Genomic DNA, 54649 nt, shown 5'->3' on the forward strand with positions numbered 1-54649 from the left:
TTTAGTAAAAATTTTTACTAAATATCCACCATCTAATATTTTATATTCGTTGTCTGGTTTTAAAGATATTCAGACATAACTTTTCTCATACAAATGTATCAAGTAGGGTGACCACACTATATCGGCTCCTGATTTTCCCCACCTTCCCATTGTCATATTGAGCTTGGGGAGTTTCGTTCAATTTCGATAATAGTTTACCGGATTTGTAAGTGGGAGCGAGAAAAGAATAACTATAACTTGCTCCCACTTACAAATCCGGTACGCTCATCTGTTAGCGCGATTAGATTACCAGGTTCTGGTTTCTTACTAGTGAAGTATTATATTCTTTGTTTCTTACCAATTATTATTCATGTCCTTTTTAATGCATGCATGTCGATATGGTTATTATCCTGACGTCGATAAAAATTACACAATACACATCATCACTAGACCAAGAACATAACCTAAAAACAGTTTGCAGATGGAGAATTAATATGGTATTAGTTTAATATTATCAAAATTGAACGAACGAAACTCCCCAATCTCAATATGACAATGGGAAGGTGGGGAAAATCAGGAGCCGACATAGTGTGGTCACCCTACTTGATACATTTGTATGAGAAAAGTTATGTCTGAATATCTTTAAAACCAGACAACGAATATAAAATATTAGATGGTGGATATTTAGTAAAAATTTTTACTAAATGTTGAAGTACTTTCGAGTTTCTTAGGTGCTACAAATCGTAAGATATTTACATTTTTAACTTTCTCAAAACGTGTGGACTGAGTGAGCACTTACAAAAATTTATTATAAAAAAACCTGACACGTTAGTGGTTCGTTTTGTATTTTACAAATTCCCATTTCACTTTTACTAAACTATACACATATAATAGCGGTCTAAATCTTATGTTTTTCATCAAAATTCGGCTTTTCAAAAGTGTGTGGATTGAGTGAGCATAAGAAACTATTTGTAAAAAGTTTAATACGTCACTAGGTGATCTAATATTTATAGAGGTAGGTTGGCCTATTTTTTACTAAATGTTAGTATATAAATATTATATGTTAAATGAATATATTCACTGTTTTCGTTGGTAGTTTGTGAGAACTGAGTGAGCACATGTTAATGGCTGTATCTTTTGATTTATCTTTTTACAAATTCAGAGATTCGTTTTACAATTGTTTTAGAACTTTTACTAAATGATCAGCATATTTTTTTTTATTTTCGGAAGGTGCTCACTCAATCCACACACACACATCTTTATCGACTACTTTTATGCGTGGAGTGCCACAAATCTTATTAATTATTTTCATAAATACTTGAGGTGTGTTGACAATATGACGTCAAGTAGAGCATCTTCGACTGATACCGGCACCGGCTATGTCACGTTATATTGGTTACACAGATTCAATATTTTTTCTCAGGTTGTTATTTGATAGGAATCAATGGCCAGTGCTCAACACAAATTGTTAAAGGAAATACAGCGGCGCTCCCAAGGGCGTGCCATCTAGAAAATCTTCGATCGTCCAATATGAAAGTATGACTTTTTGTGAATTTTTCTGCGCTGTAGGGAGAAGAATAAACCGTAAATAGAATCTATATATGTGAATGACTTTGAAAAGAAAATCCTCGAGTAAACCTATGCATTGAGTGAAATTAAACAAATTTGACTAATTTTAATATGTTTTATTGTGTATCAGTCTCATTCAGTTTTTGGTCGCTTATGTCCTGAGCTTCTCCCATGTCATCACCATCCTCGCATCTGCAAACAAGGTAAATTACAATTTACAGTCTGGAGATATAAAAATTTTCTGGAAGAGATTACTCTATATTCAGAAAAAGTATCTCGTCTCTGCATTTTATATTTCTATTGTGTACATGTTATTCCATCAAGTACGAAATTTAAAAATGCCATTGCATTAAAAACATTAAATACTGAGTATTTACAATGACATTTCATAATATGTTGCTCAAAAACGCAAAGGTAGCGGAAAGTAAAATTAATTGTATGGACAGCGCCCTTAAAAAAATTAATAAATTTTCCGTGACTATTACGCTAACGAGTAACGTAGCTATCCAAAAATGTCAGAACTCATGCAGGCAAGCATGGTCGCGCGATAAATGATAAAACATCAGGCCGGGATATCGCACTTACAAATACGTAGTATGCTTCTACGCCATGTTGGAAGCTCTGGACTGGTACAGTCGCTATCAGATATGCCGGAACGGCCGGGGTTCAAAACTATCTATATCCTACTATAATAATTCGCTCAAAGGTTGACTGGAAGAGATCCCTTATAGTGATAAGTTGGCCTTTGCAGCTTTATATACTATTATGACTATACTGTATTATTATATTAGTTATGTCATTATGTCCTAACTTGTCTTATATGTAATAAAGTGTTTAGGTACACACATACATCCTAATAACACTTTGACAAGAGAGGCGTATTCAGTTCAGTGTGCCTAGCCGAATGCACAAATGCTCACGATAATATTATTATGTTTCGTAGCTATCTATCTCTATCGCTGTTGCGCATTGGCTGATATTTGTGAGCACCTTAACCGCCCCTTATGGCGACTGTACTTACTCGACCATTGGTTTATTCGAAATGCCGACTGTCAGTATGCTGATCATGTCGCAGTAGGAACTGCCGTCGGTTGATCGCTTGAGGACCGCGTACGTGTCTCCGTAGTGAAGCCAGTCCACCTTCACCGCGTATTCCACGGCGAAGTTGATGCGCGCTGTCAGCGTGAGGTAAAATCGTTTCGAAGGTTCTCCTAAAAATAAATCGCGATGGTTATGATTATCAGACTCTTTGGCATAAGGAAACTAAATTTCAGTAAACACTTGAACGCCTAGTCTGAAGACACAGAAAATTTGGACTTTAATGAATAAATCAAGGGTTATTAATTCCGTAGCAAATTCTTGACCTCGGTATACCAGGGGTGAGAGGTGAACTTTTAACCTCGGTCGAACTATTAAGGACCACTAGAAATTTTCGTGGACCCAGGATATGTTTACCAGACATCAGTCGTTTTTATAGGTCCCTGCACTGTTCTTTAAACTAATTTTGTAATTCTAATGAACACAAGTTAAATTATAATCTATTGAAAATATTTCAACTTGTGCTGTCTTAAAGTAGTCACACTACTATGTATTTATTTCGGTTTTAATTTTGTAATGTTGTTAAAGTAATGAATTTGGCGAAGCAAGCCTGCTACAACTTACAATTGCTTATACTTACCTACTTATTCTTATATTATTTATTTATTTATTTATTAAACTGCAACTTACACTCAAACAAAGTACCCAAGATCTTTCCCGTAGCTATTTCACACTATTTATTTTTTACCACTCATCATGAAGTACAACACTCACCCGAGTACAACAGAGGCACCATGCTCTTGTATAACTGAAGCATCCTGGTGACCCTCACGTTAGTACACACTGCTAGCACCAGACAGCATGGTCTTACCTGCACAGGAGGAATCTTTTGAAAGCTATACCTAACAGCGAAAAGTTCGTTAAGTAATTGAGAGGATTTTTATAACCAAAGGCGTCATGGATGGAGAAAAATGCTTGGAATTTGCGGACTTCGATTTATGAAGTTACGAGTATAATAGTCCAGTTCACGGTAGACTCCAGGCTCCCATGAGCCGTGGCGAATGCCGTGATAACGCAAGGAGGATGATGATGATTCACTTATTTATAAATAAATCTGATGAAAAATCTTACAAATTAAACTGACAAACTGTATTGTGATTTTAGGGTTGTTTTGGTAAAAGTTGATCAGTATTTCAATTAGACATCAAGATTAAATGGCATAAAGTTATGAGGATGTTGGCAAGTTTAACCACTTTAACGAAGAAAGGAAGAATATGTCAGCCCCGAAAGTGTCGAGTAATGAGTTTTTGAGATTTTAGAATATGTTGTTCGATAAATATGTCACGGAAAATATTGGTACATGAATAAATGTCTTTTTTTTATAAAGTTGGTTCTTTTCCTTACTTGTTCCGTTTAAATATATTAATGAAACTATAAGACCTGTATGAGAGCTTTAGCTGTGCGGCCCGTCACCGTCGGTAGAATGATGACCTGAGCATTGGCTTGGTTGGCTAGCGCTATGCACGCCATGACGCTCGCCTCCGCTGCGTTCACCGGCATCAAGTACTGAAGACAAACAAATCCATACTAATATTATGAATGAGAAAGTGTGTGTGTCTGTTTGTTTGTCCGCCTTTCACGGCAAAACGTGATTTTTAGGTGGAGATAGTTGAAGGGATGGAGAGTGACATAGGCTACTTTTTGTCTCTTTCTAACGTGAGCGAAGCCGCGGGCAAAAGCTAGTATTTCATAAACACGAGGTCAGTAAATAATATCGTTAACGATATCGCTCTTACGTATTGGCGCTACAAAGCCCATCGCGTTTCGATCGGCGTCTAGCGACAACGATTAAATTGCCATTTCGGCTAGGCTGCCGGCAGGAGTGCAAAACATATTTCTGTGGGCCTAGTGAAAAAGGGTATAACTCAAATTAAATATAACAAGATCATACCATCCCATACATTAAAATGCGACCACCTAGGAACGCGCTTACACTCCACCACACATAGATGGCGCCACAAAAAATTCCTTGTTGCCACCGATTATTTGTAGATTGGCATTCAGTGTCAATTCCGAGCCGTAAATCTATGTCAAAAGTGACACTTAACGACATCTACAAGTATAATCGAAACCTACAAGACATTTTTTTTGTGGCGCCATCTATGTGTGGTGGAGTTTAAGCGCGGTCTTAGGCGGTCGCATTTTAATGTATGGGATGGAATGATCTTGTTATATTTAATTTATGGTTATACCCTTTTTCACTAGGCCCACAGATTTATACCTAATCAGTTGAATGACGTTTAAAAAGCCCCATAATTTAATAAAAAAATAAATTTTCATAATAAGTGAGAGATATTTGCGAGGATTTTATCTTTGATCTAGGAGAATTAAGGCTTTTAATGATTTCTACATAATATCATGTTTTATACTGTTAATAAGGGTCGTGAGTTGTGAGTATAACCCAAATGAAAAGAACAAATATTACCTGGTTAGTAAGTCTCCAAAAGCCATTTTTGGTACAGGTGTACGGTTCCACAGTGCGGCAAATATCGTCTAGCAGCTTAACCGCATCTATTGCGTTGTCAATGTTTTCGCAGTCCTTAAAATTATATGTAATATTATAAAATCATCAAACAATTTTGTTTTTGTAAAATTCCAGCACAGGTCCGACACAGATAGAAAATATAATAATTCGTGTTGAAAAAAGATCATTGCTCTAGCTTTCTTAACCAGGGAGAAAATTTTGAAGATGGAGCAATGATTTTTTCAACACAGATTATTATTATTTTTATCCGTGTCGGACCGTTTTGATTTTTTTGATATTGTTTTTTTCAAAGACGCTAGAGCCCATCAAAAATTTCCAAAAACGGCCTTATTATGGTGCAAAAAAGGTGTGGTATTGAAAATTGGTAACAATTAGGGAAAAAATCTAAACGGTCCGACATAGATTATTTCATTGTAATTCAGATTCTCAAATTTCGTTACGATTAAGTAATTAAGTTTTGAGGGACGAAACAGTCGAGAGCGGAATCTCGATTTCAAAGATTTTTTTCTCAATATCTTTTAACTGATAAACTGAAATAGATACCATACACTAAAGAAAAAGAATTTCGACGGGTACCTCGGCGGTCGGGGTGGTGTAGCGGTCGAACACGTCAGCCGCGTTAGCTGGAGACCCGGGTTCGATTCCCGGCTTCGCCACCAGTGGGCTTGATCGCTTTTTCTTTAGTGTATGGTATCTATTTCAGTTTATAATTTATATATAGTAGTGTTAGATACTACTTAAAAAAACAAATCAAAAAATATTTCATAAAATAATTTGATTTGTTCCCTACATCGATCTTTTAACTGAGTTGTTCTGAATGAACAATTTTTTTTCTAAAAATCTAGTTAAAATTCCCAAATTGAAAGGGAAATTCCTATCCATTTTAGCATTTTCGCTCCTGTAGCATCTAAATTATGACAAATGATTGTCGTCGGGTCAACGATTGTCACTTCGTCATAAAAGTCTCGTACACAAAATTACACCCCGCAGCCCGCACCTTCAGAATGAACCCCGACACACCGTCAAGGATAGCGTTGGTGACGTCAGAGACCTCGTTGCTTGCGATCACTCCATAGCGGACGGCGTTTTGCATTACACCGCCAGATATGTATATTGGTTTTCCTGCCTGGAAATTGTTCAAAAACAGTTAAGGTGGCTCGCTTTCCATACAAAAAACATCTACCATTTATTTAGTCACCGCACACTACAACTAAATAAAAATATGCGCATACATCTACTATACATTATCCGTCGTCGCGGTAGTGAATGAAATACATTGTTTCATACAGAAATCATGGACAAATCCAAGTGAATTTTTTATTAATTTTACGTAAATGTGCGTGCCAAATTTTGTGTACAGACACAGAGCCGTCATATTTCGCGCATTTTTAATTGACATTGTCATCAGTGACACTTGGCTCTTGACAAGTAATTATTAAAGATATTGGTTTAGTTAACTCAAGCAGACTCAGAAATAATGACGCATTTTGTCAATAAAGATACATATCGTATATTTCGGCACTGCTAATGTAAATCGAAATGGCGTCTTGGTCAAATGCACCGATTATGAAGCAGGAGATCTTGAGTTCCAACCCGCAGTTTTTTTTAATCATTTGAACTTTTTTTGCATTTTTTTTTATATTTTTTAAATGGAATATTTGACTATTATTATATTGCTTTCCTATTTTTTATTTTCATACAAAAATACAATACAATCCTTTATTATGCCTTTGTTGATAAAATAAAATATTACACGTCTGGTATAATACATTATACATAGGTCATAGTGTGGGCATAGTATTAGTAATGTATTGCATTTACTGAGCTGATTGACCTATGTTATTGTTGTGTGAATGTTTTTCTTCAACAACTAAATGGTTATACCTATACAAGAATATAATAGCAAGAATATGGGTAGCTTTTGCACATTGTAATTTTTCCTCAGTCACCCGTTGACCACGAACGCTGTAAAGTGTTCGAAACATCGGGATGAATTTTAAACTCATTATACGCGATTTAATCCGTTTTCATAGTTTTTATTTCATGAGTAACTATCGCGGTAACTGAAGACAATATTAACTAAATGGTTACAAAGAATAATTATTATCAAATTATCATCAATATAATCTGGTCCAGGCAGGCAATTATGGTCGCGCAATAAATGATAAAACATCTGGCCGTCCCTATAATCGCACTTACTAATAGTGCGACAGGGACGGCCTGATATTTTATCGTCTATCGCGCGACCATGCTACCCGTGCTGTACTAGCTTTTTCCCGCGGCTTCGCTTGCGTTAGAAAGAGACAAAAGTAGCATATGTCACTCTCCATCCCTTCAACTATCTCCACTTAAAAAACATGTCAATCCGTCGCTCCGTTTGGCCGTGAAAGACGGACAAACAAACAAACACACATTATCTTTGGTGAAACAACGAATTCTTCCACTTCAGATTATAGAGTAACCAGCTTTTCCCATTTATAATAAACTAGCTTTTGACCGCGGCTTCGCTCGCGTAAGAAAGAGACAAAAAGTAGCCTATGTCACTCTCCATCCCTTCAACTAAATCCCCTTAAATAATCACGTCAATTCGTCGCTCCGGTTTTGCCGTGAAAGACGGACAAACAAACAGACACATACCCTTTCCCATTTGTAATATTAGTATGGATTTGACATTATTTGACATTATTATTTATATTTAAATAATTATATATGTATAGCCCAATTTCGTCGGGAACAGCGTGTTATGTAATAGCGTCGTTGGTGTACAGTCGTCTGTCACGCCGTGAAGGTGCGTTCGATTCCCAGGATTCTATAAACTTTTTGTATTTTTTTGGATATAAATTTCGTATTTTTTATTGACCTAGCAAGAATGGAGAGCCGAAGGTATCAATTTTATCTTAGAGAACATATTGATTTTTTTATTGTCATTTTGATTTTCTATTTATTAAGTTGAGATATAAAACACAACTTTTAATACCCTCGCTAAATATAATATTTTATCCAAATTACTCCTTAGATAAAAAAAGTCCACTTGAGTTTTTAATGCATTACGTTACTCAGTTAACTATTGCATTTTCATTTACTAATTTAAGATTTCAAAAGCGATTTGAATACCCTTGCTCCATCGAAAATAAACAATTAGAAAAAAAAAATCATTCGAATCGTAGTTTAGAAACTAAAATTTATCTATACTTTTTGGAATTTTTTAAAATATCAGATTAGGATAATTATGTTAGAAATTCTGAGTTCGACGAACCCAAAAATTATTACCATGTAAGAGAATAGGTTTTTTATCTTTTTTTTTGTGGAAAACGCTCAGTAACTACTGTACGAGTACATATACATTTGTATATAATAATAAAACAAAAAATAGTGTCTCATAGTGTTGTGTTCCTGCCGGTGAGTAAAGGCTGCCAGAGCTCAACGAGGTTGCGGGATGCTGACGACAGGAGGACTTACGGAACTAATTTGTTCCGTCTATTGTCCTTTGAGTCGTCGGCAACCCAAACCCTCCTTTGAACTTGTACACTCCTTTTTGCTGTGCACACGCAGCAAAGGGGAGTGTACAAGTTTCTAATGGGGCGGCAACGCGCATGCGACACTCTTTGAGTTGCAGGTGTCCATAGGTTACGGTGACCGCTTTCCATCAGGTGGACCATATGCTTGTTTGCCACCGACGTAGTATAAAAAAAAAAGAGAATAAGTCCTGGATTCGAACCCAGTACTTCCATGCAAATCATTCGATGGCACGTATTTACCGCAAGGCTATTTAAACAAGCTGTCACCGCGTGAAATTATCGACTAGAAGGAATACAGAAACACTGTTTGTATGTGTGAGTGGTACTTAAAAATAGTGTAAAATAGTAAATTTATCTACATTAAGGGGATTAACGTTACAATGAGAAGTTGAATGTTTGTTGTAATACGTCAATTTTAATATTAAATGTTCGCGAAGCATAATTGAAAGTATATAAATGCCTGTACGACTCCACAAAAAAAATAAGACTGGTAATTTGCAGATTAACGCCATCTAACGCAGCCTGAGCTTCGGGTAACCTAGGCGAGCCACCTTAAAACGTTTTATCATTTTTGCTGATCAATCTTAATGTACGGTCAACCAATTTGAACCAGAACCCTGTCTCATTTAAACCGTGTTATATTTGCCATAAGAAGTCACATTGCCGTTTACTGTGCAAAGGTTCTACAGTGGCCTAGGATTCAAATTGGTTGACTGTACAGCCAGCAAACTCGACAGTTTGGAACGTCCGAATGCTTTGTTGATTGTTCATTAACCATAATAATTTCATGAAGCAGGAATTGTTTGAAATTAACTTTTTCACATTTCAAAAACGAATGAGAAAGTTGCATATTATTCACAAGGGAAATATAAATAATACCAGATTTATCTTGTTAGTTATCTTACGTTGGCCGGATGATTTTATAATCATAAATATTTTTTTTGTAATAATTTAACATCTATCAATCCGGCACGGAATAGAAATATCTGTATAACATAAAGCTATTTTGTATCTAAATGTACACATTTTTTTGTTAAAATGTAAATCCATACTAATATTATAAATGGGAAAGTGTCTGTGTCTGTTTGTTTGTCCGTCTTTCACGGCAAAACGGAGCGACGTATTGACGTGATTTTTTAAGTGAGGATACTTAGTTGAAGGGATGGAGAGTGACATTGGCTACTTTTTTAACCGCCTTCCAAATCTCAAAGGAAGGGGTTCTCAATTCGTCTGTTTTTTTTTAATGTTTGTTCCTCGATATCTCCGTCGTTACTGGACCGATTTTAAATTTTTTTTTATTGAATGTATATGCATACAGATTGGTCCTATTTTTCTCAGAATCCAGTTCTGGTGGTGGGATCCTGGAGAAATAGAGGGAACTCCTCAAATCTGAAAGGCATACATATGGTGATTTTTGTGTTTTTAAAGGAACATGGATTTACGGAGCATGCATTTACGTACGGAACAGTGACATTTGGTGCAGTGGAACTCCTGATGGTGGTCAGAATGGAACTCCTCAAATCTGAACGGCACACTTATAGTGACTTTGGTATTTTTATAAGAACAGCATGCACTTACGTCCAGAACAGTGACATTTGGTGCAGTGGAACTGCTGATGAAGAGTGAGCCGCCCCTGGTTAGAGTTCCGTTCTGATAATCATTCTCATCTGTAAGTACTTCAGAATCATCCAAATTTCAAAATTGGTTCAGAAATGACGGAGATATCGAATAACAAACATTAAAAAATATACAGACGAATTGATAACATAATCCAACATTTGAAAGTATTTATCACCAGAACCCCAAAGGAAGGTGGTTTTTTTTCTTAAAAATTATGTCTCTTTAGAACGCTCCGCTTCCCTAAAATAGGGGGTGAAAGTTTGTACGGAGCATTCCACAATTTTCGAATTTAACGCGAGTGAAACCGCGGGAAAACGCTAGTTTTCATATAAATAAAAAAAATATACACTCAAAAACTCCTATAGGTAGCTGCACTATAGGTAGCTCCGTAACAATAACCAATACTGTTATTCCAACACCATAATATAATGCCGTACAAACTTGTATTGAAACTTGCAGTCATAATCAAATCATTCTCGAGCCAGTGTTACTTAAGGGGCTACTAAAGGAGCGACTGACAGCTCATAGGCCACGCTTGTCAATTACCTCAGCCCCCGCAAGCACGCACACATAGAAGCGCCGAAATGCGTTCCGCGGAGCAATAGCCCAGCTAAAGCTCCATCTAGCTTCATAAATGTAAACTACAACTATCGGCAGTCAGCCAAAGAAAAATATTTCGGCAAAATGACATTGACAATTTCACGCTTCACAGATGGCGTTGTAACTAATATTGTATTCAATTCATTCGCCCAATGTCAAATAACAAAACGAATGGTTCTTAATGTTTCTATCAAAGCTACTATACGTTACTATAGCTTATGGAGTTTTTTCTACACTCCATATTATGCGCCTTAGGAGATTTATAGAGACAGCTATATATATAATATCTATATTAACGAATTATTCTTGGGTATAGGTTTAAGTAGTTTATTTAACCCCTCTTACAAATAACATTTCCTTGCTACCTAGGTATCTAAATCGCGTTGTATTTTTTTTATTGTTTTGCAATACTTACTTTACTTACCCTTTGGAATATACCATACGTTCTGCAACACTGCTAGCCCCGTGATGTAGGTAAGTGCGTTTTCACATTATCCTATCCGATATCACATGTAGGACCGATATCCCATATATTTACGCCGTCATCTTTAAATTTTTCCTTGTACTTCTTTCCTATATCCGATGTCAGATTGGATAATGTGAAAACGCACTACGTACCTACAGCGAGTCACTAGCCCCGCAATTCCCGTTTAGTTTGTACATTTGGATCACGTCTCTGATTTGGATAAAAATTGGTAGGCTGATAGTCCATGATGCTGAGCAAGATTCACTAGGTTTCCCAAAATGTCCTAGATTGATTGTATGAAACTTTCCTTTTTTGTTACCGAAAATGCATAGAAATCTGGTAACAACAAAGGAAGGTTCTTGCTCAGCATCATGGACTCTATCAGCCTACCAATTTTTATCCAAATCGGAGACGTGATCCAACTGTACAAACTTAATGGGAATTGCACAGCCGGCCTCTTCACCATTTTTTAGTTCTATTTTTCACACCCGTGGCGCAGCAGCTACCAGATCTTGCTATGCCACTATGCGAATACAGGTGATGCTATACGGAAACGGTCTAAGGAAACCTCTAGATTTGAAATTAATGAAAATTGGCGTAATTTACAGATTTTGCAAGAAAAAAACACTTCATTTTAATAACTGTCAAAATTAATTTTCTGAACTTTTTGCTGATACGGAATTAATATGAAATTGAGTCTCACTCAATTGTTCTAAAATGATCAATGGACTCTATTGTCAAATTAAAGGTGACAGCTAGTAACTAGAGTTGCCAAAAGCAACTGAGTAGCTACTGACGCCACGGCCAACTCATTTATTTACTTTACATATTTTTATCAGACTTAATAAAATTTTAATTCAAAATGTTCATGTTTCTCGAACAGTTGTCCCTTATGTTTTGTTTCTGAATGGTATATAGTACCTACATTACGATACAAGTGCAGAAACTCGTGTCGAATTTTTGACAGCTTGTTTAGGATTTCCTCTTCGCACGTGTATCGTACGATGTTTTTCAGTGCCTACCCTACATATGACCCTTTGAAATTTCGACCTGACAGAAATAGCCTGGTATGCGAACTTGTTCTGAAAAACACCATACATGTAAGAACTGAAATAGTAGGTACATTATTAACATTTGGCATTTTCGCGAGAATAATCACCAAAAATATTTTTTCTAAGGTAGGTAAAATTTATGGTTTTCCTACTCAGAATCACGAGCCCTTTCGATCTGGGGCAAAAAACAAGAGATAAAAAAATGGTCCCGAAATTTTCTATTATTTCGCATACTTTTCACTTTGTAACCGCAGCACAAAGTGTTTGAAAAATGGTAACGAAGTGGGAAAAATTAAGTTTTTTTTGCAAATTCAACAAGCTGCAAATTCCACTTCATGCCAATTGAAATTTAAGAAAATTCATCTTTAGGTATACAAATTCGTCATTTTAACACAACATGCTGCAAATACTTTTTTTTTTGCAAATGCAACATTTCAGAAATTCAACTTCTGGCTGGACACCACCTCAACTCACTGGCACCTCAGATACTACGCGAAGACCAATCAACATAGACTTACATTAGATTATAATTATATTGTCTTCGGTTAGGACGATAGTTATTTATTACTCATGAAATAAAACTAGCTTTTAATGTCGTCGTCGGAAAACATCAGGATATATTTATAAGTAAATTAATTATACGCGATTTAATCTCTTTTCATTCTTAGAAAGAACGTTGAGTTTGCGGTCCCTTCATTGTTACACGGATCCGAATTAGGGTCCATGTAATGAACGTCCGTGTACCCGTGTTACGTCGTATGTCCAAATTCATGGAATTTAATTTTGAAATGAATATTGCTAATCACAACAATAAATTGCTGTAATATTAAAAAAAAGATGATAATTGCTTATTATTAACAATAAATATGGCAGGGATGGAACTTGGCAGGAAGAAGAAGTACTAGCTTGTATAATTAATTAATTATGCAAGCGCTTATTGTTATGATTTTTTAATGTAAGGTACAGCGGGGCAAATCTCGACTGGGGGCAAATGTAACTGGTCCATTTTTTTCATGTTTTACAATGCTTGAATTATTAATTAGAGTGTCCACTGGGGGCGATACGGGATTTTGTCACTAAAATACCGGTTGAAAATAAGAATTTTCTGAATTCGAACGCGTGAGACTCAAAAGCTGGCCCGCTTATATATGGTAGGCGTGTGCAGTGGATCTATGTAGTATGTAGTACTATCATCATGTATGTAATAAATAAACGTTTCTTAGAAATAAACAGATTTTTTTTTATCATAATATAAAATGGATCAGTTACAATTTCCCCCCAGTCAAGATTTGCCTCTCTGTACCTTACCTGGTACTATGATTATAACAGATATACCCATTTTAGACTAGCGGTCCCGTATGGTATCACTTAAATTCATTTGATTAAATTGATTGAAGTTTGTGTGTCTTGTAATTCGATAAAAGCTACTAACATTACGTACACTTTGTTTTATTGTAAATTATTAATTTTCTGTATTTACATTACAATTAGGGAACAAATCAAATTATTTTATTGAATATTTTTCGATTTGTTTTTTTTTTTTCAAGTAGTCACACTAGTTCACACTACTATATATAAATTTAAATAGATATCATATACGAAAGAAAAAACGACAGGGCCCACCAGGGGCCACTGGTGGCTGAGCCGGGAATCGAACCCGGGTCTTCAGCTTACGCGGCTAACGTCCTTACCACTAGACCACTCGCCCGCCCCCGGGTGGCGCCTCCGGCTATATTTAAATTTTATTTAAATTTATAATTTCTTTATTTACATTAATTATCGCCTAGCCAACTTACTCCGAAGATGGGGTAGGTTAACTAAGAGTCTGGAGTTTAGAAAATCGAATAGATACGTGTTATAATTGCAAATAAATACTTGCGTCAAAAATAAAGGGTTTAGAGACCCGAATAGTTCTTCTATCTGTAACAACAATTATTTTCATTAAATTGATTCAAACATCAAAGATATATGAGCTGAAGCCAAAAGTTAGTCAACTATCCCCGGTCTCCCCTAACCTACTTTTTAGGGTTCCGTAGTCAACTAGGAACCCTTATAGTTTCGCCATGTCTGTCTGTCCGTCCGTCCGTCCGTCCGTCCGTCCGTCCGTCCGTCCGCGGATAATCTCAGTAACCTTTAGCACTAGAAAGCTGAAATTTGGTACCAATATGTATATCAATCACGCCAACAAAGTGCAAAAATAAAAAATGGAAAAAAAAATGTTTTATTAGGGTACCCCCCCTACATGTAAAGTGGGGGCTGATATTTTTTTTCATTCCAACCCCAACGTGTGCTATATTGTTGGATAGGTATTTAAAAATAAATTAGGGTTTACTAAGATCGTTTTTTGATAATATTAATATTTTCGGAAATAATCGCTCCTAAAGGAAAAAAAAGTGCGTCCCCCCCTTCTAACTTTTGAACCATATGTTTAAAAAATATGAAAAAAATCACAAAAGTAGAACTTTATAAAGACTTTCTAGGAAAATTGTTTTGAACTTGATAGGTTCTGTAGTTTTTGAGAAAAATATGAAAAACTACGGAACCCTACACTGAGCGTGGCCCGACACGCTCTTGGCCGGTTTTTATTAAATGTAGTCTAACATGTCTACCTATTACATAATATTATGTTGAAAAGGTCTGTTTGTTAATAAATAATTATAACAGATTTTTATAGTATTTTCTTACTTTTACCAGGGGCGGCTCACTCCGCGCTTTTATCGCCGCGCTACAAGTACATGTCGGCGGCCGCGAATTCGCGGCCCATTCAGTGGTGACGACTTTCGCGCCGCGCAATAAAATTCAATGTCGCCTGCTCGCGTGCGGTCCGTTTGTTAATGTAGGTAAAAAATTAGAATGGCGGCATTTTGTGGACATCAAAGGAGTGAGCCTTCTGTACTTGTACTATTATACATTCTGTGCTTTTACCTCTGTGCGAGGCTAGCGGTCTCATATGGTACCAGCAATCATTTCAAAAACCGAAGGTCACACATTTTTTTACTCAAATATTGTTACCTTTAGTCAAATAAACCATAGATATATTTAAAGAACTACAAACATTGGTTTTAACAAAAAACACTCACTCAATGGGGCTAAGTATCTTGATTGTGTACACTTATGAGGACACCGTGAATCAATATACATTTTAAATAAAGAATAACGATTAAATGGCGGTATGGTTTCAGTCGTTGGAGGTATACATACAGTACCTGTACAAGATAAAATATACTACTGTGTATAATGTATAATACAAACTATGCCAAGCATAACCAAATAAGGATGTAATTCTGAAAATAAGTGATTGAAATAAACAATTTGGTAGTTATGTTGTTTTATTTTATATGTATTCAAGGAGATGAAGAATACAGGTATGCTATGTGCAAATTTCTTTTTTGATGATTTTTAATTGCAAGAATCCATTTGACCTCAATGGTCTGGAATCCAATTAAAATCGTAGGCAAGCTCGGGTGCCAAGTAAATGATATTATAAGATTAGGAATAATAGGAATGCATCCTTATAATTAACGTAACTAAGAAAACACCGTGTAGAATATTCATATGTCTTGAGAGAATCTGTATCTCTCTCAGTTTTTCTCACTCAGAAGGTGGATCTTCAACACGTCTCGGGTAGTCCGGCGGTTCCTCTTTCTGCAGCCAAGATGAAAGCGAAACCTTGTCCTGATTGTTGACATTTAACTGAAAGTTTAAAGAAATTTAGTAGGTAGTAAAATCACGTTTTTAAAACAAAGATGTCAAATCAGGTAAACAGCTGAACATAAAAAAATCTCTTTAATCGAACTGAAAGAGAGAGAGGCTTCATAACAACAAAAATAGGGTGTGAAATTATTGAGGAATTCGATACGACTGGACGATAATTTCAAGAACAGAGGATTGAGGCCTAAATTAATAAGTAGTTATGACATGAATGCTAATTGTTACCAGAACTGGTTTCAGACAATACGTATGTTGTCCCATAAACATAGTAAAAAATCTAGGTATTAGGAACCCTTTTACTCAAAAACTGTCCGTAGTTGAAGCTGTAGACAGATCCTTAGTCATTAACATATTATCTTCATCAATTTTCACAGCTAGGTAGTACCTATCTAGTACGTATAGAGTACCTATCTCTGCTGACATTAGAATCCCCTTAGTCAAAGTCCAATCCATCAGAAAGGTATTAATTTTATTTATTATTTTAAGCCAAGCTCAGTTTAGTCAAGACTAATTTAAAACTGTAAATTAAACATAAACGCACTGGCTAGCTCAAACTAACGTACAAGGTAAATCAACTGATGATTATTTTATTTTACATTTTGTCAGAGTTTCGTTTCCTTTCAACCCCTTATTTGCCAAGTCTGGCATAGAAACATGAGTAGTTTCATGCGCTCTGCCTACCTCTTTATGGGATACAGGCTGATTGTATGTATATTTGTAAATATTATTTTATGTAAACTTTATTGCACAATTCATTAAAAAAGTACAAAATTCGAACTTATTTACTGACAAGTTTTATGTGATAGATCAGTAAAAAACCTGAAGCTGTAAAAACAACCTAACAAAACCATCATATTTAGAATAAAACTGATGTAATATAAAACAAAATTAAAGTTTTTGAAATATAGAACGTTAACTAAGGTTTTTTTAGCAAAGTTATTTTTTAATCTTTAGTATAGTATGATTTAGGGAGTGTACAAGTTTGTAATGGGGTGGCAACGCGCATGTGACACTCTTTGAGTTGCAGGCGTCCATAGGTTACGGTAACCGCTTTCCATCAGGCGGACCGTATGCTTGTTTGCCACCGACATAGTATAAAAAAAAAAACCTAAATTATTTAGTTAAATTGATAACCAAGGTACAAATTTTGTTTAGTTTTTTTTTATATTGTGAGATGTGTATCATAACCTAGAGGAACTACACTGTTCAGTTTTATAAATAGTGGCTAAAAATTAGTGGAAATTAATTTATGAAATAAAAGTTTATCATAATACAGACTTAGGTTCGTTTAGCATGTCGTGTACTGGATATAATGAACTAATAAATATTATGCATTGTTTGTATAAAATCCTTTAACTGATGGTATCTGAAATAAAAACTAAGGTACACAGTAAATATAGACTAACTTAAAAATAACCAAATAATCCACCAAAATGAATTCCCACGGGAAGTACGAGTAATTAGTCAACTATGCCTATTACATCAATATTACTCGCTAAATTCTTTGGCCAAGGAATGGACCAAGCCTAGGGTTTCCTAGTACTATCGAAGAGGACCTTCTTTATATATTATCTGAAGTAACTCTCTTAACTTCACCATACCAGTCCAGTCTACTACATATTAGTAATGACCAATCCTTCTAAGTAGTACTAGTACCTATCAAATACCGGAAGCGATGTTATGCCTTATCGTATACTCCTTATGCTAAGAAATGATGATGGTTACACGTCGTCCTGTAGAAACAAACCCATTCGTTGTTTGTGAAATTTCTTAAAAATATTTATTAACATGTAAATATTTGTCTCTTAACTATTTAAAAACGCACTATAGAATAAATAGCTTTTTGGTTTTTCACCGGGCAAGTTGCCCAGAGATTCCTTGTACTTACTTACTTACTTACTTTTACAGACATGATTTATGTTTTAGTTATGAAGATGACGGTTAATGCAGTACAAGGATATTTTCTATACCATCTTCGATTCCTATTTCTATATACCTCTATATAGAAAAAAATGGAGTAGGTATATATAATTGGTCGCTTATCTACCTAACAAATAAATAAAAAGTGGTAACGGTTCGGGAATCAGCAGATATCACATACGTCAGTATACCACAGGTCGATATTCAAGTCTCTACAGTTTTTATTGCATTTTTCTAAACACTCTCTCATCCGTCACTATCCGATGACATCACGGCGCTTTTTAGTGGCAAGGACGAACCTGTTTAGTCGGACCTCATTACAGTCTTCTAATCACATGTAAAAGCTACCACATAAGTACCATTCTTTAACACATGAGCTTCTTCTACTCCATGCTTTTAACATTGTGCTTAAAACTATAAACTTAAAACTATACATACATACATACAACATACATACAATCACGCCTGTATCCCATGAAGGGGTAGGCAGAGCACATAAAACTACTCAACTCCTCTACTTAAAACTATGTGTATATTAAAAGACGTAGTACCTTGAAGTTTCTGGGCCTTATAGTATTGTTCGAAAATAAATGAATATTCTATTTCGGAACACCTGAACCTTGCAAAAAAAATTTACCGGATTATCAAATGAAAGTAAGAAAACTAATTAACGTTTGCCTCCTAGATACCAAGACCTGTTCTCTGTCAAAAGAAAAAGGTACCCGTTCTAAATGTCTGCTTGTGTATTCGTGTAGTCCCGGCAGTGCTAAGTTGCCGAGGTACCGAACCCGTCCTTTACAGAATGATTTACATTCCTCACTGTTATAAAATTAAAAACGCATCCATTCTACTGTACGTAGAAAGCAAACTGGACTGTACTTAGAATCCGTGAATCCGGACATATTAAACTTGGGTACCCGGACCTTGATAACACGGACCTAGCCACAAATCCGGATTTATATAACACTACATAAAAGCGAGCCAGGCACCTCATACACGAAACGCACATGCGACTGCGATCGATACTGAAGAAATAATAAACTTTAATGTTTAGAGACACATGAAATGATGACGACCGGTCTGGCCTAGCGCGTAGTGACCCTGCTACGCCGCGGTCCCGGGTTCGAATCCCGATAAGGGCATTTATTTGTGTAATGAACACAGATATTTGTTCCTGAGTCATGGATGTTTTCTATGTATATATTTATATAATTAAGTATATCGTCGTCGCCTAGCACCCATAGTACAAGCTTTGCTTAGTTTGGGGCCAGGTTGATCTGTGTAAGGTATCCCCCAATATTTATTATTTATCTATTTATTTACATACACACAAACGCATAAATGAGCAAATCCCTAACATGAGCTATGTGTCACTGAAGGGCTCCTAATCGGATCATCATCAGCAGTTCTTTCATCAATCTCTTAACACTAGCTATGCGTTTTTGAGGAGTTCCGTTCTGATCATCATCAGTTCCACTTCGTCAAATGTAAGTCCTTGTCCTTATTCATAATCCAAAACATTAGAGAGACTTTGGTGATAATACAAAAGTCACTACAAGTGTGCCGTTCAAATTTGAGAAGTTCCCTTGATCTTTCATGGATTGGTATCCAAAAGAGATCACCAAAACTCCAGCATGATCGAAATCTGACTTGAAACCTCAAAGTGCTTAAAAAACTTAACTCGTTAAATTCGTCGTTGAAGAGTTCCGCTCTGATCATCATAAACTGTTCCACTTCACCATATGTGACTGTTTTGAATGGAAATGCATGATGTTCTAATAAAACACAAAAATCACTATATATTATGCGCCTTTCAGACTTTAGGAGTTTTCTCGATTTCTCCAGAATCCAATTATCAGAACTGGCTTTCAATAATATGTACATACACTAAAAAAAAAAAAATCGAAACCTGTCTACTTAGTAACAAACATCAAACATTACACACGAATTGATAAATGATAACCTCCTCGAAATTTGGAAGTTGGTTAAAAACACAAGTTTTTAAAATTGATAATTAAAACTAGGTACCTTATATTATTTAAATTACCTTTTACAATTTTTTTTATACCACGTCGGCGGCAGGTAAGAGGAAAAGAGGTCACCGGAAACTATGGACACCTGCAACTCAAGGGGTGTCACATGCGCGTTGCCGACCCATTAGAAACTAAGTACACTCCTTTTTTAGGGTTCCGTAGTCAACTAGGAACCCTTATAGTTTCGCCATGTCTGTCTGTCCGTCCGTCCGTCCGTCCGTCCGCGGATAATCTCAGTAACCGTTAGCACTAGAAAGCTGAAATTTGGTACAAATATGTATTTCAATCACACCGACAAAGTGCAAAAATAAAAAATGGAAAAAAATGTTTTATTAGGGTACCCCCCCTACATGTAAAGTGGGGGCTGATATTTTTTTTCATTCCAACCCCAACGTGTGATACATTGTTGGATAGGTATTTAAAAATGAATAAGGGTTTACTAAGATGGTTTTTTGATAATATTAGTATTTTTGGAAATAATCGCTCCTAAAGGAAAAAAAAGTGCGTCCCCCCCCCCTCTAACTTTTGAACCGTATGTTTAAGAAATATAAAAAAAATCACAAAAGTAGAACTTTATAAAGACTTTCTAGGAAAATTGTTTTCAACTTGATACGTTTAGTAGTTTTTGAGAAAAATACGGAAAACTACGGAACCCTACACTGAGCGTGGCCCGACACGCTCTTGGCCGGTTTTTGAAGAATCCATACTGTAGTTCATCGGAAATACCAAAACTATGCTTTATTTCGTGCTACCCTAATAAAGAATTCTGGTAGTGATCGCATATACATCGATAAGACCGCCTGTTGCTGCCTTTATTTTCAATGTAATTCTGTTATTAAATTTGTAAACCTGTTATCTTTGTGGGGCAATAAAGAAGATTAACTTATTTACTTACTTAAAAAGTAAAGTAGTGTGTAAGTGCGTTTTCACATTATCCGATCCGATATCGGATGTAGGAAAGATTTCAAAATAAAAAAATCAAAGATGGTGGCGTAAATATACGGGACATGGGCCATCCCATCGGACCCATGTCCGACATCCGATATCGGAACGGATGATGTGAAAACGCACTAAGAGAAACTATGTAAGAGACATAGAGTCATCGAGTATTTTGCCGAACACGCAGAAAATAGACGGGCCGAACCGCACCAGAAAGGTTCCTTTTGTGCCTATGTTTGGTATGAAACCTTAAAAAAGAGAAAGCCAATTCTTAGGTTTATTTTACAGTTCTGGATTAAGCTTGAGTTTAGCTATATATAAACAATAATAATAACATTTGTCGGACACTATCCCGGCGAGTCACTCGGGCACATTGCACAGACATGACCTCATAACTAGGATAATTCACCAGCAGTTAGTATTTTCCATACAATCTTGTGGACCGCGAAGTACCGTACTACAAGTAGGTACTTACCTGCGCCAGTTCTCGAAAATGGTCGAGATACTTGGTTGATTCGACGATCATCGTCGTTTCGGCGAACGATCTCATAGGCAAAAGTGAGCGACACTCGCTAGGGGTGAGATGCAGAAGGCGGTACTCCTGTACACGGCGCGTAGGTCGGTCACCTTGGGCCTTGCCTGCCCCGCTGCTGGATGTATTTAAAAAATAACCATGTACCTGGAGTCTGTCTTTTCCCTTTCTTATACCATTGTTTTTGTATCTTTTGTATTTTTAGCATAAGCTACAGAAAATATTTTGACATACCAACGTCAACGAGTTTTAATCACAGACAACCGCAGAACAGAAAGATCACTGCACAGACCATACAGGTTGTTTGATAGCGAAGTACGTACTAAGTAGAAAATATCAAAGAATTATAGCAGAGAACGACATAATTACTTATGTTTTAATAGCCAAGCTGAAACGGCAGATTTAACATTTTAAAATTGTACTGAAACACATCCAACTTATCAGTACGTATAAAACCAAGAGTCGTTTATGTAAATGGCCTTGGAGATGATGAAATGAGAAAATGAGCCAAATAAATATCTGTAAGTACTCCTCACACTAATAAATACCCTTGGCGGGATTCGAACAAGGGACATCAGCTTTAGCAGGCCGGCAGGGCCAGTCCAATCCAATATGTACAAGGATTACACTCCAGAGTTGTGGGTTCAAATCCCGTTGCGTGGCCAACCAACTTAAACATTGTAATTTTTTTTATTGCAATATCTATTCTTATTTTTCAATGAATGTATTTTTTTATTTTTGTTTTATTTTATTTCACTTATAATTGTGTAAATTATGTACAACACACAAAACAACATTGTATACATTAGGTTAGGCTCCCTCAGAAAAGGTTTTCTTCTTTTGAAGATGAATTAATATTAATTTCTTTATTTTATAATTTATTTGGTATAATAAGAAAGAAAAAAAAACAAAAAGTAGAAATTTCGAAATAAAATGGAAAAAAATCACCTAGAAGTTAGCAAATTTAGCTGATGGCTGGTACCACAGGGCCACGGACACATTATCATTCCTGTCGAAATTTCATAGCATCTTGTAACTCAAATAGTATAGAGTTTGACGTAGCTTTGGCTATACGCACACATGCGTATATATAATAAATATACAAAATGAACGTAGTTTATGGAAAAGGATCTAACCCACAAACATTGCCAATAGAATTTAAACTTTCTGACAATAACAATAGTCATTCATTTCAATGGCAATTTTATGGAGATAAATCCTTTTCGCTAAACTACGTCCAAATTTTCGTAATTATAAATTGTCAAAAACGCTGCGCGATTTGACATAGGTCTTGCCTCCTCGAGGCCCGCCGGCCGTCTGACATTTTTGACAATAAGGACACATATTGTATACGATTGACGTATGAAAGAAAGAGAAACGAAACCGCATAAAATGGCCGTTTTCTGTTGAATTCATGATATCGTAAATGATGATAAATCTTTGTATATACGATAATAAAAAATATTTCCTTCTACGAGAGACTAGATAATTTGGAAACCTTCACTTTAAAGTAGGTTAGACTGATTAAAGTTGCATATTTTTTTCACAATGTTAGTTAAACGAAAAATTAAGGCCTTACTTTGGATTAAATTTCTATCGAGAAAATTGTAAGCATTCGTGTTTCGAGCTGTACAAAAATTTCAATCATATAGTCAAGATATACATATCCAAAAATCAGATCTCTAGGTTTCCGGGGCTAAGCACACCAGTGAATCTAAAATCCTAATATTTATCGATGCATGGCCTTAATTAATTCAACTAGAGTTCGAGGAGGAGTTTACTGCGAACTACCTATTGTAGTCTTGAGTTGAATGCCCAGTGAAAATTAAAGGAAACATTTAAACTTTACTGAGTATTTAATAACTATAAAAAAATAAATTGAAAAACCTCCGATCGCGATATAGTAGACCGATTTTCATGAAACATGGCTAAGAACACTCCCAACTAACTCAGCTTTCAGACAAAAAAAAAACTAAATCTAAATCGGTTCATCCGTTCGGGAGCTACTAAGCAACAGACAGACACACACACACAGACAGACGGACAAACAGACAGACAGACACGTCAAACTTATAACACCTCGTCGTTTTTGCGTCGGGGGTTAAAAGAAAGGCAATACAAATATAGAAACACGCTGTTATATCTAGCTCTTACGGCTCAGCCACATTGGTCTAAGCGCGACAGCGGTGAGCGGCGGCCATACATTGGAGCGAGACACAGCGGTGGGACTTTTCATTCACTCGTATGACTGCCGCTCGCCGCTGCCGCGCTTAGACCAATGTCGTGGCTGAGCCGTTAGAAATAAGATCGTGTCAGACATTTTCGAGCCCTTCTCTCTTTGTGCAGTGATACTGCCGCTGACTGTACATTTATTATGATTATGTTATTAAGTTTTAACCCCGACGCAAAAACGACGGGGTGTTATACCTATGTTTGACGTGTCTGTCTGTTTGTCTGTCTGTCTGTGGGTGTGTGTCTCTGGCATCGTAGTTCCCGAACGGATGAACCGATTTAGATTTAGTTTTTTTTTATTTGAATGCTGAGTTAGTCGGGAGTGTTCTTAGCCATGTTTCATGAAAATCGGTCCACTATGTCGCGGTCGGGGGTTTTTTGAAAATTTTAATTTTGTGATTAGGTTAGTTACCTGTAGACATTTTCCTATAACCCACTTCTGTATGGTGTTCAATCTGTGTTTATATGTAGTGCTCACTTCGTACGGTAGAAATTCTCTTAATAGTATGATTCCATCGGATTCCTGAAAACGATTTTAGAGGCTGGTAATTATTAAATTATTTTTTATCAGATTTATAGGTACCGTCTCCATCAGCTACATCAGTCTACTACACACGTCACTTCAGGCCCCGTAGCCGAATGGCATTTTTGCGACGCGAAATAAAAACGAAACGCCGCGAAATGTAGTCTGGCTCTGTCGCACCAATACGCAAGAGCGATAGAGATAGATAGCTACGAAAAAGATATTATAGTGAGGAATCGTGAGCGTTTGTGCATTCGGCTACGAACACTGGTCTCTATTATCAGAGTTAGGATGCCATTCCACCAGAGATGTGCTACGCTACGTTGCTATGGATGCATCTGGCCCCGTAGCCGAATGGCATTTCTCCGACGCCAAACGAAAGCGATACGCCGCTGGCTCTGTCGCGCCAATACGCAAGCGCGATAGAGATAGATATCTATTAGCGCTTCGTTTCGTGAGCGGTTCGTGAGCGTTTGTGCCATTCGGCTAGCCACCCTGATATCCAATCATTTTTGGTCCACATAGCATAGCACTGTTAGAAACGGGTTCCACTAAGCTGTGACTTTTATATGGAAAGATGGTTGCCTTGGATACGTGCTATGGATGTGTGCTACGGATGCGTGTTATGGATACGTGCTACGGATGCGTTATATAGATGCGTGCTATGGATGATTGAGAGTCATATAGAAATAGTAGGCTCGCGTTTATCACCTGCCTGGCATAGCTGCCTCGGGCTGCGCATCTACCATAGTCTCGCATAGCTACGTAGATTTGTATTGGTGAGAACGGTCACTGAGTCTTCGCAGCATAGCATCTCTGGTGGGACCCTTAAAGTGCGTGTTTCGACATCTGTGAGCATTTTGCCTGCCGAACAACGAGACCTATTTTCATCATCATCATCATTTCAGCCATTAATTGCCCACTGCTGAGCATAGGCCTCCCTTCCTGTACGCCACTTATCCCGGTCCTGGGCTAATCTCATCCAGAAGTGCCCCTCAGTTTTTCGAACGTCCACCCAACGAGCCAACGGATGCCAGGCACTTCTTACATCTGATAGCTACCACCATTCGGTCAACATTTTGGTCCACCTAGACCTAATTTATTTGCGTCTTTGTAAACAGACTGTTTACTTACTTTTATTATTTCATCAATGTTATCAATAGCCTTTTCCGTGCTAATGCTGCACAGCATGATGGGGCGCCGAACTTTCTTGCTGATACACTTCTTTACTGTTTTGATTCCTTCTTTGTCTTCTACGTGGTTGAGAATGATTGCGTCGACCTTTAACATCAAGAACACATAACATTCCAAATATAAGCATACAGACCTTAGGGCCACTTGCACCAACGAAAATGGAGGCTTAACCCACCATTTTATATGGAATTTGATAGCCCACAAACCCTGAGTTAAGTGGTTGGTGCAAGTGGGCCTTATTGTCATTGCATTAAATAGTTGTAACTATAGGTATTATTGAAATGTTGGCTTGTACAGATGTTTGTGAACTCGAATGTACATGTACACGTACAGACTTATATGTTTGTGATATTATTTCAAGTTGTTTTGTACTATTTACGGTGCGACAAAACTATTATTTCTGCAACTTCTGTATACCAAAAAATTTTGATTTTAGTTTCTCAGCAATAAAAATTTCGCTTACCTGATTTTCTATGACAAATTTGATCACATTTGAGTCCCTTTTCGTAACGAATGGTCTCGTCGTTTTCAAACCTCGGAAACAAACACCGCATATGTGTCTCAATTTACCGGTTTTCATTACCAATGTCTTGATGCTCTTTGGGCTCACAATCTCAGTACAGACAAGACTGATTTCATCCCCGTCTATAGCTATCTCCATACCAACGTGAACTTCGCTAGCGAGGTTAGGATTATCAACGAATATTTTACTAGTGTTACATTTGTTGATGTATGCTGTATCGCATGTGAGCTGGACTACCGAATCTTTCTTTAGTACAATGTATGGAACGTCCTAAAATAAATTTAAAATTAGTTTTAATAATATGAGGATAGGAGCGAATGGCGGAATATTGTGTCGGAGGCCAAGATCCACTTCGGGTCGCTGAGCCATCGCAGTAAGTAATATGACTACTTTCTTGAAATGATCTACGTAGATTTGTAGACAAAGATCACAAAGATGATACGGAAGCTGCACTGGAATGTGCTAGAGTATTATTATATTCTATTATTTATATTTATCTATCTCGATCAACGTACTGGTTTAACAACTTTGCTGCAAATAACCTAACCACAAAATTAAAATTTTGAAAAAACTGCCGACCGCCTAGTGAACCGATTTTCATGAAACATGGCTAAGAACACTCCCGAGCTCCCGACTATCTCAGTTTTCAGACAAAATCGGTTCATCCGTTCGAGAGCTACGATGCCACAGACACACACACACACACACAGACAGACAGACAGACAAACAGACAGACAGACAGACATACAGACAGTCATACACACAGACAGACACGTCAAACTTATAGCACCCCTTCGTTTTTGCGTCGGGGGTTAAAAAAGATACGGGATATGATTGTTCGGAAGGACAAGATTCGTGGAATGTATGGGGAATACTATTACCTATACTAAGTTGTATTGATAGGTAATGTAATCAATTTAGTATTCCATATGAAACTCGCCTGTTCCAGAATTCCAGTCTTAACTGTGCGATTCTTCAGGTCAATGCACGTCGCAAGAGGCCAGTTCGACACGCCATATTTCTGGCAGCAGTTGGTAGTGGCTGCTTTGATTTTTCCCAGAAGTTTCATGTTGTCCTTGGTGGACTGGTGAGAGATCCTGAACCGGGCTACATTCAGACCGGCTTCCATCATCTTCTGGACATCGACGGCGGTGACGACGCTGTTTGCTGGAATAGATGAGGTAGAAAAATACTAATGTTTTTAAAAGCTAAATTTTTTCGTGCCAAACAGGATAATTTTATTGATATTAGACAGGTAATTGTAGCAGTGCGAAAAGACGATCTGCATAGCCAAAAAACTGCTTAGTTGAAAACTGCTTAGTTTATAGCGTAAAACATATAGCGGCCGTCGTGGGCCGCTTCCATACTTCGTCTTTACTTCCTACTTAGTACGAAATATGCCGCTATATGATGGCAACACAATCCTAGGAAACCAGGCCCTGTAGCCGAAAGGCATTTCTACGACGCGAAACGAAAACGAAACGCCGCGAAGTCGCCGCGAAGTTCGCCGCGGTAGTCTGGCTCTGTTGCGCCAATACGCACGAGCGATAGAAATAGATATCTACGAGCGTTTCGTTTCGTGAGCGTTTCGTGAGCATTTGTGCCATTCGGCTACGTAGGTACCCTGAGCTTATAAAGGTTTACCTAAAGTTGCTATGATGACACTACGTCTTCGCTTGAATATTTTATCGCTGAGAATATCTTTATGAGTCAATGTACTAAAATCTATATTCTGCAATTCACTAGTCATTTCACCGACTTGTGTTGTATGAATCATTTTTGCAATTGTTGTATAAGTACTAGTTTATATTATAAAATAAGTATCACATAAAAATTAATTGATTCATAAATTCTATACGATTATAAAAATAATGATATTGTAGTCGTAAAACGCTAAAAATAAACGCAACGAAAAGTTGTATTTTTGTAACAAAATTAGACATATGTGTCATTTTCAAGTGTCACTCATGTCATGTCATTCTGTTTTCACCTTTTTAGTAAACTGTGTAACCTTATAGAAATACAAAAAGTTTTCTAATCAGTTCATATGTTCATATCAAAGAGTACGTACGTACGCAAAGAGCATTGAATCAAAGAGCATTGAATCACTACGTTTTATCACTGCTTATCAGTACTTATTTATTCGTAAAAAATATAGTAGTTACCTACCTATATCACGTTATGCAATTCACGGGTAGGTCACGCTGCGCTGCCTGCGCTGGCAAGTTTGTATTAAATACATTTTATACTTTTAAGTTACTTATCCGATTGACTTTTCCACTAGCAGTTGGCTAGAAAATCTCAAACTGAATGCAACGTACCTAACTTGTTCAATGTTCGCAGCTAAATAAGTTATGAGCATTGTCGGCCAAAAGTGGGGTGCAATAACAAAGTAAAACATAGTATCTTTGGCCGGCATTTCTCTAATATTTGCTCAGTCTGTGGCAACTAATGGACAAACAAGGGGACGCCATGTTGATTTTCAGTTACCGCGTATGCGACGTCCTTTCCTTGCAAGATTTATTTTCGCCCGGAAATAAGACGAATCTCTTTGTTTATCTTTGCATTCAACTTTTATGGCAATTGTTAGTTTTGTGAATTTGAAACTGTTGGTCGCGGTACGAGAATGTTGAGAATGTTTCACAACGAAAGTTAGAATCCGCGAGTTTGAATTGAAAATAACTCTAAGACATCGTATTTTATATTCTAAATATGTGGCATGGAAAGCTAAGAAATGGAATTACTTCGAGACTTGAAGGCGGGCCTCCCGTAAGTAGCCGATATTTTTATGCAATATCTGTATTTACTTACTGTATACATAATCCTTTGACGGATATTCTGTGGAATCAACGATAATGCAAATAAATAACATTGACACTGGTCACAAGGATTACAGTCATCGAGTTTCTTACTACTTTCTTACCACGAGTTGCAAATGATTTTCTCTACTCATTGATATCCATAATTTTAGCACCGATGGAGTTCCTTGAACTATTCGTTCGAGTTGAAAGTTTGAAAACTATTTATATCCAGACTTATTTTTCGTCGCCGCGTGTCGTATCCTATTCCAAGAATCAAGGATCAGATCGGGTATTCCCTAGGGCACCAACTTCACGGTGATCCTGGTGACATCAAACCGCCGATTCCTCTAGGGAAAAACCGTGAGTTATCGAAAAAAGACTTTCGTTAAACTTTTCTGAACAGTCCGTGGAACACCGGGTCTAGCCGAAGTAACCACCGATGACGATACGTGGTGATAGCAGGCGAACGCAGTTTTAGCTCTGTCGCGCCACTACGCGAATCTAGTGACAAGGAGGGACGTTACGCTTACGAAGCGTAACTTTTTTTTTTGTTATACCCTGAAATTCTTCGAAAATTGTCAACGTTATCGGAGAGTAGGCAAACGTTTGGACGCGTCCTGTAACTTAAATTCTACTTAGAGATAACTTCAATAAAGTTTTGTTACATTTTCTTACTTAAGTCCTTACTTTAGTAAATATAACGTTTATTACTTACGTATTTACAATTGTTATGAATAAGGGTGCTCAATATTTTTGGCCAAAGCTTTATTTGCTTTATTCAGATTCTATGACTACATGTTACGTAAAATAAATATCAATGCGTTGAAATTGTTTACTTAATATAAAGTTAGCGAACGTGTAATATATAAATGTTAGTATTTGTTTGAATGTACTCACTGCTTAATTGGCGATTTATTTCATGCTTTTAAAATATTTTTATAAAATATAAACTGATGCTAAAACCTATTTAAATACTGGTTTTGATTTGTGAAAAATGTGTAATTCATTTTTGTTTACCAATGTAAGTAAACACAACTATATATTGGGTTGGTAAGAAAGTAATGAGCGAATCATAACCAATATTGTAATTTTTATTTAATTTATTATTTTAATCATTTATAAAAAATATAACGGCCTTCGTTATCTACTACTTGTCTCCATCGTTCTGGTAAAGAATGAATAGCATCGGCGAAGAAGTTCTTAGGTTTAGATTAAAAAAACTCAGCTATGTACTGTCGTAGATGGGCTTGATCATCGAACTTTTTTTCATTCAAGGCATTGCTTAGCGATCTGAACAATTCGTAATCCGTAGGTGCCAAGTCTGGAGAGTACGATGGATGAGGTATCACTTTCCAACCTAGCTCCAATAGCTTTAGCCGAGTCACTTTTGCAATGTGTGGGCGAGCATTGTCGTGTAAGAAAAAAACTTTAGCATGCTGTGGACGATTCTGACAGATTTTTTGGTTTAAATTTTCAAGCTGATTACAGTATACTGATGCGGTAACAGTCATTCCACTTGGTAGGAGTTCCCAGTGAATAATACCATGAATATCCCACCAAACGGACAGCATAACTTTTTTCGGGTGAGGCTCTGTTTTTGGTGCCTCTATTCCTTTTTCGTTTGGAGCTAGCCACTGACGTTTGCGTGTGTGATTTATATATAAGACCCATTTTTCATCTCCAGTGATAAGATGGTCCAACCAGTTGAATGTGCGGCGAAAAGACAGAAGTTGTATGCAGATATCGGCACGGCGGTTTAGTTGATCTCTATCAAGTTCGTGCGGTATCCAAACACTGTATTTGTAGTTTTTTCCCAACTCGTGTAAATGTGTTTCTATGGTGACATGAGAGCAGCCTAACTCGGTAGCAAGAGTACGACTCGTTAGCCTCGGATCTCCTTCAATTAAGGTTTTTAATTTGGCTACATCAATCTTCACCGTTCGACCAGACTTAGGTTGATCTGATAATGAAAAGTCGCCACTACGAAACCGCTGGAACCATCGTTTCGCCGTGGCCTCAGACACAACTTCAGGAGCAACACGCTGACATATATTACGCACTGCTTCGGCGGCTGAATGGCCAGACTGAAATTCATATAGTAAGCAATGCCTTACATGCACTTTTAATTCGTCCATTTTCTTCCTTATATTAGCTCGGCGACAGCTAGTGAATGACTGACGAGAAACTGTGCGACTTGCCCTTTATATACTTTCGACCATAGAAGATTCTAGAACTCTCTCAAAAATTTTATGTGGAATTCAATCGATCGCTCATTACTTTCTTACCAACCCAATATTTTTTTTTAATTCAGAGACATTAACACTTTTATGATGTACTAGCTTTTGCCCGCGGCTTCGCTCGCGTTAGAAAGAGACAAAAAATAGCCTATGACACTCAAAAAATTACGTCAATTCGTCGCTCCGTTTGGCCGTGAAAGACGGACAAACAAACAGACACACACACTTTCCCATTTATAATATTAAGTACGAGTATGGATTAATCGATGGCGCTACGTAGCGATTGAAGCGCATTCTGGCTCTGTCACGTCACTGCAGAAGAACGAGATAGGGTCATCAGCTATGAAATGCTTAGAAGCGTAAGCGAGTATGACATTGGGTAGGTACCTGAATTCGTGTTTGAAGGAGGACCAAGGTGCGGAGTCCTAAAACCCGACATAATCCAACACAAAACTGTGAAGTTAATTGGAAAAGGAATTATTTTAGCTCATTCGAGTGAAAATGTCTGTGTCACCACCATCACCATATATTTAAACATACACGTTTTCCCGAGATACAAACAAATGGGAGAGCTATTAACCTGCCCGCAGACGAAGGTTGCTTAATTCGACGGTGTTACTACTGGTTTTCTAAACCGCTTCATTTCGCGACGAGGAAATCGGTAATAGATCATGGAACTTGTAAATCCATTATGTCGCCCGCAACAAAATCTTTTTATTAGAACGTGACATAGTCTAACGGAACGACTATGAGTAGAACGAGCCTATAAACGGCAAGATTTGTGAGAATTAAGTTTCGAACAAAATTTTTTCTACTCCCGTACTGTTATTCGTGAGTTACAAGGTCGTGCATAGAACTTTAAAACCCTACATAAAAGATGTCAGGACAAGTCTATCTAGTCTATACCCTGAAAACATTTAGTAGCAGTAGCACGATATAGCTGTTACAGTTCAGTAAATACATTGCTACCAACTTAACAAACCAATTCGCAGAGTCGAGACTCCTTCGTTTTCTGCTGCGTTCATTGGCGACGCGTCGAATCGGATTCAAATGTATGAGAACTCGATTCAACTCGGCTCGATTCGTCTTAGTGGCCAGGCTTCAAAGAACCATACCATAGACAGTTTTATTTTCATGTTTGCACTCAAACTGCATATTCAAAATGGTAGGCGGTCCACCTAGATAACTAAGATGACTGAAAGTAGGGTAAATGCAGCTATTAACGCTCCATCGAAAATCGGAAGGTATTACCGATCTAATAAGTAATTCGGCATTTATCCGTTGCCACTAGTAACGTGAGGGTAGGTAGGTTATTTTCTAAAAGCGTTTATTTCTTGAGTATAGGGTAGTGTTACATTAGTTTGAGTGGTAGTTCGAGAAATCATAATAATACGTCAATCAAGTCGTGGGTACCGAAGAAGAAGGACATTCCATACTGGCGCTTGCACTTTCAAGTAAGGATTTGACTTATCTGGCTAAGACGTTTATGTTAACAATTGACTATTTTACATTTACTTTTGTTGTTAATTATATTCAGTCATTTATAAATTATAGATTGGTTATCACGATTTGTTAAAAAACATCCATTAACATACATAAAACATGAAATTAAATTTGGGCGGTGATAGCTTCTACAGTTTTAGTAGTAGCAGCTATCAACGACCCATAGGTCGGTAATGACTATAACGTCATGTTAAGTTTTTTCTTTCTTTTACAATTTATTCTTTAGAAACATAAGTATGTTTATAGATTATTTGAGACCCAAATAATAGTTTTTTTCAAAAAGCTATTAACGACATACACATTTGTACTTAGTTTTCTTCTTTTGACGTTGTAAAGTTTACTAAAATAACAATATTTTTGGAAAACGGATATTGTGTAAGACATTGTTTGTGAAGGAGTTTTACCCATAAAAACTGATTTTATGTCAAAAATTTTGAATATCACGTAATAACAGTGTTTAGTAGCCACAACAATAATAAAATAACAATAATAATGTTGTTTAATATGGGTCGGTCATACATTTTACGTTAGTGCTTACATATTCTTTCAACGACTCATAGAAATCGCTATTACAAACCATGAGAAGGTATGACCGATCGTTCCTAAATAAGTAGGTTATAATATTAAGGATATTATTAAAGCCATACAATTATTACAAACATACAAGTTTTAACAAAAATGTGGCTTTGGTACCAAGAAGAGTTGCCTAATACAGCCTCTTGGGTTGTGCCTCTCTTGCAGCACTGTAGGAAAAAATATCACGACAAAAGTTAAATTTGTTTTACAAGGGGCAAATTTGTTGTTTAACCGCACGTACAAATATTGATACCTACTATCTAATAATGATACTCGAGCAAGCTAAAGACTTCAATATTGATCCATGAGCGTAGCGAGTGGTTCAGAATGTAGCATCTGAGGGTTGCGAGGGTTTCAAGATACGAAGGTTAAACAAATTTTTAAAATTTTTAAAGTAACACAATATATAATTGTTTTGATTTGTGATTTCATTTTGTTTTATTTCTTAGTGGGCATGATAGACGTGACAAATGTTATATGAATAGGTACAAAAGTAGGTAGGAATAGGTACAATAGCATAGGTGCAATAATTTGCATGTTCTGTCTGGAAACCATCTCACGCCATTCATATTAATAGACTCGAAAGGGTTCAAAAGAAATTTATTAGGTCACTTGCATTTCGGACTGGGCACGATTATACTAATTATACGGATGTATGTACACATTTCAAAATGCAAAAGCTAAGTGACCGTCGTGATGCAGTGGACTCGGTTTTGCTTTACAAAATCGTTCATTCAATGCTAGATGCCCCTACCTTGCTTCACAAAATAAGTTTCAGAGTTCCGCGCAGACGAGAGCGCCAATGTCGCAAAAAAGAACTTTTCTCAATTCCCCGCAGTCGGACTTGTTATGCTCGTAATGAGTTTATTAAGCGTGCATGTAAACTGTTTAACACTAACGATAGGCTAAAGAGCATGGATATATTTAACTGTACAACAATTTCACTTAAGCAAGCATTTAGATAATAATTAATATACAAATATATCATACACCTATATATATTATTTGAATGGTTCAAAGCATGCTTTTCTTAATGTTGTATAGGCGCCCACATTTTTACATCTTTGATTTTTTTCCGTTTTGTTTTTCTTTACATGTCAATATAGTATTGATACTCTGTTGGACAAAATTACTTAATGCATTTGATTGAGTACAAAATAATAATAATACTTAATAAAAAACAAACACTGTTATCTTTACAAAACAATTTCTTTTGTATGTAAAGTATTAGCTTCGTAATTTCTTATGTGCAATTAAGGAAACTATAGGTCTGGTTTTTTGTTGCTTATTTTCTGTTATTTCTTGTATATGACTGTTTGTTTCTAAATAAAGAGAAAAAAAATAGAAATGAATCTTCGATGACAATGCTGAACATGTTTTTAATAAATTACCCGTTACCTGTGGACTATGCCACTATACTAGGTGTTGCTGTACTGTGTACTCGCTGGGCGTTCAGGTAATTACTCATACTTATAACACAATCGGTAATAGCTGCTTAAAAATCGTTGATAGCTTCATATGCATTTTTATGGGTCGCTAATGGTAGCAATCGACTCAGTAATTTAAAAATAGATTTTTAATATCATAATGTTTAATTTGAGTACAAGTAACACAATATTTACCTTTTTTTAATTATCATAGTATCACATATAATAGGAAAATAAAATGTTTGAACAACGTGTATACTTAATAATTAGACCCGATTGTAAAATTGCCTTAAGGGGGGCGTTAATAGCTGCGTTTACCCTAGGTATTTGTTGAATTTATAATTTTCTTTCAAAATAAGTGCTTGGTCGTAGAAAAAGTATTGTATGCAACGGTGTTTAACTGAGTCAAAAAATGCTCGTGGCGTCTTTATTAACAATTTTCGGCTTCGCCTCAAATTGTTACCCACGCCACTCGCCTTTTTTGACCTCTTTTAACCACCAGTTTGCATAAAATACTATTATGAAAACGCCTTTTTACAAGACGCCTATTTAGATACATCATTTTCTATTGTTTTTCCGTTTTAAAACTCTCGGGTCTTCCGAGCCCGGTCATTTATAAGGCGTTCGTGGGGATATAGATCCAACACGTAGAGGCCGTTTGGAGATAATTGATGTCATGTAGAGCGCCTGCTGGAACCCATTCATGGGTAGGTACATGAATAGATTATTATTTGAAATATTGTGTGTCTTGCATGTCAAATTAATTATTGACGAAAATAACTAATACGTTACTCGGTAGCATTATTTCTAGTAAGTAGTGTAAATCATTTTCCATTCGTTTACGATATCCAGTTAAATATAAAAAAAAACTCATGGTTGCCCCACATTTCCGTGATAGGCGCTGGAGTCGCTCAGGTTAATTTCACCGCGCTAGCCCTAAGGCGCGATGTCGTTAATTTTGGCCGCCTTTTGATATTAACGAGGAGGCTCGGCGCTATATGTGTTCTATTTACTAGTGATAAACGGCGGTAATGGATATACATAATTATTTCGGTTTACCCTTGTTAAGTCTTCTAACTTTGCGCTTGATTTTAGTAATTAATAGGTTCACTATTGTCTTGCAGACACTTTTTTCGCATATATTTGATTCGTTCTTGGCAGAAGTCACGTTTGGAAGAAACACCTTACGCAGAATAGGTATGCTATGACATCAATCATTTCGCAGATTTTTATAACAACGAATCGTATGTTGTCATAATGTTGATGAGCATAATAATAGTCTTCTAGTCGAATACTACTTTCGCAGATAATATTTGTGCATAATATTTAGGCGGCATAAACTTGTAATTTTCTTTTTCATAGAGAGTCGGATGTGTTAGGGATGCAAGATACCTAACACTCCTCCTCGCTTAGCTCGTCGTCGTACCTAACGATGGCTCTGGGACAGTATTTCCTTTTTGATGGCGTATCATAATTGCAAAATGAACCCTAATAATCGTATAGCATACTACAAAAGCAACTCTTGTAATAGTATGCTCAAAGTATGCTATACGATTATTATGGTTCATAAAATTATGCTAAGTAAATCAAAGTCGACCAAAGTAATGTTCTGTAAAACAGTATTCTGCCGAATGTCTTGAATAATGTCAACTTAGTTTTCTGCAAAATTACCATTTGACCGAAAGTGTTTCTGCGGAACATGTTAACGAAGTGTGTTTCTGACCAAAATTGTTCTGCTAGATGAGGATAATTACCGGAGAAACATTACCAATTTAAATCAATTTACTTCTAAAATAATTACTTGTAGAGTGTAGAGTTACTGGGCAAAGTGGAGAAGGCTGAGCAGGAAAGCGGACCCTGGCGCTAGGCCGGGAAAACGCTAGGTTGAAGAAGAACAAGAGTCTAGAGTTACTACTCTCTTACCGGGGATATACTTTATATAATTTGGAGCATTGTCACCTTTATTCTCTTGAGTCGAACGCTCTCCTACACTGAGTGCCGATACCGGGGGCAATAGCACGAGACATCGAGTGTTATTGAGGTGTTTCTTTATTCAGTAATGGCGACTGCTAATCGGAAACCACTTGGACCTTACTTCGAAAAAGTTTTGGATTCTTGTTCGGCCTTTTTAGGGTTCCGTAGTCAACTAGGAACCCTTATAGTTTCGCCATGTCTGTCTGTCCGACCGTCCGTCCGTCCGTCCGCGGATAATCTCAGTAACCGTTAGCACTAGAAAGCTGAAATTTGGTACCAATATGTATATCAATCACGCCAACAAAGTGCAAAAATAAAAAATGGAAAAAAAATGTTTTATTAGGGTACCCCCCCCCTACACGTAAAGTGGGGACTGATATTTTTTTTCGTTCCAACCCCAACGTGTGATATATTGTTGGATAGGTATTTAAAAATGAATAAGGGTTTACTAAGTTTTTTTTTTGATAATATTAATATTTTCGGAAATAATCGCTCCTAAAGGAAAAAAAAGTGCGTCCCCCCCCTCTAACTTTTGAACCATATGGTTAAAAAATATGAAAAAAATCACAAAGTAAGAACTTTATAAAGACTTTCTAGGAAAATTGTTTTGAACTTGATAGGTTTAGTAGTTTTTGAGAAAAATACGGAAAACTACGGAACCCTACACTGAGCGTGGCCCGACACGCTCTTGGCCGGTTTTTTTTATTTGGAGAACCAATTCGGACTTTAAATAGTTATTTGTTTTACAGGACGACTTTGTTGTTTGAATCTTTAATGCTAAGTAATGTTGTCACGGGCGCGCGGCGTAGGATTTATATTGGCGGACTGTTGAGGACCTCAAGTTGAGGTAACGTACAACTAGCACACCTATCAAATAATTACTTATTGTCGATGGCGCTTACGGCGTTATGAGCGATGTTCGTGTACAAACACGACGCCGCGTGTTTAAGCGCCATCGACAATATGCTTGCTCCCTTTACCCAGATAACGTCACATATCCATAAGTACCCTACTGATACCAATATAAACTTCGTCAATTCAAACTAAGCATGATTTAAATTTAAATTTAATTTTAGTTTAGAACACCTACTGTTAATGTTAGTGTAGTGTTAAGTATTTTATAACCCATATGTTTTAGTGAGAACTTTTAAGGGGGTAGATGTATGTTTACCTATACCCACTTGAATGTTATGTTTTATGTACATTTATTCCTGTTTGTTTCTCCAATAAAGAAAATAAAAAATAAATAAAATATCTACAAAATAAATAAATATAAAAGGAGTTAGTTTTTGTCATAAAATAAAGGCTCACTTTATAACTCGATCCTTTAGTCAACTTTTCAAAGAAATTAGTGTTCCTAATATTTATTTTATGTACTCGTTTGAAAATTAAAGAGGGAGCGCTTGACGTTTAAATTGCATTTTGTAATGAGAGTCATTTTATGTTTTCAAGTGCCAACCTTACGAAAGAGAATTGATTTACAAATTGGATGTAACCATATATTAAATATAAGAAGATACATATCCCATACATTAAAATGCGACCGCTTAAGAACGCGCATACACTAGTCACTACACTACACATAGCGCCACAAAAAATGTCTTGTAGGCTTGTAGCTTTCAATTATACTTGTAGATGGCGTTAAGTGTCACTTTTGACATAGATTTATGGCTCGAAAGTGACACTTAACGCCAATCTACAAATAATCGATGACAACAAGGCATTTTTTGTGGCGCTATGTGTGGTGTAGTGTATGCGCGTTCTTAGGCGGTCGCATTTTAATGTATGGGATGGTATGATCTTCTTATATTTAATCTATGATGTAACTAATATATGAGACGCGTACTTACATATGTTGCAAGCTTTGCTACAAAGCAATCTATACTGAAGTAGGCCATTATTACGGTTTCAAGTCTTATAACAGATATTTGCATGAATATCTCATAGAAGCGATATAACCTAGCAGAATTACTTATCCTCGACATCAATTGAACCCCATACACTTTGGAGTCATGACCTACATTTTGCAATCTACATTATGCTGTAACGTAACGTTTGGCTGTGGAACAACGTTAAAGCGAATTAGCACTAAAATCCCGGCTGCAGAGTTGGCTAATGCCTAGTAGATAATCAAACTAAGCTTTAGACGCTGAACCAGTGCTGGGATAACGCCTATGAGCACAGACATATGTCATAATAGACCACGCAAATGTATCTACTTCGCGGAAGAAACAAGTTATATTTCTGAAAATACATATTATTTGATATAGTGAGTTGTTTTAAACATTTTACGACCGGTCTGGCGCAGTCGGTAGTGACCCTGCCTGCTGCGCCGCGGTCCCGGGTTCGAATCCCGGTTAGGGCATTTATTTGTGTGATGAGCACAAATATTTGTTCCTGAGTCATGGATGTTTTCTATGTATATAATTATTTATATATTATATATATCGTTGTCTGAGTACCCACAACACAAGCCTTCTTGAGCTTACCGTGGGCCTCAGTCAATCTGTGGAAGAATGTCCTATAATATTTATTATTTATTTATTTTATCTGAAAATGTATCCCATGTTAATTGAAATGATATAAAATTCAGTAAGAAGCTGAAAGAAATATCTTACGACGAGGAGAAGACGTGGCCTACGATGGAGTAAGCTCGCCCAAAAGTTACTTGTTCACCTTTGATTTTGAAGATTGATGGGTTATATGAGCTGGGATATATCAGAGCATTTCTTATTTTTTGCCATGAAATTTTTTTTTATTGTTTTAGGGAATTTTTTTATTGGTTTAGTTTTTTATAGGAGGTAGGGCATAGCGAATGATATTCCGCTTTGTGTGGTAGGGCACAGCACAGCGGATATCGTCTCGCTCGAATCTAGAGCAGAGCCCAACTGGGGTAGTACCTCCGCCTTACAGAAGACCGCAGCCAAATATCACTACCCATACCCTACTCATAGTGTTGTGTTCCTGCCGGTGAGTAAGGCTGCCAGAGCTCAACGAGGGTGCGGTGTGCTGATGACGGGAGGACTTACGGAACTAACTTGTTCCGTCTATTGTCCTTTGAGTCGTCGGCAACCCGAACCCTCCTTAGAACTTGTTCACTCCTTTTTGCTGCGTACTTAACACAGCAAAAGGGAATGTACAAGTGTCTAATAGGGTGGCAACGCGCATGTGACACTGTTTGAGTTGCAGGCGTCCATAGGTTACGGTGACCGCTTTCCATCAGGCGGACCGTAGGCTTGTTTGCCACCGACGTAGTATAAAAAAAAAATTAAGTCAATTGTACTCAGAATCACGAGTAATTTCAATCTCACTGGGAGACAAAAAGTGTCCCAGAATTTCCATACATTTTTGTTACTTTCCTCTTTTGTTACCCCATACAAAATGTACGGAAAATGGTAACAAAATAAGAAAAAATTGTATGGGACAATTTTTTTACTACTAGGATTGAAAAGGCTAGTCATTCTGAGTAGAAATAGCATTTTTTTTTTCAAAAATATCACACTTCATAAAAGTGGCAAAAAAAAAGAAATGCTCATCAGACGCCGGCAAGGGATTCCACTCTGGCTGTGCGCAACAGAAAAGAAGAAGTAAAGCGCATCGTGCGTATTGGTGGAATATCTGCCAAGTGAGGATGGAAACCAAACGTGCCTCTAAACTCAAAGTCCGATAATAGAATGTGTTACTGTGAAATAACCGCGTGTAGTTCTAGAGCACTCCCCGAAGTGCAAGCTGTAGGTAAAATACCCATTGGCGATTTTCCACCGATACGCCAAAAACTAGCTTGGTTAATACCGATTTAAATAATATGCAATTTATACGAAATCGTCTACGTCTTTGCCTTTGGCTAGTCTGTGGTCAAGAGTAAGCCCATTTATAATAATAAAAAAAAATAATAGAAATCTTCTTATATAAATGTCTGTGGCCACCAAGCCAGAGTGCTAGGAAGCTACGACAACTGAATTCATTGCTACAGTAGCTCGTAGCTGGGAGCTCTATTGTGTACTCTCATTGATAAAATTAACCTACTTTCTTGAGTTGCGGAACAAGACAAAGTGAAATAAAAACTCGTTTTCACGAGCTGACCTGGCTTTAACGGAAATACATGGCGACTTCGTCCTATTGTTTGTTTTAAAATTAAGTGAGATTTAGTTTGATTTACTTCGGCTCTTAGTCGCTTCGGCATTTATTTACGAACTGAGTTTATATTTGGCCAGATTCACATTCACAATTATGGTACATACCTCGAAAGATGTAGCAAGGAAGTTTTTGTTGTATGTATGTGACTGAGTTGTGTTTTGGTAATATAAATTAGCTAGGTAGATTTAAAATGTGTTTTTTTGTAGGAAAATAATAAGGCCCGGGTATTTTGTCGCTCTGATATGACTGTCTTTCATATAGCATCTCGACTTACTAAAGCCTAACTTTCTAGTTAGGCTTTAGTAAGTCTAGATTGTATGGTTGAGAGAGTCATATATTTCTATATATGACTATTGTCAAGAGAGCGCTGTTATTCTGATGTATGGGTTGACAGTTTAGGATAGTATGAAGAAAATAGTTCTAATACAATTCCGCAACATGGCGCGTAGTTTAAAGAGTAATTTCAATACCAGCATAGGATCCTCATGTAGATTACAGTTTAGGTTTCATAGATCCGTCTCAATTATTACGTTATGTCCCTTACTGTAATTACAATTAATCGCATGGACGTTTCCAGAGGACTACGGTTAGTAACGAGTACCTAGCCAACGGCACAATCGGTTATGGTTCATAAGCAGGGCCCGTAACTTTTATGCCGATGACATAAATTTGACGTCACGCTGCATATAGGATGATTCAAGAGTTTTATTTAATAATTAATCATTATTCATAAATCATTTTAATCATGACTTCAAAACTAATCTATTCATTTGTGAATTAATTAATACCCACTTGATACTTGAAAAGTAAATTAAATTATTTGTTTATTTTTTATACATACATTCTATTAAACAGTTTTGTTACCATATTTCAATAAATTATAAAAACAAAACAAATTGTTTCCTTTTCGTTTCACGTATCGAGTAGGTATTAATTATTCCACGTATGAATAGCTTACTTTTGAAGTCATTTGTAATCGATTAAATTGATTAATGAATAATTATTAATTATTACAATAGAACTATTTGAATCATGCTATATGTAGCGTGACGTCAAATTTATGTCATCGGCAAGAAAGTTACGGGCCCTGTTCATAAGCGTATTATCGTAGCTAGTTATTCCTATAGCCTCTTAGTCTTCTGAATGGCGCGGCAGAGTCAGACTGCGTTTCGACGTGTTCGTCAGGATGGCGTGAGAGATGTCTGAATAGTCACAAAATTTGCACCAAATAACTGTACCTAAACTGTACTAAACTGTACCTATAGCGAAGAAAACTGTACCTCAAGAAATTAAGCATTAAATAGATAGTGACATAGGCACGCCGTTCTGACGTCAGCTTGGCGCGCATAGCCGTGTAGCGCCCCAACGTGTGGGAACTATGTTCTGAAACATATATCAATAAACTGTACCTAAACTTTACCTCACTAAACTGCCAATAATAACATTTAAATCACACGTCAAATCAACAACAACATTTTTTACTGCTCTCATTTATTTAATCCTTGAATGACGTGTATGTTTGCCATGAATTTGCAACAGGCGCTTGTTTTCTCGTAATACATATTTAATAATTACTAGCTTTTGCTCGCGGCTTCGCACGCGCTGAAACTCCGCACTCCGAAGACAGCGCATGTGGAAGGTGTAAAGTCTTCGTTCCTGATTAGCGTACGACGTCCAAGTTTCGGCCCCGTATAAGAGTATGCTGAAGACCTGTGCTGAAGACACAAGTTTGGTAGACAGTAGACAGTCATCTTGGTCTTTGTCGTAAGGTGTTTGTTGTTCCATACTCTTGCACGTAGCCTACCGAACGTCGTGGCCGCCTTGCTGATGCGAATGTTGACCTCTACATCAAGGGAATGGTTGCTCGAGACGGTCGACCCCAAGTAGCAGAACTTATCGACTACGGGTACGCCTTCCAGCGAGATGGACGGCTGGAAAGTGTAACCCTGCGCTATACGGTGGCTGGCCATGTGCAGCGCATGGACGGTGCTCGTTTGCCCAGACGGGCCATGCTGAGCCAAATCGCATCAGGCAAGCGTAATGTAGGACGTCCACTCCTCCGCTTTAAAGAGATGCGTAAAGCGCGATATGGTAGGGTTTAACATTGACTACACCTCGTGGGAAGACCTAGCAGCAAACCGCGACGATTGGAGGTACAGCCTTTTCAGAGGCCGTGAAACCCATGATGGGTCCTGCTTTCAAAACTTAGCCCGAAAACGGGCAATAAGGCACAATGAGGAACGATTTCGTGCGGACTCTCATTTTAGTTTTAATTTTGACAGATGTGGTAGATTTTACGCTGATCACGGATTGGATTATATAGCCACAAGCGGCACTGTCGCTCGATCAGAGATGCTGCTTAAATCATCTGTAAAGATGTACAAGGCCTAATGATGATGATTATATTGTAATAATATTATATGTATTACGAGAAAATAAGCGCCTGTTGCAAATTGATGGCAAACATAGGTACCTGTCATTCAAGGATTAAATAAATGAGAGCAGTAAAAAAATTGGTTGTTGATTTGACCGATATCACACGTGGTTTAAATGTTATTGTTGTTATGTTTCTTAACATAGCTCCCACACGTTGGGGCGATACACGGCTGTGCGCGCCAAGCTGACGTCAGAACGGCGTGTTTATATCACTATCTATTTAATGCTTAATTTCATGAGGTACAGTTTTCTTCGCTATAGGTACAGTTTAGTACAGGTTAGGTACAGTTATTTGGTGCAAATTTTGTAACTATTCAGACATGTCTCACGCCATCCTGACGGACACGTTTCGACCGTCACCGTCAACGATTGTCAGTTCGGCTAGGTGAACAGGCCTGATTTACATATGGTAAACGTTCGTGTATATAATTAATATGTAAGCTACGTGCAGGTTTAATTATAGGTAGAATTCAATAACATGGTCATCAAATTAAAGTGAGGAATATAACGATGACTCTACATACTAATACTAGTACAGTCGACTACAAAGAGATGTATCCACTTTTTCACCTTATTGCATTTTAATAAGTTGAAAAAGGGGATACATCTCTTTGTAGTCGACTGTACATTCAAGCCAGCCTCAAGCTTGAGTTTGTGCATGTTTCAGGCACATGCACAAACTCAACACTCAACACAACTCTTATATTTGGCTGAAAACTACATACACATTTATGTCGGTAAAGTAGAAATTAAATACACATTTATGTCGGTAAAGTATAAGTACCTTTTTAGTTGAAAAGCCAGTTAGGTATGTAGGTACTCAAACAATGAATCGCGATTTGGTAGAAATGTAAAAATAATGCTCAATCAAAGAAATATAATTTCTGCAATAGTTAAGATCTTAAGTCAATAGTTAAATTCAATTTAAATCATTCATCCTCAAGACGTCTACGTTGCATATAAAATGACCAGCCGGGAGCGATCTCTAAAACTTCTAGAAGTGTTTCACATTCCGTAACAAAGTTATTACAATGTTCCTCATTCATTTTATTAATGCTAGGTACTTATTTCCTGAAGCTTTAATATCTGGATTCTTTAACCGTTTTAATATGATCGTTTAAGTATGACAAATTTTATGTAAGTACCTGAAGTGTGATAATTGGAGATATTTAATTATTGCTACTAGATTGATTTGTGTAAGTGCTCCGTGTGGTGACGGGTTAAGAATTTCACCACGCCCTTTCTTCCCGTGGGTGTCGTAGAAGTCGACTGTGGGATATGGGTTAAATTGTGGCGTAGGCGAGAGGCGTGCAACCTGTCACTGCAATGTCACAATTTGTACTTCTTTCAACCCTTTTTTGCCAAGAGTGGCACTGAAATTTGAGTAATTCATGTGCTCTGCCTACCCCTTTATGGGATACAGATGTGATTATATGTAGGTATGTATGTATTGATTTGTAAAAGATTAATCATCGAATTTTTAAAAGAACAGTAATCTCTGCTCGTTTTTAAACCTAGTTTATTAAATAGTTGTAAATTTACAGTTCAGTCACTAATAAATTATGAAGGTAGGTAATTATATGTTATTTTAGTTTAATAACTATTTGGCTTCTGAATCGCGACATTTTTCACTGCAATGCCGACATAAGATTTTTTAAATAGAAAATGAAGTACGATAAATAAATACATTGGCTTTTATTTATTTGTAACACATAATATATATATTCATGGCTGAATAAACAAGCCAACGACTAAAAATACGAGTAGGCGTAAACTAATAAGGCCCTGAATTTTACAGCACGATAGGAAATATCCATACAATCGGGAACAACACGATTTACGATTCCTCGAACCCTTCGATCATATGCACGCAATCTGCACTTAAACCTGTAGCCATCTTATTATAGACCAGGAGACCATCATGAAAAGTCCCGACAAATGAGTACATATCTTATGTGGCGATACATGTCAAATGTCAACGTTTTTATAATAAATCTTTATTGGACAAAAATAACACTAAATATTTTACAACCGAGTATCCGCAACGCAAGCTTCGTCATGAGGTTACAGCCATAAATCAGCAACAGGCGTCGTCCTTACGGCTCAGCCACGACATTGCTCTAAGCGCGACAGCGGCGAGCGGCGGCCATACATTGAAGCGAGACACAGCGATGGGACTTTTCATTCGCACGTATGGCTGCCGCTCGCCGCTGCCGCGCTTAGACCAATGTCGTGGCTGGGCCGTTACACACAAAACATTTCAAACGTTTTTTGGTCACTCATTTATCCACTATTGGCTGACCTCGCTCACTGCAGGTGGATTTACAAGATCGCATTTCTTTATAATTGGGTTATATTTTCCATTATTCTTAATAGTTTATTCGATAAGTTGCATTGCAAATATTTTATGTTTAAGGCTATGTATTTATTCTTTAATAAATTATGAAATAAATCTGCTGCTCCCACTTTTTTTTGGATTTGGAAATTCTTAAGTGATTTCCACTCAGAATCGCGAGTTCTTTCAATCCTAATAAGAGAAAAAAAGTGCACCAAGGTTTTTTCCCATTCCGACTCCGTCAACATTTTTTTTTTAATTTATATGGCGGTAACGGAATGAAAGGTTTGAAAAATGTATGGAAGTCATGGGACATTTTTTTCTCCTATCAGGATCGAAAGATCTCGCGATTCTGAGTATGAATCGCGTAAAAAATACCCATTTTACAAAAAAAGTGGGGTGGACAATTTAGAAAAAAAATGGCCCAGTTAAATTGATAGAGATGCGAATGTACATTGCTTCTGTTAAATAATTCAATACGTATTACCATATTTGATAAAAAATAATTACCTTGCCTTTACCACAGAATATATAATAGTACAAGTACAGAAGGCCCACTACTTTGATGTTCGCGACATGCCGCCTTTTTAAATGCCTACAAAATTATAACAAAGAATTGAGCCGCACGTGCGCGGCGTTCGGCGATAGGGTTGCCTATGGATTAAAACAAATTAATACTCAATAAAATGTTATACTATTATATTCAGGTCTTGGATACTTTCTAGGTATATATATAGTATTTATATATTTTTGTTTAAGTTCCATCATCACAAGCCTTATTGAACCTTTCCGGGGGTCTTAATCAATAGTAGATATGTGTAAAAATGTCCTATGGTATTTATTTTATTCAAGACATTTATTTAAGTAAACATTATTAGCCATTCCACACGAGGACAACGCATATGAACCTTAAAAAAATTCGCAACGTAAAGTAACAATAGAAAGTGCGAACGTGCGTTCCGCGAGAACGCGCGCTACCCCTGATTAGGCCGCGAACTCGCGGCCGCCAGCATGTACTTGTAGCGCGGCGATAGAATCGCGGAGTGAGCCGCCCCTGCCTTTACTAACATCATACATCAACATTATCATACCTGACCCTTTAGCATAACTTGCCTTGTCGCGCGCGAGTCCATACATCAAGCGCGACTTCAAGTATGGACTCGCACGCGACAAGGCAAGTTGTGCTAGAGGGGCTGGGATAACTCGGGGCACTTATACAAAGTGATGTGACAAAATATTTTATCGAAAATTAAATAGAGATATCGATGTTACTGTCAACATTAATATAAATGTTCCACGAAATTAATAGGTAGGTATTATTTATTCTTTCTTCGTTTAAAAGTTAAAACGAGCAGACTTCCGACTGGCTAAGGGCATTGAGTATAAAAATAGGTTAGACTAAAACTAAATGTACCAAGGAAAAAAAAACATAATGAAATACTTTTTTATAGTAAACATACATACAATCACGCCTGTGTCCCATGAAGGGGTAGGCAGAGCACATGAAACTACTCAGGTTTCAGTGCCACTCTTGGCAAATAAGGGGTTGAAAGAAAACGAAACTGTGACATTGCAGTGACGTTACGTGACGTTTTATAGTAAAGTAGTAAGTTATCTCTGAATTTGAACCTTTTTGTAGTAAATGAATAACTATTATGTATATCGACATCTTATTTTATCGATATCCAATCTCTAGAACGTGCACTGAGTTAAAGTGATTATTAGACGCATAACTAATGATATAATAGTTATTTGTTATACAAGGGGGCAAAGTTGTATTTTAACGCCGAGTGTGGAATTGAAAAACGAGCAAGTGAAAGGATTCTATAGTTGAACCACGAGCGAAGCGAGTGGTTCGAGAATAGAATCCTGAACTTGCGAGTTTTTAACACACGAGAAGTGAAATACATTTGCACCCGAGTGTAACACAAAACTTTTCCCCTTACTATAGCGAGGAAACTACAACGCAAAAAATGCGTTTATCACTGCTTCCAATAGTTCCACAGGTGGTAAATCATCTTTATTACAAGATTCACCTACTTTTATCAATTTTAAAGCAGTTAATTTGACTATATTCAAGGTCAAGTTACTTTACCCACTAGTGGATAAAATGCGTTTTTACCCGCTGGTATTAAAGGACAAAACACGTGTTGCCGAACTAGTGAGGGGAAAAAATATATCTAACGCGCTTCCGCATCATTCCGAGCTAGCATCATTCAGAGTACACTAGTTTACGGTGTGGCGTAGCTAATGTCTTTATTATTTAGGTACTTATTTTGTTTACAGTTTATCACTTACTACTCGTAGATACGATCACTTGACTGTCTCAAAGAGGCGGTAAGTATCTACTTATTATCATTGGTGAGTTTGTACAATGCTGTTTCAGGTCTGATGAAATGCACGAATCCCATCGATGGACTGGAGGACAAGTGGGACGACTTCATGGATGACTATATATATTGGGCTAGACCCCAATGCGGGTACCATCATATATCAGCTGTTGGTTGTTTTTGGCAGAAAATGAGTAAAATGAAAACAGCCAATAGGTATAAAATATATTGAATTTTATGCTGGCCTTTGTTTTAAAATCAATTCTTGCGTGCTAATATTTGATTTTGTCAATTTCAATTTACCATGTTAAGGCGAACATAGATATTATAGTTAATATTTACTTTTAACTTTATTACTCTATTATTTCTACAAGTGATGTGAAATATTGTAATGTACACCGGGGCAAATCTCGACTGGGGGATAATTGTGACTAATCCATTTTTTCCATTATTACATTATGATGTTGAGTTCTACATGTATCCACTGAACAGGCCTACCATATAATAACCGGTGGACACTCTATTTATTAATACAAACATTGTAAAACATGGGAAAAATGGACCAGTGACATTCGCCCCCCAGTCGAGATTTGCCCCGCTGTACCTTAGTCATAACCTGCTTGTTATAAACTTTTTTAAATTAATAAAAAAATACAAATATTGAATTATTTAAATATTAAATATCTTTTTAGAGACGTAGCTACAGTCTAATCGAACTACAAATAAAACGTACACTTATCTTTTTTTAATTCGTTTAACAAACACTGAACTACCCGATATTCGTTTTTTATACATGTTTGGAGGTAGACTATTGGGGGTAGATTATTGTTCAATGTTGATTGTATACCGCACGACAAAAAGCGAGAATTTAAAGTGTCATAAAGTCATAACAGCCTTTCCGCATCCACCTCTCGGTCTAAAATCAGACCCACAATATCCAATCCCGTCAAAAGTGTCAAAACTTGCTTACATAACACTAACACTGTTTTGTTAGCCTCTTCAAATACCGTTTACATCGGTGTGGCGTATCGCCTTGCATTAGCAATGGGATGCCAAGCTTAGTAAAATCTCTACTTCATCTTAGAAGCTAGTCCAAGCCAAGGGTTAGTATTAGAATTAAGGTTTAAGTGGTGTAATTTAGTTGGACTTCCATTTAACCGTTTAATTATCATTTGAGAATAATTTGAACATATCGGGTTTGGTCAATGATATTCATAGTCAGTACATACAGTGTGTTACCACCAAGTGGGATCTTTTTAAAGGAACGTAATCTCACATCACATAGTTATTTAACTTAACTTACTTACTTACTTACTGCGATGGCTCAGCGACCCGAAGTGGATCTTGGCCTCCGACACAATATTCCGCCATACGCTCCTATCCTGTGCAATCTGATGCCACTCGGTCACTTGAAGGTCACACAGGTCTTTCTGGACCTCATCGATCCATCGGTACCTGGGCCTTCCGACCGGCCGTTTTTCAGTAGATCGCCACAAGTGAGCTCTTTTAGCCGCACGATCCTCTAACCATGGCCTTAATTTAATTAATAATTAAAAATGTTGACTTTATAACCTTCCTAACAAAAAGATTATTGCCAGTAATGTACAGCACACACACTTGTCAAGTGAGGGCATTGACAGCTCATAAGTATGAGCTATGTGAGTAATGACAATTAATAAGTGCACACGTTACATTGAATGTTGGGATTTCGGAAAATTATTTTTTTAGTTAATTAAAATAACTATGATTTGTTGATATGCCCAAACGATTGCTAAATGACTGTATTATTATTGCTTTTAATAAAGGTCCGGGTGGTGGTAACACACTGATAAAAATATATCATCTACATTGTCTATCGCTCGTATAATAGACAAATATTTGTATGAATCCCTTGCTCCTCTTTCCATCAGTGCGCTGCGCGAAAATCGCGCGATCTTTCTTCATTTTATTTTCAGGGCTAGCACATAATTGATGCGAGATAGTCATCGTCCTTATGCCATAAATACAATTAGAAAAAGACGTGTGTCGTGGTAACGTGTGTGCTAAGTGATGTAATGTGCTAGCCCTGCTGCAGGTGACCTAATTGATTGGTAGTCCTAAATACTGTTGTGCTTAAATACCACCCTGCCGCCGTGTGTATGATATAATTGATATATATTCCGCAGTATGTATATAAAAAAATATTTACATACCAAATTCGTCACAAAAACTAAGCACGCCACGTCACAAAACTTATAAAATTCATGAAAGTCATGCATGTACTTTTTCGCGACTAAATAAATATGTAAATAGTTCATAAGTTACTAATTATTATAGCTCAGTTTCAATGAGAATTGTATCGTTTTTACTACTGAAATATTACAAGGTACAGCACAAAAGATATAAACAAGAATAATAGGTAAAAAAACGCTGGAATAATTAATTATCTCCCAAACCATTCACTTCATAATTTAACATTTTAATTGTCCTCATTATGACAAAGACAATACGAGTAAATAAAAGGACAAAGTTTTCCATACGTGTATTTAATTAAACGGACCCGCATGCATGTGTTTGCATGTTTGCGTCTCTTTGAGCGAATGTTCTCTCTTGCAGCGAATGTTTGCACTCTTTGTTGCTCGCTATACATTGTTAACGAGACGGGTTCTAATTACAAATAAGCGACGGGATTACAAGCACGCATTGGGGAATTAGTTTGAGGAATTAGATGTGCTGGAATAGACATTTTGAAGATTCGCTATTGCGGTTGTGACGCCCAGCGCCCAGTTGGCTACTTCACCACAGTGACCATTGACACTGATAATTCTGTGCCTATTTCTGGATTTATAAATATTAGTAACATTGTTACTCAGCGTCAATATTTCCTCGGCGAAGTGTCATGTACAACGACAATTTGTCACTACTTATTGTGAAATAGGCCATAGGTAATTCAAAGCCATGTTCTTTTACCAACTCCTAAATGGTGACATTTACTCTAAAGATAAGAAAAAACTCAACATATTTATTCAAAAACCATATTAAATAAGATATTAAATTTATTCTTACGTTATTGATCCTAAAAAGTCATGAAAATTAAAATTCCTCGATTCAGTTACTTGTTGAAAGCTACTTAAAATCAGGACGTTAGAGGTTTGTTTCTAAAGATAGACTTGGTGTATACATGTATTATGATACTTACTGTGTATAACGATAGGTACTTCGTCCGATAATCGTAGAAGTTTAAACCATTGTTATTGAAGGCTGTTCCATAAGAAGTAAAAGCAATGTTTATTGCCATATGATAATCGATTCAAATTTATCTTTATTATTATTATTCAGAGCCCACTGTGTGTGTCCCACTGCTGGGCAACGGCCTCCCCTCTCTTTTTCCAATCTTCTCTGTCTAGTGCTATTTCTGGCCAGCCAATCAAAAATGAGTCCAGGTTATCCCGCCATCGCCGGTGTGGTCTGCCGGATCCCCGGTTTGACTCGCGGTTTGAGCGGCTAAGTTGAAGTGGGACTGGGCTGGCCATGTCTGCCGAATGCCGGACGACTTGTGGGCCAAGATAACCACAGAGTGGGAGCCCCACGAGTCAATTTATCTTTAAAAGCATAATATTCAGGTAGATCAGTTCAACAAGATTAAAAAATAGTAGGTACATTACGATACAAGTGCGTAAAAAGGAAGTCCGAAACTAGTGGCGATAAATTAAAACACGACCGAAGGGAGTGTTTTAAATCGATACGAGTTACGAATTTCCTATTCGCACGTGTATTGTATAGTACGACGTTTTTCAGTACAGATGGCGCTCCGAAGTTTCGACCTGGCATATAATGTTTTGTATGTCACATAAATCCGGACAGAAACTAAAATAGTCTACACGCTGAAACGGCAAGACGCCTCATATGCCACATCTAGACGCGAAACCGTTCCAAACAAGACAAAGGGGTCGGGTTTAGATGAAAGATTACTGAACCCCTGTTGATGCCCTTTGAATATGATTACCGAGAAACTACGTGCATGACCCTTTGAGTTGCAATCAAAGAGTTTAGTAACTAAATCACGTCTAGTGGGAGCTTAAACACGTGTTTGACCGCGAACTAAACTAACTAGTAACTCCAAGTTGGGAGACGTCACCTAAGGTTATGTCCTCTTTTGATGCACATTGTATTAGAGTTTATCTCCTATGACAGAATAATATGATGATAATATTTATGTCCAAATGTCAGAAAGTTCAACGTAATTGCGCATTATTCTAATGCCATTAAGACGGTATTAACATTTTTCCCCTCACTAGCTCGGAAACACGTGTTTTGTCCTTTAATATCAGCAGGTAAAAATGCATTTTATTCACTAGTGGGTAAAGTAATTTGACCTTGAATAAAGTCAAATTAACTGCTTTAAAGTTGCTAAAAGTAGGTGAATCTAGTAATAAAAATGATTTACCACCTGTGGAACTACTGGAAGCAGTCATAAACGCCTTTTTTGCGTTGTAGTTTCCTCGCTATAGTGAGGGGAAAAGTTTTGTGTTACACTCGGGTGCAAATGTATTTTACTTCTCGTGTGTTAAAAAACTCGCAAGTTCAGGATTCTATTCCCGAACCACTCGCTTCGCTCGTGGTTCAACTATAGAATCCTTCCACTTGCTCGTTTTTCAATTCCACACTCGGCGTTAAAATACAACTGGGCAAAGTTATACTAACCTTCTATAACAAATAACTATAATATCCTTTACAAAATGGGCTAGGTTTTAAAAAGTTCACATGTGATAAAATGCTCAACTTTACTACTACATATTTAAGAGTGATGAAGAGAAGAATACGTTTAATAGTACCTACTCGTAATATTTGGACTGACTTGAATAATATAATTTATAAAGGGTAGGTACAATAGGCTACTATAGTGATGTGCAAGTTGCGGAAACTTTTCAAAAAAATCTTAAATTTCTTGAAAAATTCACGAAACTTTCACAAAAATAAAGGGAATTTAAATTTATGAAATGGAAAGTTTCCATCCATACAATTGTCCATACAAAGTATGGAAAGTTTCCGAAGTTTTCCTATGTGAAAATTTCAGAATTTTGGAAACTTTCCGTTGGAACATCAGTAGGCTACTAGACTCATATGGAATTGGGCACAATAAATGATTGTCTTCTGTAGTATTTGACATAAATCAACAATATTTATAGATTTTGGGTATCAAAAGTGTATAATGACTGACGTATTTTCGATTAAAAATGTGTGTAATCTTTTATTAATTTTGGCCACCGAAAACGCTGTCAGCGATGTAGAGACGTCATCGAATTCAAACCTTACTGCATGTCAAAACAATCACTGACATATTGAACTTTATGTCTTCACACTTAAAAAGTCAGAAAATGTTGTTTTCGAATAGAATGACCTGATGCACAGATAATCTATAGATTAACATGACTGTGTTATAGTATATTTTAAAAATATTTTTTGCTGTTTTCAAGTTTTAATAAAATATGGTAATATCGTCACTACTTTAAAAAAAACTTGTATCTTCGTCTGTCAATGAAAAGAAAATTGCAGTAAGTATGCATGTAGAGGTAGACTTACTGCGTTTTAACTTTGAGGAGCAGCGTGAGACACGAGATTTTTTCAAAGTAGTGACGATATTTTATTGCGGTTAATTGGACAGTACTTAATCATATAAGACCGACTTCAAAAATAGGTCAAGTAGCCTATACATAAGTACATAATTATACTATCACAGGTGCTATAGGGGAATCTAGAAAACATCCTTCTAAAAATAATAATAATGAGAATTCCTACGATTGCCTAGAATCATGAATACGAGTATAACAAACGTTCATGTTTCAGCAAAACTTTGTTATACATTATTTCCTTTAATAGATGTACCGTGAATTGTTACGCGACAGTACTTCTTACTTAGTACCTATAACTTTGACGAGCAAAATTTATAGTCGCAACTAATAGCTAGAAGCAAGAGGGTCTTCGTTCACCGTGAGTGTACTTACTAAGTGCATGTTAGTAAAGTTGTATCGAAGTCAACTGAGGTCAAGCAGCTTGGATAAGTTTGTTAATTATTTAGTTTGTTAGTTTTTTTGTTCATTTGTTGGATATATGTACCTTCATTATTTAATTTGGAGGTACTCATATGTAAAATTGTTCATGGAAATAATTGGAATGAAACAGAATTGAAAATATTTTTTAAATGTAATTGTATACAAGGTGCTCGCGAGGAACCCATATAACTTTAACGGCATATTCTTGGTCACATTTTAAGACTAAAATGTCATATAAACTTTTCTAGATTTCGTCTAGTTTCAGAGTTATTGCCAATTAAAAAAAAACATTTCCGTATTGTTACTCAGTAGAAAAGGTCTTCTTAACGGCGCTGATGCGCAATTGTGGAGCATAGTCTCACAGTAGTCATTGATAGATGTCAAAAGGTGACAAGAAAAACTTCCAAAAAATTTGGTTTTTAGAAAAATAAATTAAGGAACTCATTTTTATTGCCAACTTTATGGATAAAAATTACTTTTTATGTGAAAATACGTCCAAAAAAGTAAAAAAAAAAAATTTTAAAAATTCATATAACATTTTTTCTTTCTTTTGGCCTCAGAAACGCGTGGTTCAAGTTATGCGGGTTCCTCGCGAGCACCTTGTATATATAAATTCAAGTTGTTGCTTTTAATTGAACAAACATTTGTACAAAGTATCATTTTGTTATTGGGTATTTTAAACATATTTGTTTATTAAAAGACTCAATGAATTGGCGAGTTTTATTGACATGCAAAGTGAGACTCACTAAAAGATATGTATTAGTTATTTTAGTGCTTATTACCTAAACATTTTTTTTCTACGATAACTTGTCTGTCTTTCATAGAACGTAGAACACTACATTTTGTCACCGGCATAAATAAGTGGTG

General features: G+C 36.7%; 1 protein-coding gene across 1 annotated transcript; it reads right to left on the minus strand.

Annotated features, from left to right (window-relative positions):
- Positions 1-1664: 1664 nt before the first annotated feature.
- LOC125242189 (pyruvate kinase-like) lies at positions 1665-27923 on the minus strand. The gene is made up of 11 exons (XM_048150906.1): positions 27639-27923; positions 26935-27161; positions 25935-26264; positions 25412-25558; positions 24167-24277; positions 6129-6257; positions 5072-5185; positions 4027-4152; positions 3361-3457; positions 2570-2759; positions 1665-1740 (listed from the first exon to the last, which is right to left on the minus strand). Exons 1-11 carry the CDS (start codon positions 27769-27771, stop codon positions 1665-1667), a joined length of 1680 nt encoding a protein of 559 aa, XP_048006863.1. The 5' UTR covers positions 27772-27923.
- Between the last annotated feature and the right edge of the window lie 26726 nt (positions 27924-54649).

Source organism: Leguminivora glycinivorella, unplaced genomic scaffold, assembly GCF_023078275.1.
Source record: "Leguminivora glycinivorella isolate SPB_JAAS2020 unplaced genomic scaffold, LegGlyc_1.1 Scaffold12, whole genome shotgun sequence".
Lineage (NCBI taxonomy): Eukaryota > Metazoa > Arthropoda > Insecta > Lepidoptera > Tortricidae > Leguminivora > Leguminivora glycinivorella.

Excerpts from the sequence above, each read along its gene's own strand:
- LOC125242189 (XM_048150906.1), bottom strand. The coding sequence starts at position 27,771 with ATGATTCATACAACACAAGTCGGTGAAATGACTAGTGAATTGCAGAAT. Across the intron at positions 5,186-6,128 it reads TGTCGGGGTTCATTCTGAAG|GACTGCGAAAACATTGACAA; the intron begins GTGCGGGCTGCG and ends TATAATTTTAAG. Across the intron at positions 3,458-4,026 it reads CAGCTAAAGCTCTCATACAG|GTAAGACCATGCTGTCTGGT; the intron begins GTCTTATAGTTT and ends CCTCCTGTGCAG.